The following is a 72089-nucleotide window of genomic DNA, read 5'->3' as shown; positions in this document are numbered from 1 at the left end:
ATAAGAGCTTATTTTGAAACGCTACCTTAGGTAGTGTTTCAAAATAAGCTCTAGCTTCCTAACTTTTTTTTTTTTTTTTTTCCATCCTTATCTTTATTATTTTAAAGAAATGACATAATTTACCTTCTCAATTAAAATTTTGTTCGCCTCCTTTATCCGCAACTTTCACTGCAAATATTATTATTATTATTATTATTATTATTATTATTATTATTATTATTATTATTATTATTATTATTATTATTATTATTATTATTATTAGGAGATTTGCAACAATATTGCTACTTCATTATGAGATGCTAGATCATGATTATGCTAATAGTTTTATTTCAAAATGTTAATATTTTTTAAAGACAAAATGTTAAATTTTAATATATAAACAAACTAATTTAAATTTTATGAAGATGTCCTTTTTAGTCTTTTTACATTTATCAGCTTATCAAAAAGTTAATTTTACCAAACACTTTCAATCATAACTGCTAGTTTAACAGCTCTTCAGTTTTTAGCTACGATCTTATAGGCTCTGTTTGGCAGAGCTTATTTAGGAGCTCATAGCTTATTTTAAGCTACTAATAAGCTATAAGCTCTGTTTGTTAATGTTCTCAAAATAAGCTCCTAGCTTAAAATAAGAGCTTATTTTGGAACGCTACCTTAGGTAGCGTTTCAAAATAAGCTCCTAGCTTCCTAACTTTATTTTCCATCTTTATCCTTATTATTTTAAAGAAATGACATAATTTACCCATCCCAATTAAAACCATTTTCTCTTCTCCTTTATCCGCAATTTTCACCGCAAATATTATTATTATTATTATTATTATTATTATTATTATTATTATTATTATTATTATTATTATTATTATTATTATTATGAGATTCGTAACAATATTGCTACTTCATTATGAGATGCTAGAACATGATTATGCTAATAGTTTTATTTTAAAATGTTAATTTTTTTAAAGACAAAATGTTAAATTTTAATATGTAAACAAACTAATTTAAATTTTATGAAGATGTCCTTTTTAGTCTTTTTACATTTATCAGCTTATCAAAAAGTTAATTTTACCGAACACTTTCAATCATAACAGCTAGCTTAACAGCTCGATCTTCAGTTTTTAGCTCCGAGCTTATAGATTTTCAGCTTTCAACTCCTTTTCAGCTTTTAGCTCCTAGCTTATAGCTTTTTAGCTTTCAGGTCCTAGCTTATAGCTTTTCAGCTTTCAGCTTCTAACTTATAGCTTTTCAACTAAGTTTACCAAACAGAGCCTAAAATCAAGTTTTTATTTTTTTATCCAAGGCATTTTATTTATTTAATTTTATAAGAGGTACGAGTATATTCAAACCTTAGTGAAAAGCACACATTTTATGGGCAAGCTGCGGCTAAATTAATAAATTTATTAGTAAAGATTTGTTTTTCCACCCATAAAAATTCACATAATTGTATCTTTGTAGGTCGTGGATTTTAATATGATTTTTTTTTCTGGAAAAAAAATAATTATCAGCTCAAGTAGTAATAGTACGTGTGCAGCAGTAACTGAGAGCAAACCCCTTTGTTAATGTTTTTGCATCTCCAACAAGAAAAGAGGAGGAAGAATGAGAAAAAAAATAATAAAAAAAAAATTAGGGTGGTCGTCAGTGATGGGCAAATATAATTAGGCGCGGCTGGTGAGCAATTCTTTCATTTTTGTTTATTTTCTCTAGTATATTTTTATTAATTTTATTTTTATTTTTTAATTTTTTTAATTATAATTTTTTAATTTTTATTTATTTATTTATTTTTGTGTTCAATAGAACTTTTAATGTAGTTTTTAAATATATAAATTTAGTATATTAATGCTAAATTTAGTATTATGAAAATTTGAATTAAAAATAAATTCAGTCAAGTCTTGTTAAACGAACCAAACACATAAAATGTGACGGAAAGAGTATATATATATATATATATATATATATATATATATATATATATATATATATATAGTTAATTACCAAAATGGTCCCTTGACTATTGCGAAATTATCAATTTGATCCTCGATTATTTTTACTCAATAAAGTCATCGACTTTGTAAATGTTAACAATATGGTCCTCCGTTATTTTTGAGATCTAACATCTGTTAAAGTGGAGGGTAAGAAAGAAATTTCACCGGTGAAATGACGGCTTCTGGAATTGACACCACTGAATTCTCCGGTGCATCGCCGGGGATCACTCCCATTGCAGATGCACTCCACGGCGTCACCAGTCGTAACCGTGGACAAAACCCTGTTGTTCAGTGATTTAATATTCAATTAATGATTCTCTCACCATTTCTTGATCTAACCGCTTCCTCAATCTCCGATTATTCCTTGGAGACGCACAAACTGCAACAACGTTCCTATTCCTGCATCTCCTGCGAACCCCAACTGCCTCCGCACCATCATCGCCAAGCTTCTTTGACAAACGGATCTTCGATTTCCGAATAGGTGATGGGGAGAGAAGTAAGAGCTCTTGGTTTGGGAGATTGTAGGGCGGGTTTGGGACTGGAGTGGCACTTTCAAGAGCGACTTTGGAAGGGGAGGATTGACCTTCTTGGTCATCGATTTGACGCAGTTTTTAAAGCCTTGAAGATGATTTTGTTCGGTTTCTGGGTTCGGATTGATGAGACGGCGGAGTAGTATCCATGGAGGTAGTAGTCTGTTTAAGTAACTCTGCCGAATTTTCGAGGGAATGAAGAAGAAGCGACTAGTGGAGAAAGCAAAGCCGGAGAAGAAGAGAAGAATAAGAAGAAGACTGGAACAGATGAAAAAGTTGCATGGCGGCTTTACTGGTATAGACGACGACAACGACGATCCTTTTTTGCAATCTTTCATGTCGCAAGTTACTAATCAAGGTCCAGGCCGCCGACGATCACTAGTACAAAAACAGTCATTCGCGTCCAAAGTAAAGCGTCATTCGCGTCCAAAGTAGCTGGGACGCAGATGGCGGGGACGCGAATAGTATATACAATTCGCGTCCAAAGCTACTTTGGATGCGAAAAATGATAAATCGCGTCCAAAGTTGAAGAACTTTGGACGCGAAAAATGATAATTCGCGTCCAAAGTTCGTGAACTTTGGACGCGTATAGTGTTTATTTATTTAAAAAAATACTATACGCGTCCAAAGTTCCTGAACTTTGGACGCGTATAGTAAACAATTTAAAAAAAAAATTATAAAACTACCAATATTTTCCTGTACATCCCAGCATAACTACCAAATAATATATTTCAACATTAATCAATTTAAGATATATACTACACACCAATTCTATCAACATTTGTTTAACCTGCAAAAATTATAGATAATACAAAGGATTTAGATATACATAATTAACTAAAGATTTCCTCATTTTTGGCTTCCATAGCCATTTACAGTGACAAACTTTTCTTATATGAAGAAGAAAACAGACCAAGAATGAATTAAGTCAGAAACAAGGCCAGAAAATTGTCATAGTGGGGTCATCCAACAACATATACTCCATCTATAAGGAATGCAAATAGCAAGAAACAATCCATCAATTATCTGACCAGGTGTTTTGGAGCATACCATGTCCAAATGGGTGAAGTGCTCAATTCGTGTGTTTGCAAACAACCTATACAACAAAAATGGTTATGGTCACTTGGCCAGTTGCAGCAAAGAAACCAAAGACAATGGATAAGGGAAACCCTTGATTTAAAGTGGGGTTTTATAAAATTTAGTCCTTACTTCTCATATGCAGTTTGGACTCTAGCATCCTGTATCTCTGTAAGTTCATTTACTCTTTCTGTTGCACAACCTTCATTTATATCCACAAACCCATGGAGAAACATGTTCCTTTCCAACATTCTTTTGACTAAAGCACAGACAACTTTTATATTGTTGGCTTTTTGCATCTGCAACAAAGTTTCGCAACCTCTTCAATTCTCCTGTAAAGGAGTTAATTAGTATGCACCATCACATCAATGACCATATAACATTTCAGCAACAGGAATCACTTTTAAAAGAGAAATTGATAGTTTAAAAGAGAAATTGCAACCAATGAAAGTGCCAAAACACAGACCTTGATATTAAGTTCATCTCTTTCAACTAGCATCTGCAACAAATGCTGATTCTGCATGGATGGTAAAAGGTTAAATCAGGAAAAAATATGTTTAAGCTTAAGGCTTCACACAGTAGAAAATAAAATGAAATAGAGATGGTTGGTCTTACTTTGAGAGTACTTCCTGTGTAATGAACAACTGCAATGACCATTCAATAGAATATTCAAGTGAAATGCCATCCCATCCATCTAACTTAGATGTATCCAAGCAATATTAATTTTTAAATTTTACAAGTAATTGGTAAAATCGTCAACAAAGCTTTTAGTACTGGACATACTTGGGATACTTGGTATAATAATTACATGAAAATGTGATACAGGACCATTGATAAAGAATGTGCAAGTACATGTGTCACAATCATGTTATTTGAGCGAAGTCATACCTCAGCGATATGCTCTAGCTCATCAGTTCTTCCTCAACAGAGCTTTCTGATGAGAATGATAGTGTCAAATCCTTCGATTATTGCACCATTGGCAAGATTTCATCCTGTTTATATGTTTGGATTTATTCAATTTTTCTGAATGGATGAGTTTGCATATATTGCAATGAAGTATTAGTTAGTCCACTTATTCTTGAGGTAAAAAGTTTTTATCTCAAAGTTAAATTCAGTGTATTGAAGAGGAAGATCACCATAGAAGGGAAAATTACTCACACAGGAGACTCAGGGGAGACATTAGCCATATTCTTTTGTTCATCTATCCATCTGCAATCAACAGAAAAGGCATAAGAATCTTTTTTCCTCCATTATAGATTTTTCAGCACTATATTGAAAATCATCACAAGCATGCTTGAAAAGGATGTTATATTACGAAAGCAGACTATCTTACTTATTTTCTAATAGTAACTTACTTGATCTAGTCAGTTACATAAACCGGAGAAAGCTGCCATAGCCTTTTTCTCCGGGCATTCTTTTCCCTCATCTCTTCATTTTCCTCAAACTCAAAACTAGGTGAATTCCCATCAGTGGCAAATGGAACAACAAGCACTCCTCTTTCTACAAGGGCATTAGTAAATGGTTCACTGAGTTTAAAACACTCAGAAATGAAAGATGAAGGACCAGCAAGAATGTCCAAACAAGCAATTCCTCTAAAATCACTAACAGGAATAATTCTCTTCTCAACCACACGAAGCTTTAGATTTGAGAGGTTCTCTTCTCTTGAGAGCTTAGCTATTTGAGCATTTTTAGCTCTATTCTCCCTGTAATAAAGAAAGGAAAATATGGAGACTGCTCCAATGTCTATAGCAAGACCTTGTGCGATCTCTGGAACTTCAGCAGCTCTTGATGAATTTGCCAGTGCTCCAATCAGCTGTGATGTGGCTATAAATCCCCCAAGAGAACCGCTTCCAATAAAAGCAATATAGAAGAACATACGGAGGGATTGAAAAGGAATATACACAACAAATTTTAAAATAAATAAACAACCATAACAAATAACAAAAAATAATTAAATTAATTACTATTTTTGAAAAAAAAATAACAAACAAAAAAACAATTAAAAACGACGTACCTACCTGCGATGCGGTCGGCGTCCGATGCTTGGAGACCGGAGGCGCAGTCGGCGTGCGTAGCTTGGAGCGGCAGCGGCGGCGAGCTTGGGCGGCAGCGGAGGGGAAGCGGTCTGAAGCAGCGACAGTGAGTGCGATCGGAGCTATGGACGATGAAGAAGCTTGGGCGGCAGTGTTCGGCGATGGACTGGACTGGCCGGACGACGGCGATGGACGGCGTGCGGTGGAGGATGGAGAGCTACGATCTGATCTGCTGTGGAAGGTGGTGCGTCGATCTGATCTGATGCTAGGGTTGTGGGGGATAAAATTAATAAAGCGCGTCTAAAGTTAGTCATTTTGGACTCGGTTGAGTAAAGGGATTCTATTATTCGAGTCCAAAGTGCCCAGCTTTGGACGCGAATAATAGAAGGCTTTTAATATCCGCGTCCAAAGTACATAGCTTTGGACGCCAAAACTGTTTTAAAATTAAAATAAATAAATAAATAAATTTATACAGTGACATTTTAATTACAAAAATGCCCCAGCGTTACACTTTTGGCGTCCAAAGTTCTAATTTTGGACGCGAATTAATCAATTTTATTGATGTTTTTTGTACTAGTGGATGAATCCACCAAGTGATCTTTCCGATAATCTCTGACCTCTTACGTTAATATATATATATATATATATATATATATATATATATATATATATATATATATATAATGTAGCAAATGAGGCATTACAAGAGTTTTTCAAGAAATGGTTGTCAGAACAACTCCCTAATATATATGTTATCTTCTTTAGGCTATTATCCTATGGATAGTGCATTTGGAGACAATGTTCCATCATCATCAAGTGGTGATAATCCAAACACTTCACAATATGACAGTCAATAAACCGAAAGTAATAGGGGTGGTGATTGACATGATGATAAGGATGGGGATGGACATGATGAATTGGAAGCACCATATATGATAATTTAGTATGTTGCTAATCTGCTGCAGCACATAGTATTTTGTGATTATGCATGTACAAAGCTAACATCAACTACTTTTTTTGGTTACAACTTTGACAAGCTAAACTATCCCAACATATTTTTTGGATTAGCTTGTCCATTGAGTTTATGTTTTGTATATTAGCATGATGTTAGCTAACAGCTCTTAACTCCAATCTAGAGGAGGATATCACTTAGCAACCCCACAATATTAGTTGCTTTTTTGTTGTTTTTGAGCGATGTAGCCTATTTGTATTAAACTAATTATATCTATAATGAATTGAATTTACTATTTTATATTGGGTGATTATTTTTTATGCATAAGATTTGTGACAGAAAAATTATAAATTATACTAGTTTGAATAATATGATTTACGACAAACATTGCAACGAACACTACGACGTAAAATACAATTATTATAACATATTATAATATTAAATACGACACAATTGACATATAATTGCGACAAACAAAATTATATTAAAAAATTTGCAGCATATTACAACGACAAACATATAACAACAATTGCGACATACGATTTGACGAATGACATTTAAAATTAATAAAATTACGACATACATTTCGACAAAAATTTGGAAACGACGACGAATATGAACAAGTATTTGCAACGATTGTAAAATCAATTGCGACAAAAAATTGATACAAACGACAGACTAATAAGCATAATTACAACGACTAAAAGTATTATTTGCGACACCTCGCGACAAACTAATGCGACTGATTTCGGTTACAAATTACAACAAAATTAAAATATATTGCGACAAAAATATTGTCATCGGTGATAATAATTAATTGCGACAAACATTCGCAACTGAGCAGTTGCGATTCAACCTGATGCAACGATCACGTTTTGTCGCAAAATATGTTGCAATTTCTCGTTTGCGTCAAAATTGTGACTAATTGCGACGGAACCCGTCCGTCACTATAGCCATGTTTTTATGTAGTGATTTACTCCAAAACCTTAAAATCTATAATCACATGATGATAAATTTTCCATTATATATACATGAAAGTATTCTCGAAAATAAGTATCATTGAAATAAATTATTTTTAATCGTTTCAATGGCAATAACGTATTTTATTTCTTAAAAAGATATAAATAATAATCTTAGAGAGAACTTAATTGGATCTGGCGAGTTCATTTTGATATACGAAGAAATCAGAAAATTTCAAGTCAATTTCTTGTGTTTTCCCTCCATCGGGGTTACATTGCATAGTAATAATTAAAATAGAGTTAATTCCAACATTGGTCCTCTGACTATTGTGATTTTCTACAATTAGTCATCGATTTTTAATTTGGACAATTTAGACACTTGACTACTAAAATGTTTCCAATGTTAGTCCTTCCGTCACAAGCTGGTTAAGTGGACGTTAAATAGAGAGGTAAATAAGTCTTTTTACCTGCTTAGAGTATAATCCGTCTTTCTCCTCACATCATTCCTCTCGGCAAAGTTATTCTTTATTCCGCCCGGCGAACGGTGATTTATTCTGTCCTTTTTCTTCTGTTTAATTATTGTTTCGAAGTCCGAAGGGTTTTTGTTCAAATTTCTGTAAACCTCGTACATCGCTATGTTGTTGGATTGGAGTTGAATGTGCTGTGGGTTTAAATTTTCATCTTCCCTAAATATTTATTAAGTAATTCAAAACAGTAGCTTTTAGGGATAGAAGTCGCAGAAACCTATCACCTTAATTACTAGCAGAAAGCAAGATTAAACACCCAAATAAAACCTCCAACAAATTATTACTGTCCACACCAATTTAGCTTTACAACTCCATTAAAATTGTTCATTCTTGTTTTGTTTGTTGTGGTTGGGCTTTTGAATCAAAGGAAGTGAATCATTGAGAGAGTATTGTCGGAGTTCGCAAAGTACTAAGATAAGAAACAACAATGCCGGAATTTCGGGTACCCATTCTTAATTTTTTCGAGCTAAGCTTCCTTCCAGCCCGACTTGCCACACTAAACCCTAGCTCCTCCTTCGATCTATATATCTTCATCTCCCAAATTTTCATTTCCTAAAAACTCGTAAAAATGCAAGCTTTTTTTGGTGATTCCATTCTCCTAAAAACTCGTAAAAATGCAAGCTTTTTTTGTTGCCATTATAAGAAGTGATGTTTAGCAAGAATATATTTACCGCGTATAGAGAGAAGGAGAACGACAGGTATTATATGCAGAGCATGTTAAAAGATGGTTTTACCCTTCCATTTAATATCCACTTAACTAGTTTGTGACGGAAGGACTAAAATTGTAAACATTTTGATAGTAAAGTGTCTAAATTGTCCAAATTAAAAGTCGAGGACCAATTGTGGAAAATTACGATAGTCGGCGGACCAATGCTGGAATTAACTCATTAAAATATTACTGAAAAATCATCCTGAGTGAAACCGAGAGAAATCTGAGAAGCTTAAATCAAGTATTTATCTAGAAATCATTTTTGAGAAATTAATTTTTAACCCCAAAACTATTTAAAATCTTGATTCTATACCATGGTTCCTGAAGCATGGTGAACTACAAGCATACAACACCTTTGTCTGATACTGTTGAACCAATCAAGAATTCGTCTTTTTCATCAACCAATCATAAGGAGATCTCCTGGGGTTTTGTACCCTATAAAACCCACCTCATTCACTACTTAGCTCCCTGATCTCAAACCTTGCCTCTCCAAAATTGTCTGATAAAGAAAACATAGTAAGTATTCCCCCCCCCCCCCCCACCTCTTCACTCTACTCCTTCCTTAGCTTTCCAATCTCTGAAGTTCTTAGACCTAGTGTTGTGGTTGCTTGGGTGTTTAGGTGGTGAAAGAAGTGGAGTTTCTTGAAGGGAGAGGAGGCTAAGATCCACTCTAGAATGAGGAATCTACAAAGGTATAACCCCATAGATTCCCATAAGCTTTCTAGACACCGTGAAGTCTATTTTAGTGATTGAAATGAGTAGAAATGCTAAAATATTGGTGTGTTTGAGCTATTAAGTGATCTATTGTTGATCTATGATGTGTTGTTGATGATTTGGGAGTGTTTGGTTGCCTATTTTTAAGTTACAGGTGAAGGAGAATCTCACTGTTGCACAAAACAGTGTGCACCAGATGAGACATAGGACTAGACAACAGCCCTAGGCAGGGACCGTTGGCAAGCCCCGTGGAGGAGCGACCCTAGGGCACGGCTCCAGGCTAGAGCCGTAGCCCTAGGCCGCCGCTTGGCGGTTCCAGGCGACGGGGCTCCTCAAGCCCCGCCACAAGCCCTGCTAGGCAAAGTTTGTGCAGCGGCCGGGCCCTTGTGGCTCAGCTACGTGTCGTGACCGAGACTTGCGGGCCATTGAGGCTCGGACACTCGGGATCGTCACGACGCACAAGTAGAATTTGATTTGGATGATTTTGGAGTTGGAAAAGGTAAAATATTATCCCTCAAGTTGGATATGAGTTTTATAGTAACTTGTCTTAGAAGTGACCTTGAAATCGAGTTGTAGGTAAATGACCAGTTATCTGAGGAGGCCACTTGGGAGACCGAAGAAGATATGAGGAATCGTTACCCGACATTGAATTTATTTAAAGTGGCTCAAAATAATTTATTCAAATACCGATTTCATCGCGAAAATTTTTATAGAGTGAAAAATGGCTATTTTGAAATTTCTTAAAACCAAATTTATAAAATTAAATTTTGGGTTATCACATAATTACATTGTAACTTATTGGTAGTCATTTAAACGTAAAATCTTATTTAATAAGATTTTCAGTAATGCCTACGACAATGACTTCTTTTATCACACTAGTATTTCCGCCCGTGCGATGCACGAAATGAATTTGTCTTAATATATTAAGAATATTTGGATCGGTATATAATTGTTTAAATTAGAACATCAAATATTATATAGTGTAATTGAAAATATGGTTTGGATTATTTATGTGTTTTGATGTTATCATTGCTTGAATTTGAGCAAATTAAATAATTGCTCAAATTAATAGCTAACGTGTAGATGTACGCATGCGGTGCTGTAACTTTAGACATTTTATTTATCATTTTGTAGTATTTTTTTTTATAAATTAGGCAAATGTGCTCGTTCTCTAGTAACTCAGTTATATGAATGAACTGTTATCTTAATTCATTTGTATGGAAAAAAAAATATATATATTTTTGTCTAGATATACAGCAGTTTTGTCATTTAAATAATATCAACGATTGTATTTACACATTATTGAAACCTCTTTGTAAAGGACATTGGTAGTAGCAACACAATCTTGTCCATCATCGATCATCTAGAGCTAACACCTTCAGTCAATCAGGATTGGACGACTTGGGTGAAAATATATAATGGTAGAGTATTAGTCATCCTTTTATATTTTAAATCAATTAGTAATATCAGATTCATTTTCAGTCAATTATTTTTTATTTATTTTTAGTCAATTAGTCAATTAGAATATCATATGCGCTGATATTTTTACCTAATTTTCGTTCCATTTGTAATTGATGATGTATAATATTATTATTGAAATATTTCTGTTCCATTTTTCATTTACCTTTACTATTGTTTAAAATATGCATTTACTATTTATAATGTAGAATATTATTATTGAAATATTTCCGTCCAATTTTAGTTTCCGTTCTATTTTTAATTAAAATGCAATGATCTAACCATTTATTTTTTCATATTAGTCAATTATTGATCATTTTTTATTTGCAGTCAACTATTAATATTCATTTCCTTTTATATTTTCAGTCAATTAGTAATATCATATTCATTTTGAGCCAATTATTCTTTTTTATTTTCAGTCAATAAGTCAATTAGCCAATTAAAATATCAGATGCAGTTATATTTTCAGTCAATTTTCATTCCATTTTTAATTGATGATGTAGAAAATTATTATTGAAATATTTATGTTTCATTTTGAATTTTCGTTGCATTTTTAATTTACCTTTATTATTGTTTAAAATATTCTTTTACTATTGATGATGTAGAATATTATTATTTAAATATTTCTTTTTTATTTTTAATTTACCTTTACTTGAGGATGTAGAATATTATTATTGAAATATTTTCGTTCCATTGTTTAAAATTGTAAAAAATTTATGACATAATTGTAATTTGATGTATTATAATGTGTAATATTGTTGTGAAAAATTAAAATGCAATGATACCATTTCCTTTTCAATTTTAGTCAATTATGAATCATTTTTTATTTTCAGTCAATTATTAATATTCATTTTCTTTTCCAATTACCCTGATTTTAATTCCTTTTTTTTCATTTTTAATTTTCAGTTAATTATTAATATTCATTTTTTTTCCAATTTACATAATTTTCATTCCATTTTTAATTGATGATGTAGAATATTATTGTGAAATATTTATATTTTTTTTATTTCCATTAATTTTTTAATTTGCCTTTACTATTTACTATTGTTTGTGCGGGAAATTAAATAAATAGAATTTTGTTTTTAATTATAGTATAAATTTAACTGTGTATATATATTAATTATAATATTTTTTGTCTTCCAATATTGAAATATATTATATACCATAAAATTACCTTAATAACTATTGAAATTGCCACAAATTTAAAATACATTACCATAATAATTACATTGAAAAATGTGAGCAGAATTACAATAAGTAATTATTAAGCAATAATATTAATAATTCTTTATTAAGGCAAGTAAAATATATTTTGTAATAATTCATTATTAAGGCAAGTAGAATTTATTGTGGCAATTACCATGATAATTTATTCCTTTATATAAAATAGATAATTTTTATCGTTTTAAAATTAAACCCCACAAAAAGGATAAATTTTGATGTTAGGTGATTAAATTATTTTTTTAATTATAAATTTAATTTGTTTTTTTTAAAGATGCTAGGGAGGGCCATAAAATTTAATATTAATAAATTAAAGTAAAAATGTGATTTAAAATTGAGTATTATTACTCCGTATTATGTCTGATGAAATTAATCGTTTTTGCTTTATATCGATTAAATCGCCGTTTGTATAAATTCAATCTTTCACATAGCAAAACCCAAAACCCCTGTGTACTCTTTTTCCTCGCTCAACAGTCAGCACGTTCCCGTTTTCCCTCTCATTCATATTACTAAGTTGAGTCGCAAGAAAGGAGATGAGTGCCCCTGAACATCTTCCTCAAGTATCAGTGCAAGACCTTGATGATGATGATAAAAAGGAAATCAAGAATCTCCAAATGGGCATTTCTAAACATATGCTGGGTTCTTTGGTGCAAATATGCAAATCCCGCCTCTAGCCCTTTTTACTGTTTTGCTTAGTATGTATGTAAAAAATGTTTTGAATTTCATTTTGGTTTTGAATACAGCCACCGGCTGTCCGGCGAGGACAGCCGGTGGCTGTATTTTTTTTATAATAATTTTTAAATTATTTTGAATTTTTTTTTTAATAATTGAATTGGTAGTCTGCAAAAAAAAGTTAATTACCAGCAAAAAAAACTAATTGAACAAATTTAGTACGTAAATGTGATTAATTAGCGTTTAATTTAGTTCATGGTGGGAATTGAGTACTTGACAATAGTACATGAGCCTATTTGACACTTCTCCCTAATAATAATAGTAATAATAATTATAATAATAATTATAATAATAATAATAATTCTTAAAAAACAAAACAAAAAAAAAAAAAAAAAAAAAAAAGAAGAAGAAGAAGAAGGAAGCAAGCTGCTCCCTATTGTATTCCCACTTTTCCCACCGTCCCACATCGGTGGGAAAAGTGGGAATGACATCTTGAGGCTCCTATTTAAGGAGCCTCAAGGCTCCACAAGTTCGTTGCCCATCCCAGATAGGCAACATTGAGGAGCTGTTGGCTCCTCAAATTGAGGAGCTATTACTGCTCCTCAAACTAAGCTTTTAAGTTTTTTTTTTTTTTTTTTTTTTAAAGATATATATATATATATATATATATATATATATATATATATATATATATAAAGAGGGGCATTTTGGGGAAAATTAATTTTTTTTTCAAAATGTCAACTGCAAATGCTGCACTTTGCAGCGTTTGCAAAAGGCAGCGGTTTGGAGCAAATCGCTTTTTTTTTGCGGTTTGACATGGTCAAACCGGCAAAAATGGCAGATCCGTCAATAACCAAACATGGCCTTAATATGATGAGAGTAGAGCAAGTAAAAATTTAATGGCGAAGTTTATTTCACCTAAGGTATAATTAATATATATATATATATATATATATATATATATATATATATATATATATATATATATATATATATATATATAAAGAGGGGCGTTTTGGGGAAAATTAATTTTTTTTTCAAAATGTCAACTGCAAATGCTGCACTTTGCAGCGTTTGCAAAAGGCAGCGGTTTGGAGCAAACCGCTTTTTTTTGGCGGTTTGACATGGTCAAACCGGCAAAAATGGCAGATCCATCAATAACCAAACATGGCCTTAATATGATGAGAGTAGAGCAAGTAAAAATTTAATGGCGAAGTTTATTTCACCTAAGGTATAATTAATGTCATTGCTTCAATTAATATAGGTCTTCTTTCATTAAATTTACGTGGCAATTAATATAGGTCTTCTTTCATTAAATTTACGTTTATGAAATTATTAATAATTGGATGAACCTTTTTTCTGCTTTCATTTTCTATTTCTTTCATAAACAAAAATCTTAGAATTCTACAAATTCCACATTTAGTATGTACGTTCTTTTGTTTGGTTTTCCAGACCTAGTCACTAATATGAACTCTTAAATTTGTTTGAACTCTTAAATTTGTTTTACTGATTTATGTTGGTGCTCTGATTGTTTGTTACTTAATTTCTTTATGCCACTTCTGAGACATGAAATTACTTATCAATTTTGTTGACATTGAAATTTTGAAAAATATTGATTATTTTTTAATATTAGTATATTTGAATATATTTTGAATGGGCTAAAGTGTCATATTGCACCATGAACTCCTGATTAATTCAGGTATCTAATCTTTCAAAACGTATATTTAGATCTATAAGCCATTATTATTATTATTTTTTTTGCCTTTGAACTTTTTTATAGGTTTCGTTTAGGTTTCCGTACATGAAATTTTTTATTTTTTAAATTATTTTTCGTATTTTTCCGCCGCTGAAGCCATCAAGTTCATCTCGGAATTCCTAGCTCGCCCCCTCCGAATATCTGTTTCTCCATTATCATCTCCAACATTGATGCCCTGAAATCTGCGTACGGGTCTCTCGACAGTTTCACCACCGCCATGCTGTCCTTCATCTTTTTAATGTTTGTGTTTGTCTGGTTGTTCCCTGAAACACCATGATAGGATTCTCCTTCTCAGAAGCATGCATAATAATATATTCTATGTTAATGGAAATGGGTATGTATGGGTTGGGATCAGAGCCAGAGAGCTCCGCCGTCTTTTAAGGAGAAGGAGAAGAGTGCCGTTGATATGACAAGCCATGACGGTCTCGATCCCGCCCAGGAATTTGCCGCTTGCGAAGACGGCGGGGACGGGCTGGTTTGGAGGATCCGACGAGCTTGAGGAGGAGGGCATAGATTTGGTGGCCGTCGGCGTTGCGGTCATGCTCCACGATGTTGGGGCCGACACCGAGGCCGAAGAGGAGCTGCTTCACGACGCGGCACATGCAGTAGCCGCCGCTAGGGTGAAGATCACCGAAAAAATGACTGAAATGTGCTAGTAGACACATGTATTTCTGAAAATATGGCGCTATGGGGATAGGACGAAAATATGAAAAACACCTTTGGCAAATGCGTTTATCACATTTCCGGTCAAACATGAAACGCAAGTGGGGGCGTTTCTCTCCGCGAAGGACTAGCAACAAGCCCAGGAAGAGGATGAAGATGGAGATAAAATTCAGGGCAATCCCAACCGTGAAAATAACAATATTACACAAACGTCACCACCTAATAGTAGCAGTTTTCCCCCACGTACCCCCACCACCCGCTGCGGGCTGCCACAACAACCTCAATTACGCCTACAACGACTACACCCACAAACAAAAGATCCGAATTCAATGACCATGAAAGCGACCCTTCACTCCTCGCAATCAATACCCAGCGCTGTTTCTCCCAAACCCAATCCAAATCCTCCGCCGCCGCCGCGCTTACGATCGCCAGTCTTTCCCAGCCGTTCTCAGCTCCAATTTTGGCGCCCCTTCTGACATTGGTTGCCTTCTCCTTCGCCAGAGAAAAGAAAAAAAAAAAGAAAAAAAAAAGAGAAACGCCAAGTGGGATTTGCCTTTCTGGAGAAACGCAAGTCCCAGTTGCGTTTCATGTTTGACCAGAAATGTGATAAAACTCATTTTCTAAATGTGTTGTTCATATTTTTGTCCACTCCCAACAACGTCATATTTTAAGAAATGCATGTACCTACTTACACATTTCATTTTTCCGAAATCCCATTCAATCTCAAAAAATGGGCAAGGTCTTAATTATTTAAGCCCTAGTGAACAGTAAAGTTTTACTGAACACTACGCAGAAATCCCATTTAAACTAACCAAATAATGGGCAGGGTCTTATTCAATAAGCCCTAGTGAACAGCACTCACTCTACTGAACACTACGCAAAAATCCCATTAGAGTGGAACAGAACTAATACCTTAAGTGTGCAACCCCCAATGGGTTTCCAAGCCCAATGGGTAGTAACTAGTCCTAGTAGCCAAGATACGTTTCTACTGACTACTACTCAACAGGGTAAATACCCTAGTGGTAGACTCCACTAACCACTCCTCAAAATACAATAGGACTAAAAGTCCTAGTGAGACAGGATATGTTTCTACTGCTCACTCCTCAAAAATAACAGAGAGTTTTTAAGCTCCCTAGTGAGTTGGTATAGTCAACCGCTCACTCCACAACAAACTGGGTCACAACCCAAGTATCCAGAAGTTCACAACAAGATACTACAAAAGTCTTAAGAATCAATTTCCTTTATCCTCCATCTTTATAAAAATGATAACACCTCCATCTTTATAAAAATGATAACAGTACTGATATTTCTCAAGCAAGCAAATTCTCAACACCTCAAATAAGGAACTGACATAAATTTTCAGAAGGTATGACCTGAATTGCAAAATTTAGTGAGAAAAATCGGTAACACATTTCCACATAAAATTTTCCAGATAAGAGGTACAGTGAGTCTAGATTATACACAAAAAGTTTCAAGTCAATCCAAGGTGTAAAAGTACTTTTTTGAAATTGTTTCCCAACACTGCGCCAGACAGAAATTAAACTGGCAGAACACTGCCTCAACTTTACGAAATTATTCTGGAAAAACCTAAACATATTTTTAATCAAAACTTTTTACAAACATCAAGTATATCAAGTCTAGATTCTCCAGAAAAAAGTTCAAGCAAAAATAAGTTTTGGAAGCATTTTTAACGAATTTTCCTTCCCAGCTGCACCAGTCAGAATTTTCATAGGTAATAATCAAATTGAATAAAAATTTTCCTTTTTAATCACCACAAAATCACCGTATCACATATTCAGGGATTCCAAAACATCTAAACGCACGTATCTACTCACATAATACAATAAATTAACTTTCCACGTTAATTATCACAAATTCTTCAACACCATAAATCACATAAACACTTAGTAAAATCAATTTTTGATTTGGGGAAAAATAAATTTTAGTGAACAAAAATCTTACTTGGATTCCGAAATTAATAAAACCCTTGAACCGAATCTTACGGTCGCTTATCCGTAAACTCTCGAATAGATGATACTGGAGGAAAGAAACACAAAGCGATGCCAAAATTGGAAAATGATGAGAGTGTCGGCAGAAGATTATGATGAAGGGGAGGATTTAATGAATCAGCTACTGATGAGGATGGGAACAATTAGACTACTACTTAAATACTTAACTAATAACTTGTATTATAAATAATAACTCTAGTTGTAGGGAACTAAAATACTTAAAAGCTATCACCATACTGAACACTACACAAAATCTCATTCAATCTCAAAAAATGGGCAAGGTCTTAATTATTTAAGCCCTAGTGAACAGTAAAGTTTTACTGAACACTACGCAGAAATCCCATTTAAACTAACCAAATAATGGGCAGAGTCTTATTCAATAAGCCCTAGTGAACAACACTCACTCTACTGAACACTACGCAAAAATCCCATTAGAGTGGAACAGAACTAATACCTTAAGTGTGCACACCCTAATGGGTTTCCAAGCCCAATGGGTAGTAACTAGTCCTAGTAGCCAGGATACGTTTCTACTGACTACTACTCAACAGGGTAAATACCCTAGTGGTAGATTCCGCTAACCACTCCTCAAAATACAACAGGACTAAAAGTCCTAGAGAGACATGATATGTTTCTACTGCTCACTCCTCAAAAATAACAGAGAGTTTTTAAGCTCCCTAGTGAGTCGGTATAGTCAACCGCTCACTCCACAACAAACTGGGTCACAATCCAAGTATCCAGAAGTTCACAACAAGATACTACAAAAGTCTTAAGAATCAATTTTCTTTATCCTCCATCTTTATAAAAAAAGATAACATTACTGATATTTCTCAAGCAAGCAAATTCTAAACACCTCAAATAAGGAACTGACATAAATTTTCAGAAGGTATGACCTGAATTGCAAAATTTACTGAGAAAAATCGGTAACACATTTCCACATAAAATTTTCCAGATAAGAGGTACAGTGAGTTTCCATACACCCATAACCTCAAAACATTTCATAACATCCTCATTTCTCAATTTCTTTAAATCATAATCATAATATAATCACCAGAATAATTTCCAATAATAAGCAAATAGAGTTTCCAAACTCTCAAAATAATAACCAAAGAGAGAATCTCAATCTCTCAAAATGATCTCAGAATATATTACCAAAGAGAGAATTCCAATCTCTCAGTTTATCTCTTTCCAAGAGAACATCTTCCAACAATACATTTAAATTTCTCAAAATCAATCACACTTGATATATATAAATTGCCAAGAAGAAATGGGTAACAAATGGAGGAATTTCAAATTCTTAAAAATATATTTTCCATGAACAGGGAGTTTTCTTGGCTCCCTAGTGAGTCAGCTTTTACATCACTGCTCACTCCTTAAAACAACAGGGAAGTTAATATAAAACCCCCTAGTGAGTCAGCATATCTCAACTTAGAGTTTTTAGGCTCCCTAGTGAGTCAGTATATTTCAACTGCTCATATATTGACAAAATATATATATCTATAACCTCAAAATTCACTTCCTAAATCCAAATCTTTACTCCCAAATATTACATTCAAGTTTACACCTAAATCTATAACCTTTGTACCAATATTTCCAAAAATGTATTTCCAAACATCCTATTAACCACATAGATATAACACAGATTAGCGTATTCCACACCTAATTATTATGAACACAACTCTCCATATTTATAAAAATGATAACAGCAATGATATTTCACAAGCAAGCAACTTCTCAATATCTCAAATAAGAAACTGACAAAATTTTTCAGAAACTATGACTTGAATTGCAGAATTTACTGAGAAAAATCGGTAAAAGATTTTCATATGAAATTCTCCAGATAAGTAGAGTCTAGACTACACACAAAAAGTTTCAAATCAATCCAAGGCCTAGAAGTATTTTTCCCGAAATATTTTCCAACACTGCGTCAAACAGAAATTAAACTGGCAGTACACTGCCTCAACTTCACGAAATTTTTCTGGAAAAACCGAAACATATTTTTAACCAAAACTTTTTACAAACATCAAATATTACAAGTCTAGGTTCTCCGTAAAAAAATTCAAGCAAATATAAGTTTAGGAAGCATTTTTCACGAATTTTTCTTCCCAGCTACGCCAGTCAGAATTTTCTCAGGCAATGATCAAACTGAGTAAGAGTTTTCCTTTTTAATCACCACAAAATCACCATATCACATATGCAGGTATTTTAAAGCATCTAAACACATATATCTACTCGCATAATATAATCAAATAACTTTACACATTAAATATCACAAATTCATTAAAATCATGAATCACATAAACACATAAAAAAAATTGATTTTTGATTTGGGGAAAAAGAGTTTTAGTGAACATAAATCTTACCCGGACTAATTAAAAGTTGAAATACTCAGCGCATATCCGAAACACCTAGACTCATCGACCCTCGTCTGCGAGCTATAATTGATGATGATGATGATGATGATGATGATGATGATGGAGGACCGGACTATGTTGATGAAGGAGGAGACTAACGTTTAATTTTTTTTTCTTTTATTCTATCTTCTATTTGGCGAGAAGATGATCAGTGAGATATGATAGAGGAAAATATTTAGGATAAGAAAAATGCGTAATCAGATTAGAGTTATAGGAAGATTAGGATTATACGTACAAAATGGGATTAGAGTTGTATAACTGAAAGAAACATATTAAATGGGATTAGGATGATTAGAATAAATATATATATTTATTATATATAGCAAAAGAGTGTGTACTAACGTCTTTATATATATGTATATCCGTAACACATTAACATATATATTATATGATTGCAGAAATAATATATGTTTATTTATAAGAATAAGTATATATCATAGAAAAATATATTCATTAAATAATTTCAAAAATATTTTTGGGTCACAAAATATATAACAAAATAATTTAATAGCAGGCTAACATAATGTTGGATCATTCAAAATAATTTCGGAGGGTATTAAATCAACATAATATTATAAAAAATAACGGGGTATCACACTCTACCCTCCTTAAAATATGATTCGTCCTCGAATCATGACCACAAGGTTATAAGGAACTCAACCTCACAAAGAAACTCGACCTCGAATTTAACAACACAACAAAGAAAAGATGATACACCACAAAGATGGAGTATTACATTCTACCCCTCTTAGAGGATGCTTCGTCCTCGAAGCATAAACATAAAGCAACAAGGAAGGGGGGAGGCTCGACCAATGGGATAGTCAAGAGACTCAAACTAAAATTTAAGTTCGATATATCACAAAAGGTATTACACTCACTCCACCTAAGAAATAAAGTTACGTCCACGTAACTTCCATGCAAGTGCTAACCCAAGCTATATACAAATCAATTATCAAAATAATTCAACAATCACCATTACGAAAAATAAGCAAATATGTATCCAAATAAAACCACGAAGTTCCAAAAATATTTTATTAAATCGCAATTATCAAAATAATGCACCATATCAAATAAAAATGCAACTATATGCAATATCACACATCCTCACCACGGGCTTTCAAAATTTTAAATTCCTATCCAATTTTATTCCTAAGGTCATAAACTTAGGCTCTTAGGCTACCAAAGGTTCTTACGGCTCTGATGCTTTGTCATATAATATATATGTTAATGTGTTTCAAAATTTCGGGGTGTTCAATTTTTGGTGTAGGCGGCTGCGTCGTTGGTGGGTGATAGTGGACCGGCTAACCAAGACAGCACGGTTCATTGCCATGAAAGAAACATGGACAATGACACAACTAGCCAAAGCCTACCTAAACCGAGTAGTGAAGTACCACGGAGTCCCCCGAAACATTATGTCCGATAGGGATCCCAGATTCCTCTCACAATTCAAGAAGTCTCTACAAACAGCCATGGGGACACGGCTGAACCTGAGCACTGCCTTTCACCCCACTACTGACGGTCAAACCGAGAGAACCATTCAGACTCTCGAAGATATGCTAAGAGCCTGCATGTTAGATTTCCAGGGGACATGGGAAGAACACCTAGATCTCATCGAATTCTCTTACAACAACAGCTATCACGCAAGTATCCGCATGGCTCCCTACGAAGCACTGTACGGTCAAAAATGCAAAACACCCTTATGTTGGGAAGACATGGTCAGCCCAGTGGCACTGGGACCCCAATACCTACAAGACACCATAACTAAAGTCAAACACATACAAGAAAGAATGAAGGCCGCCCAAGACCGCCAAAAATCTTACGCCGACATGGGAAGAAAGCAAGTCGAGTTTGCTACTAGGAAAAAGGTCTGGCTGAGAATCTCACCCACACGAGGGGTGATGAGGTTCGGAAGAAAAGGGAAACTCAGCCTCCGGTTTATTGGCCCCTACTAAATCTTAGGAAGAGTCGGAAACCTGGCCTACTGCCTCGCCCTACCCATCGAACTGGAGCGAGTACACAACGTATTCCACATATCCCAACTAAAAAAATATATACACGATCCAAGCCACGTACTACAACCCGAGGCCGTGGACCTTGACGATGCACTAACTTACGAAGAGAAACCCATAAGGATCTTGGACACCAAAACAAGAACCACCCGCCAGCGAACCATGGAAATGGTAAAAATCCTCTGGACCAACCACGGGGACGAAGAGGCAACATGGGAACTCAAAGACACAATGAAGGAACGCTACCCCGAACTCTTCACACAAGGTAGCCAAGGCAAAAACATAGGGTAAGTGAAGGGGTCAACTCAGCAAAGACCAAAGTTTCGGGGACGAAGCTTCCCGTTAGGGGGGGGGGGGAAAGAGTGTAACACCCCGTGTTACTGACTTTAAACCAATTAATTATTTAATCATCTACCCAAAAGAAAGAATTAAATTTCATTAATTAATTAGGAAGAATCTATCATAAGCCCATGAACCCTTATCCCTAAAACCAATCTCTTAGTCCTATAGGAAATAGAATTAGCAAACTCATACCATTTGGACCCTAATTAGGACTCTTAGATATATAAATAGGGACATAGGAGACACCTAGAACTCACACCACAATAACTTTCACCACACAAGAATTTCCAAGAATTCCCATTGGAGAAATGAAGAAAGAAGAAATCTTAAAGAAAGATCCTTCATAGCCAAGGAGTTTAATTAAGGCTAAGAGGTAACCCAGGTCTCAACAAAACCTATTTTCTTTGCTATAATCTCCTTCTTTGGCTCCCTCTATGTGCTTGTGTCTTGATGAATTCCTTTATGTTAATCATGATATAATCTTGTTGATTGATGTAATGATTTTATGTGTGATCTTGATGATCTTGATGTTAAAAAAGAGGTTCTTGATATTTATGTGATGATTCTTGATAAATCTTGATGTTTCTTGATGATAAAGATAAAATATGATTTTGATGATTTGGATGGGATTAGAGCCCTAGGTTGGATTGGGAATTTGTATTATGATGTTCTCAATATATATTTGGGTGGGAATTCGCATGTTCGGGTGTTGTTTATGTTTAGAAGTCATAATAGGATGAGTTCTACGTGGTTCTCGCTTTTGATCCATTAATTGCCCACGTGGTGTGTTATTTGTGTTTAAAAGTGTTTAAGCATGGTTTCGGGTTCCACGGAGGATCCCGGGACGTTTATCTTGATATAGAGTCAGTGAGGGGTAGGTGGGGGTAGGAGAACCCACCACCTACCCGCTGCCCAAAGAAGCACCGCCGGCAGCGGGCAGCCGGCGGGCAGGCGACCCGCCGGGCACCCGCTGCCCGGAAGCTTGTCGCCGGCGGGTGGCCCTCCACCCACCGGCTACCCGCTGGATCGTTGCCCACTCCGGGACTTTGGCTCCCCCGTTTGATGTTCTCCAATCTCCGTGGTGTCCCAACGGACCCCGTTTGTCGTGCTTGAGTCTAGTTTGGTGTTTCGTGTACCATTCGTAGGTTGGAAGAGTCTCAGGTATTGCATGCTAGTTGAATCGGTAACCCGTTGGCCTAGGAGGAAGATGCATGAACCCATTAGGACTATTCTTAGTATGTGAATGATCACACGTAAGTTTATTTATACGTCTCCCCCTTCCCAATGTGCTAATACGTGCTACTATGTGTTATGCGATGCATGATTCCCCAATTTGGTTGCGATCAAATTGGGTGTTCCTGAACTGCAGTTCAGAAGTTAGCTGCGGTCAAATTGGTTACTTATGAGCTGCGGTTCATTTTCTTGACTGTGGTCAATGATTCACTTCTTGGGCTACAGCCCACATGGGCCTCGTGTGCTACGGTCCACCGACTGAATCGCGCCAGCGGTGTGTAGGGCTACTAGCCTGAGGAAGGCCATAGCCCACCAAATGAATGATCAGGCGGTGTGTAGGGCTATGGTCGGCTGCGATCCACCGAGTGATGGGCCAGTGGTGTGTAGGGTCGTAGTCTCCGAGGATCATCACCCACCGAATGAGTCCCTCAAGCGGTGTGTAGGGCTTGATCCACTACGATCCACCGACTATGCTCATCAACGGTGTGTAGGGTCGCAGTCCCCAAAAGAGGATCGCAGTCCACCGACTGAGCGCGTCAGCGGTGTGTAGGGCTGTGATCTGCCGTCGAACTATCGGCGGTCTATACGGTTGGTTGCGATCAACCCCTTCATGCTGCGGTATGAGGTAGGGTGGTGCGGGGCTGTGTTAGTGCTATATGCACTAACCCTCATGTTCGCGGCATGCGATTGGTCCCGTGGCGCCACCAAAGTGTGCTTGTGTGATATGAATGATGATTGAGTGACGGTGTGAATGATTTGAAAGTGAACTGTGACCTTAGATACGTGTTCTTTATGATATTATCTCTATATAATTGAGTGTTGGTCCCGATAGAATGAGATGAGAGTCTAGAGGGGGGGGAGGGGGGGGGGTGAATAGACTCTTTTCGTTAGAAGCCCTAAACGTCACCTTTCGGTGTCTTGGCGCAGCGGATAAGATAGATTCGTTTTAAAATACTTTGCACGAGTTTACGTAATTAGACAAACTTTCGGTAAAGATAATGAAGAAATGATATAAGAGCAAAATAAAAAGCGTAAGTAAGGAGATAAGGAGGACACGAGATTTTATAGTGGTTCGGCCAATGTTGCCTACTCCACTCTTCTTCCACAACTGTTGGAAGGATTGCACTATCACTCTTAGTACAATTACACAAAGACTTCCTTGATCACTAAGCCGGACAGCCTTCGTAGGTTTTTCAACTCCTCGAGTTTACTCCGCCTCTATCAACTTCTTCTCCTGAGTTGAGGTTGGTAGAAAATGATTTCTTGAATTCTCCAACAAAGAGATCTTGACTCTGAGATATGATAGCTTCAAACTGATGTCAAGACTTCCTTGAGGTGTAAGACAAGTGATTTTCCAAGTAAATTAACACCTCAAAAACTGGTTCACAAAAGCTTTTTGTAAATTGTAGACGTTTCAAGAGCTTTTGTAAGTGAGTAAGTCGAGTGATAATGAACCAGCACCTTCTTAGTTGATGAAGGTGAGTTTATATAGGTGATGAAAATCCATCCGTTGGAGGGAGATGAAATTTTCGAACCTTTTAACCATTTGACAAGGACCGGGGAGCTTCATGCATTAAATGCTTCATTAATGAGGTTGTACCATGTAGCCGTTGAAGGTATGGGAAGCATTAGGGTTTTGTCCTTTAGCTCCAAGAGATAGTACATCTTCATTTAATGCTTCTTGAAAAGTGAGTCCCATAAAATGAAGTCCTTATTGTCCTAGGATGTTGTCAAATCAGACAGGTGAAACATTCTTCTCGTTGTTGAAGAGAAGTAGTGTTTAACGAAGATCGTCTTTTACAAACACTGTCCTTTCGTGTTTGTTGACAACTCCTGCTTGACTCTCGTTGTTGTTCTTCATGTCTCGTGTCTTCTTTCGCCTTGGAGATCCTAATATCTAGTCATAACTCATTTTCGTGTGTTTGTCTAGCTTAACACGAATTACAAAAGAGTTATGGCAACTCTCGTCTAGGACGAAAGTAGCGAAACAAAAACAGCTAATGGTTAGAGGTCTACTTTTCTACATTACATTGGTATCATCAAAATCCTAATACAATGTTCCTAACACTGAGTATCCATGTTTAATGTGTTTATCCCTACCTGTTGAGTCTATTCTCGGTTTTAAAGCTAGAGTCCCCCAAGTATATATCTTCCTCCTTCAAAACAGTTTTCATATATATATATATATATATATATATATATATATATATATATATATATATATAATTAGGTTCTGGTGCGGTTAGAGTGCCCAGGTGCGGTTTAATCTGGACCATTCATCTCGCTTAAATCAACGTTCAGAATTGTCAAAATTTAAAAAAAAAAAAACGCGGTGGCAGTTTTGTAATTTTTTCATGTTGGTCAAAATTAAGGTGAGCGGATCTGTGATTAATGTGCGTGGGGTTTGTGCTTAATGTGCATGAGGTTGTGCTTAATGTGTGTAGGGTTTGTACTTAATGTGCGTGAGGTTGTGCTTAATGTTGAAACTTAAAATCTGTGAGTTAATATATTAAAGTGCGTGGGGTTTGTGCTTAATGTGCGTGAGGTTGTGCTTAATGTGTGTGGGGTTTGTACTTAATGTGCGTGAGGGTCAATAGTTGTTGAAACTTAAAATCTGTGAGTTAATATATTAAAGTGCGTGGGGTTTGTGCTTAATGTGCGTGAGGTTGTGCTTAATGTGTGTGGGGTTTGTACTTAATGTGCGTGAGGGTCAATAGTTGTTGAAACTTAAAATCTGTGAGTTAATATTTAAAGTGCGTGGGGTTTGTGCTTAATGTGCGTGAGGCTGTGCTTAATGTGTGTGGGGTTTGTACTTAATGTGCGTGAGGTTGTGCAGACGCTACCATTTGTGTAGACACTACTCATTTGTGTAGACGCTATGTGTAGACGCTATCATTTGTGTAGACGCTGTGTAGGCGCTATCTTCTTCCCGACACGCGTTTTTTTTTTTTAATTTTTATTGATTTGAGCCGTTGATCTAAATTTGATCAACAGCTCAGATCTAACCGCACAACCGCACGGGAAGCTATACTCGCACCTGAACCCTTCCCTATATATATATATATATATATATATATATATATATATACCTATAATATATTTCAATGCGTTGGAGTGGGTTACCGGCATCATTCGCTGAACAGATATATTTGGCTTTCAGGCACAGATGATTAGCTTCCAGAGCGCGCTAGAGGAACTTGGATTAGACAGATATTTTTCTTTCGGCCTGCGTGCCACGATGATGTATTGAGGATATTTAGCTAGTTTAGCCTGTGCATCTGAGTTCTCCAGCTCAGATGTGGCATAGCACCCCGCACTCTTATGTTTAGTAATAATCTGTTTTGAGATTTAATAAGAAATTACCTTCGTTATATAAGTTTTAAAAGTTTCAAAATTTCGGGGTGTTACAGTTGGTATCAGTTCTTGTTCCCCCTTACAGGAAGCTTGGTCAAGATCACCACCACATTGCCGGAAGCCAGGAACTGGACCCTCCGTAACATTTCAGGCAGCTGTAGTCAAAGAAAGCTATATATATGACTTGCAATTTTCTTTTTAGAATGACCAAGCCATTTGCAGCCACCTTAAGGTAATTCTCTTATTCTCTTCCTTTTTAAGACTTAGATAATTCATTTGATCTGTACATTATGAAAATGAATAAATCTATGGTAGCAGTATATCTATATATGTAGCTGACTTGGATCCTTGTTTTGTCTGTGATCCTCCTAGAGGGGAATCCATCCCACCTGTAATATTTTAGACAGAGAGATAGTGAGATACCACAACATAATGAATGTAAAAGAAATTGATATAGACATTTGAATAAACAGAGCTTTATCAACCTGCTGATAACCTCTCAACCTTATGGTGATTGGTTTTTGGTACTCATGTGTGTCAGAATGTACAGCCCTGGATGCGGAACAGGAATTGAGAAAATAATAAAACAATGGTTACATGCATGAAGTCTAAGGAACATGGAATTTGGTGGCTACTTTTTATGAGAAATTTAAATTATTTTTAAATATTATTAAATTAGTATTTCCAATTCTCATTATGTTTATTTTATAGTTTCTATACATTTTTTTAATATTTATAACTCTTCAGTTTTTCTTAATTGTCAGACTTTTGTATTGAGAAGTCAAGTTTTGAATAAGATTAAAAGTGTTTGAGTTTGAGCTATATTGTTTGTGTTCTCCTGTTCTCTTTGTCCTACATCAACCCTCTACAACTGTGAAGTCAATCGTCCTGTTTTGAATAAGATTAAAAGTGTTTGAGTTTGAGTTATATTGTTTGTATTCTCCTGTTCTCTTTGTCCTACATCAACCCTCTACAACTGTGAAGTCAATTGTCCTACATCAATCCTCCACTATTTCCATTGCCCATATACATGTGCGTCCTTTTTCTGGTATTACTGATAACTGTGGCTTGTTATTTCTTTTCCATTCCATTTTTTTAGTCAAGTCACACTATACAAGTCATGTTTTATGGCGTTAAATTATGCAGTTGATGCAAGTTAAAAAATATATTCTCCTCAACAAATTGTGTATGTCATGATATTACACTGGTTTAAACTTAGAAGGCAGTCTTGACTTCTTGAAATATTGTCTTTATATCAGAATATTTTTCCTATACCATACATCCCCATGGATTGATAAATGATTTAGATGGGAGCCGTTACAATTTGGATTGGAGACTGAAGAATGCGGCGCTGAATGAAAAATAGGGTTAGCAAATTAGCATCGGAATAAACTGTTTTTCATTTTATTATATAAAAATACGCCATGCATTTTGTGTGAATTATAAGGAGAGAATTATTGTGTGATAGTATAAGGTGCATTATTTGTATGCATAAAACACACTATTTCCATGAATGTGTTTTAATGCATGATTCACACAGCTATATGGATCATGATTCACAGCAAAATTTATCAATAAAACTTCACTAGTTACTTTTGTACGAAAACCAGGAAGAATGACCAGGATCCAGTCTCACCAGCGGCAGTGTGGGAGCAACCTCTCAAAGTGAGAGGGGCTCCTTGTGCGCACACGATTGGAAATTATAGAATTTTCGACCACTTTTGGTATCGGAAAAACCTTTGTTGTTATTTCTGGCCGCTTTTTGCTTTCAACTTGATTTAAGATCACTATCAGATGGTCGAAAATTTCATAATTTCCAGTTGTGGCAGTAAGCAAAGGTCTAGTCTCTGTGTTTCATGTTCAGTTGAGTTATCATAATTTACATCGTCTCAGGTGCTCTGTTGGTTAGATTTTTTTCTTTACATAAATGCACAAGTAAATGTTTTTTTTGTAAAGAGGAAAACTCACAATCAGTATCGGAGAGTTTGTACCGAGTAAGCCTTGCTACAAGGCTACATACAAATGATCCGCCATTATTTAATATATATAATGTATACACACATTTAGATTTATACTCCGTATTACACATAAATTATTCATGATGAAACAAGTATAACAATATAAAAGTAAAGTTGACATTGCCATCCGACCACGACCACATACTTGTCAATAATGCAACACGACAACATGGTACTCCACGATTGCGTTACGGGCCGTGAAATTCGCCCAGTAAGTCTTGGCGGTGGCGACGCCCTGCGCCAACCGGAAAACGCCGGAGCCACCGACGATGGGCATTTCACGGTACCGATGGAGGATGGGGTTACGGCCGAGGAGGCTAAGGGTGCTGCCGTTATACTTCCCGGCCGTAAACACCAAGTTGAACGTCATGAGAAACCCGATCTCGCTGAACGAGGCGGAGCCGTACATTGGCCGACGATCTGAGAGCCCGGGTCGGGTCCGGCCGTCAGGGGGTCGTCGGCCATGGCGAGGAAGCCGAAGCGAGTGGGCGAGTCGGCGGTGGTGTTGGCGCCGGCGATTTGGAGTGCGGTGGGGTTCTTGCCGGTGAGGGTGTCGTGGAAGAAAAAATGGAGTTTTGTAAGCTTTTGGCGTGCATGGGGTAGGCGTTGGAACCACTCGTCCACCGCCTTAGGGCCTTGAGGAGGCACCGTGGCAATGCCTATCGCCGCCATGGCTATCACAGTGTTCAACAAAAGCAATATAATTGCGCTTCGTTCTGCCATTTCTAACTCCTCTCTAGCTTCCTCTTTCTTTCTCTCTCTCCCTCCCTCAAAAATGGATATATATATATATATATATATATATATATATATATATATATATATAATGTATTGATAAAGATATATACCAGGGAAGAAAACTTGAGGTGTGTTTGGTTCGCACATAGGAATCGGAATCGGAATCGAAATGGGTATCAAATACTTGGTAATGGTAATGGGTTTTGGTGAAAGTATTTAACATGTTTGGTAGTAGAGTGGAATGAGAATGGTTACTAATAGTAGTGCTTGAGAATGAGTAAGGGAATGAAACCCTTACTGTATTTGGTATGAGTTTTTCAATTGATGGGGTATTCGAAACCTATAGTAGTGCTCTAAAAACATATCAACCAAACAACAACAATCACTTTCATACACATTCCCATGGACAAAACCCACCAACCAAACACACCCATGGTGTTTTGGGGTGGGAGAGGGGGTAGGCCAGGGGCGGCGGCGGCCGGCAAGGATAGAAGCAACATAATTATCCCATAATAAAAAATGGTGATTGTGGCCTCGGAGTGGCGAACTTATAATAATTAATAAGGTGTTTGCCCATTAATATAGTCCCAAGAAACTAGCTAGAAATAAAATACTTTTTATATTTTATGTGTTGACAAATGACATGCCAAAAATTATATTTAGTATTACAATAAATTTAAAAAATATTTTAAAAAAATATTTTTTATAACTAGCCGCTATTTTTTAAACACTACATATACTCCCTATAAGGATAAGGCTATTAGAAAGGGACACGAACAAACTAAAAAAGATAGATACGATCAACTGACCTTGTCAGAAACCTGCAATAAAAGAGTAATCAACCCGCCATCAATAGCCACTGCAACGGCAACCTAGGCAGGAGCAGTAGCTTTAGCTAGTAACCCCTTTGACTTGAACTAAGACCAATTAAGCTAAGGAATGATACACATATTTTTTTTTTTTTTTTAAATGGTAATATTTTCGTAAATAATTGAACATCGAAATACAAGTAGGGCAAGTAACAGTTTCATATAGTGCATCTCAGTGCATGTAAAATGTATTACAAGTGCAGATAAAATGTATTACAGGTGTAAGTAAAATTTATACTGAGCATCAAAATTAAGTCACCTAACGTTATAACTAGGTGCACCTATAGTTATAAGTAGTTGCACCTAGGTGCATGAATGTTAACAAGGTAAAATTAAATACACTTGTAAGTGAAAGTATGTGACTTGTAAGTGATTTTACCTGCATATTTTACTTGCAAAAGTGCACCAACTACTTGCACTTATAACACATTTACATGCACTAAAATTTGAGTAATTTACGAAAATATCACCACATCATTTTTTTTCTTAAATTACATCTGATTCGTTGATTTGGAAATGTAGGCGGCGCTGAATGATTCTCAGTTCTCTCTTGGGCGAACAGTTCGCACTTGAACGCGATCATTTATATATATATATATATATATATATATATATATATATAAATATATATATATATATATATATATATATATATATATATATATATATATGAGCTTGAGAACTTATGAGGACCATTGATATGGTATAATCGAATGGCTCAAAAATGTTCACAAATTTGCACGGGTAATTTAAAAAGGAATGTGAGGGAAAATTATGTTGTGCATCAACAACTTTGTTTTACTTTTAAAAAAAATCATTTTCGATTGTCGTTTAGTTACGTAAACATGTGTTCATAATTTTATAATTTCACATTATGAATGTATAGTTATGAAGTTATGGATGTGTATAGTAGTTATATGCAATTCTGAATTATAGTTATGAAGTTATAGGTGTATAATAATAATAATAATAATAATAATAATAATAATAATAATAATAATAATAATAATAATAATAAAGAAGAAGAAGAAGAAGAAGACCTGTTTGGTGATTGTTGGATAGCTCGTCTGCTTTGGGGGATGGACGACGTCATGCAAGATAGAAATTTGCAGGAGTTCATGGGAGATGCTGTCGGTGCTTCGAACATGGCTTTGTCCATTCGTATGGCGGCAATCTTTTGGGTCATTTGGACCGAGCGTAACAATCGCATATGGAGGGACAAATCTACTAGCAATGAGATATTGCATCGCCAGGTGGAATGTCTTAGAGCCTCCTGGAAGGAAACGTTTAAGCCGGCAACTTTGAGAGGGCAGGCAACCGGCTCTCCAGTGATCTGGGAACCACCGGCACAAGGGTGGTTAAAATGTAATGTAGACGCGGCAGTGCTTGCTGATGGTGTAGGCTTCGGAGCTGTAGTACGAAATCATGAAGGACGCTTTGTGGCGGCTATGAACGGCCGGCTTTCGTGCGATAGAGAACCTTTCATGGCGGAGGCTACGGCAGTAAAGGAGTCACTCACTTGGTTGCACAATTTTGGTCGCGGATTCATGGTCATTGAAACAAATTGTTTAAATTTTTGCAAAGCTTTTAATTCCAGTAGCTTAAACTTCTCTTATGTTAATTTGATTGTTAAGCAATGTGTTTTGATTGCTAATGGCATTGGGAACGTGAGTGTTCATTATGTCTAAGAGATCAGCTAATCAAGTGGCTCATGTGCTTGCACGGACGACTGATTTTGGGACTGACTCTAATTCGTGGGTTGATACCCCACCTGATTGTATTTTTCATTTATTGGTTCATTAATGAAGTTTGTTTGTTTGTTTCAAAAAAATATAGTAAAACTAACATTATCCATGCAAATCTCTCCCACTCTCAAAAATTGGTTTTACTTTCACTAACATTTGTAAATTCTCTACTATTTATTGATTTTATTCTACATTCATACAATTAAATTGACTTTTATTTTTAAAAATAAATCCCACTTACATATTATATTATAAATATAATACTAAAATAATAAAACAAAATTAAATAAAAAAAATGAAAAAGGACGCTGCCTTGGTACGTAAACAAATTGTGTTTCCAAAATGTTCACAAGAAAAACAATATGAATAAAAACAAAAAAAAAAAAAACAAAAAACAAAAAAACAAAAAACAAAAATACACTCATTTTTGCACTGAGCCACTGCAGAAGAATCTCGTAGATTGATGGAGAACCTATGTGTACTTGAGATTAGCAATCGTATGGCTGATATTGATTGATCTGTCGCATGTGCACTGGCCCACTGCATAAAAATCTCATAAAACTGACGAATACGCACTGTTGTAATGATTGGGATAGGTTAAACAAATTTGGATATTCTGTCGGTATTTATTGGGATCAGTTAGGCCAATATTAATTTCTTTCATATTTTTTTTTAAAAATACTTATCATTCTTTACAAGGTAATATCTATTGTATACTTTCTCAAACATTTTCACCTAAAAAAATTTAAACTCCCACTACCAAAATTTGAACATTTGATTATCCGCTTGAATGGATAATCGGGATGTCATCACACTACATAGTAGTTGGCAATTTCTTTCATATACATTTGCACACAAAAAATTAAATCTAGACCAATCATACTTAGGGACAGAAACCGGGCGGGGCGGGGCGGGGCGGGGCAGGGGCGATGAATGGGATCCCCGTCCCTGTGGGAAATTTTCGGGAACGGGAAATCCCCGCCCCATTTTTTATTTATGCCTATTACAAAATAAAAGACTAGTTTTTTTTTAAAAAAAAAAAAAAATTAAAAACTAAACAGTTTACAGTAATTACAAATTTCAATTCCTAAACAGTTTACTACACTAAACACTAAACACTAAACATTTTAATTCCTAAACAGTTTGCACTGAATACTAAAATTACTAATTGAAATTCTTAATATTATATATATATATTATTAGCCGGGGATTCGGGGTCGGGGCGGGGAATGCCGTCCCCGTCCCCGGCGGGGATTGGGGAATTCTCCCCATCCCCCGTTCCCCGAATTAAATTTTTGAACCCGTCCCCGTCGGGGCGGGGGTCGGTCTTCCCCGTCGGGGGCGGGTTCAATTGCCATCCCTAATCATACTATTAGGAATATAGCGGAATTCCTCCAACATGTTCTGTCAGGTCGGAGTGTAGGGACCTTTAGGGTTGGGGATTCAACTTTTTGGGATAATGAATATAGCGGAATAATGAGTAAGCAAATAATCAAAAATTAAAAATTATAGAAGTTAAATAATAGTAGAATATATAAAATATAATGACAAATGGATTACTAAAATGAGAAAATAATATATATATATATATATATATATATATATATATATATATATATATATATAAGCTTCGAATCCGGTACATCCCTTATGATAAATGAGTTCATGAGAACTCATGATATCCATTGATTAATTTTCCATCAATGGTTAAGATTATTAGAGATTGTTAAAGTAATTAAGGATATATAATAATCAAAAAGATTAAATTGTAATTGTAGTTATTTATTTATTTATGGATATAATAGTAATGGAATCTTAAGCATTAAATTAGGGATATTATGAATGGTAATTGAGGACATCGATTGTTAAATGTTCTGCATAGACGTATTTAAAAAAAAAAATGCGTGAACGATACTAAAAGCACAGACGAATGGAAGACAGTACAGAGGCAACCGAGGATCACACTTCAATAATGGCGGGTACTAGCACAGGTAGGTGCATAAGCGTTTATAGGCATGTGCGTATTGCCAGGTTTTTTTTTTTTTTTTTAGATTTTTGTTGTTGGGTCGAACGAACTATAAGTTAGGGCTGTTTGTGTGCCTCAGTAAACAGCGTATAGGTGTAGTTTGGTTGCATATTAGCTTGTGCAACCCTCCCGGGTTTATTACATCATGAATATAAAACGGAAGTTTAGGAGCCGGGTGCGTCGACTTAGATTAGTCTGTGCATTATAGCTCCGTATGAAGAGGGAATCGTTTTCCTGTATTAAATTTGTTGTTTGTTTGGTGAGACGAGCTAAATGTAAGGGTAAGTCTGTGCATGCATGACTGATATCTGAATATTTGGAATGACATGAATTTTGATTCCAAATTCTAATGATTTTAGATTAATAGTAGGGTAAGCCAACATTAGTATGTGCATAGTAGTATTAGTTTTTTTTTTTTCTTTGGTTATTGGATTATTGGTTTTTTTTTTTTTGGTAATTGTTTTGTGTTAGTTTTCTTCGACAACCTAATGTAATAAGATATATGAGTGAATGCTACGAATGACCAGGGATCGAGTCTCACCAGCGGCAGTGTGGGGGCAACATCTCAAAGTGAGGGGGGTTCCTTGTGCGCAGTGAGCAAATGTCTAGCCTCTATGGTTCATGTTCAGTTGAGTGACCATGATTTACATCCTCCCAAATGCTCTGTCGGGCCGGGGTGTGGAGGGCCCTTAGGGTTGGGGTTAAGCCTTTTGGAAGAATGTATGAGCGAATGCTACGAATGTTTGACATAGAGAAACGCACGTGAATTTCAAACACACCATACAAGGACATTAGTTTAGGTGGATGGTGCGTAGACACCGCCGAGTGCGTGCATAGCGTGTGAATATGGCAACGCACAGACCATGAAGTCTGTGCATAATAGGCACACGCATAGACCAGAAGTATGTGCATAATGGGCACCACCTAATATAAAACAAAAGAGGCCTTACAATCAAAATAGTTACAGAATGCTTTATTTATCTACTGGGCAGCAAAAAATGATACCAAAGAATTTTGAGATTAAACAATGGGAACGTAACTTTCTGCAACTATACTGTAATTAGAGAACCTAAAATTGATATCCAATATCAACAGAGTTATGCCATGAAATAACAAATCTGTGCGTTGCAACTAAACCTAAATCTGGCAACTTTACGTAAATCTGGCACACAACAATTAGAGAACCTAAAATAGATAGCCAATATCAATAGAGTTATGCCTTGAAATAACAAATCTGAAGATAAGGAATTTAGTTTGACACCCCGACATTTTCATCAACCTCATCGGGCTCAACATCTGAGCCATCCGAATCCGGCGCTGGTTGTTCTAGCTGATCCAGAACTTCGGCATCATCAGTCTGTGGCAAAGGTGCGACCACATTGCCAGCACCTATCGCCTACCGGCTCAACCGCTACAGCAACTACCGGCTCACACGCAACAGCAACTACAAGCTCAACCGGAATATCATCTGGATCGGAAATGGCAAGAATTAATCCGAGTAACCAAAAAAAAAAAAAAAAGAATAAAAAAACGCATACTCAAACCCAAAACCGCATCCCCCTACTGTCAATATGTCTGTCTTTAAAAAAAAAGACATTATAAAACTAAAGAACCAAGATAAAGAAAGCAATCCAAAAACCGGTAGTGCCAATTAGCACCAAAACTTTACCGCTATCTCGCACACGGCAACAAACTAATACGCACAAAACAGCACCCGTAGCCACGGTACCCCCCAAACTACTAAGAAAGAATAAATAAATAAATAAATAAACAAGCACCGACCCAACAACAGTAGCACACCAACCTAAATGTTAAAAAAAAAAAAAACAGTAGTGCCAATTAGCAACTAAACTAAACCCTAACTTGCACATGGTAATATACTACTACGCACTAATCACCACACCTAACTACGCAACCCCCGAAAAACCCCTAAAAAAACAATAAATGCGCACCAACACAATACCAGTGACACACCAACCTAAATGTAAAAAACACAAAAAAAAAAAAAAAAAAAAAAAAAAAAACTAGTGCCAGTTAGCAACTACATTTCACCCTAACCTGCACAAGGTAACATACTACTATGCACAAACCACCACACCTAACTACGCAAGCCCAAAAAATCCTTAAAAAAAAAAAAACAATAAACACGCACCGACCCAATACTAGTGGCACACCAACATAAATGTAAAACCGACAACAAAACCAGCAGTAGCAAATACCAACAACACTTTACCCTAACTTGCACAGGGTAACAAACTAGAACGCAACAACCACCCCACCCAAAACCAGTAGAGCACCAACCTAAAACGAAAAGAACAGGAAAAACAAAACCACAATGCAGATTACAAACTCCAAACCCGAACACAAATTATTGGACCCATATGCATTTACCCAAGCAAAATAATCAAACCCCAGACACCATTCCCCTACTGTGGAATTGACTTTGTTAGTGTTTTAATTGCTCAAAAAACCCCAACATATAATTGGCAATATTATTATGACAAACTAAGATAGGATTAATGATGTGTAGCAAAAATAAGATGTGAGCTCGGGTGTGAAATGTCGTCCTCAGGGGAATGGGGGTTATGGCACGCAATATGCAATCACAAGGAACTAGGCACTAGCATAAGGAAATCAACAAGAAGCTAAGCAAACTATAACAAGGATGAGACAACGTAACTAAACAAAATACCAAAAACACATACGAACAAGAGATAAATACGAAATAAAGAAATAGGACTCAAGCTAGGGAGCATTATCATCTAGATGATTTAACAACCTAAGGGATTAGGGAGAACAAGTAACCAAGGAAACAAGCGGGAATGCACGTAGGAATCCTAGTCTACAAACCATTCTCGTAATTAATAAACAAGGATTAGAACAAGGAATTGCCCCACTTTCGTGGTGAATCAATTCCAAGTCCATCAAGCACACAAAGCATCTAAAGCCCCCAATTTCCCATATTTTCGTAGGAAGAAATTGGGTCTATGCAAGGGGTGGCTTGGATTCATCACCCAACTCTCGTTGAGGCAAGGAATCCTCCAAAAACAAGCTAATGAATGTGTACATCAAACATAACAAGATATAAATATAAAACCTTCACAAACACATGAATCCTAGGTTGAAGTTCTTCCCCCTTTTTGCAATAATCACAAATCAAGCATCAAGATAGATAATACAACCCCAACTCAAGTCCATAAACTAACTACTCATGATCAAATAGCATGGATGGTGGAATCTTGAAATGTTGGAATCCAAGCATCTAATCCAAGATTACAAGCTTCAAAAGTGTTAAGAGAGCCTATTCTAACCTAAAAATATGAAGGAGAATGAAAGAGAGTGTCTAGGGTTCTAACAAGAGTCAAAATCAAGTAGAAATGACCAAAAATCATACATAAATAAAACAGAGCACAGGTGACACGGCCAAGGACATGGCCATGTCCCTAACCGTGTCAAAAAAGGCAGTGCACACTAGAATTTGCACAGAAATTACACGGCCACAGACACGGTCGTGTCCTTGTCCGTGTCTTTTGGCCTTCAAAACATCAGAATTAGGAATTATGGTCTTCATGAAAGTTGTATACCTTCGAGTTTGCTTTCTAATGGCGCAAGAATAACTTCATTTGGACATTCCTAGGCCGAGATATGGTCCAAAAACCAAACAGTGGTCAGTTTTGGATTATAAGTTTGGAAATTCAACTTCAAGGACAATTTTGACCCCTGTGGCTTCCTTTTTAGGCTTTGATAAATTTATAGGAATTGTAACCCTTTGAGTCCTCTTTCCCATGGAACAAGAATCACTTAATTTGGATAATTTTAGACAGAGATATGGCCCAAAAACAGAATAGTGGCTAATCCATGCGAGAATTTCATCTTGTTGACACTTGTTCCACTTTTGCCTTGGTTTAATTTGTCCATATGATCAACACCATTAAAAAAATCACTATTGTCTCCTTTGGAAGTGTTGCATCCATCTCTTTAGCTTCATCTTGGCTCCCCTTGACTCCAAATGCATCCAACATGATCTAAAATCCTTCATTTCTACTCAAAGATCATGAATTGTGCATAATGGATCAAATGAGCAAAATAAAGATCATTTTGAATAACATTGTGACACTTCATAAGCAAAAAAAGGCTAAATATGGGGTAGAAATGGGGTATAAATATGAATAATTATGCACTTATCAATTAACTTAGTGTCGGTTTCTTCTAAAGAAGACTGATTGATCAGTTACAACAACAGAGGGACTGACACTGAAGATCTGTTTTAGGAAGCTGTTTCCTTTTTGCAGTACGCGGTTTATAAAGTCAGATTTGGAAAGAAGATCAGCGTATCTGTGTTGGAAAGGTATGAACTGAATCTTTAAGATTACATTCTTCACATATCGTCCTACCATCTACAATCAGAGATATCTATGGAGAGTGTTCTTGTTATGGAACTATAAGTACTCTTATTCGATCAAGAATTAGGGTTATGCTTTTAAGAAGAAAGAAACACTCCGAACCAGTTAAAGAGATCATATCTTTGATTATCATGCATCTTCTCAATACAACTTGTTCTTGGTGATTATGATGAAGAACTTGAGAAGAAATATTACTGCTTAAACGAAAGGACGCTAAGATCACATAGTTGTGGGAACAACATTGAACAGCGTCACGGAAGTGGACTACATCAGATTTAGCTCTCCAAGTGAAGGGACTTCATTGGACTTCTGTATGCATGGCTCTCCAACTTCGACAATCCACTAAAACTGTGTAGACTGGGTACGTACCTTGTGTGTGGCACTTGGGTGAGATTGTTGTTTCTCTACCTTTGTACATTGGATTATGAGTTAGTGGATTGGACGCCTTTGTGATCGTTCCCCAGACATAGATACACACCGTATCGAACTGGGTAAACATCTTGTGTGTTACTTTGTGTTTTTGTGTCTCTTTCTACAAACGTCTCAATGATCTATTTAACTGACTGAAATCATCGCTGAATCAGTCAGTCCATTTCATCAGTCGTTTAATCTGGTTAATTCGATTAAAATGAGGAAATGCAAAATTACATGTGGTATCAGAGCTTTTAAGTCTACATAGTGACTTGATCCGAACGGGAATATTTATTTTGCATTGCTCTCCTATTATTAGAAGTGCCTATGTGTGTCGATTGGCAGTGTTGCTTGCCTGTGCGTTTTTGGCTGGTTGTTTTTATTCAGGATGGATGCAAATATGAAACCACCAGAACTGGATGGTCACAACTACTCCTTCTGGAAGGCTCATATGGAGATCTATCTCCAGGCACAAGGTACCAGGGTTTATCGTACTGTTCTTTCTGGATGGAGTCGTCCAACTATTCAAAATTCTGATGGAACTACTAAGGCGAAACCCATTGAGACTTGGACTGACGATGAAATGAATGCCTCTGATCTGAACAACAAAGCACTGAACTCTATCGTAGGATCCTTGCATGAATCTGTCTTTACCTTAGTCACGGGGGTAAAAGAAGCAAAACGAGTATGGGAAATTCTTGAAACCAGATTTGAGGGCACCAGTGATGTCAAGCAATCAAAGCTTCAAATGGTACTGTCAGAGTTTGAAGCTCTAAGAATGAACGAAGATGAAACTATCTCAGTCTTTCACAGTCGGGTTCAGAACCTGATGAATAGAGCCTCAATTCTTGGTGAACCATTCACTGATGAGAGAGTAGTAAAAAAGATTCTTCGATCTTTGCCAAAACGCTTCCGAATGAAAGTAACTGCAATTCAAGAACACACGGGCTGGGAAAAGAAGAGTGTGGGAGAACTTATGGGAAGTTTACACACATATGAACTTGAATTGTTGGCTGATGATGACCTTGCAGTCAATAGAAAAGGCAAGTCAGTAGCGTTTGTTGCTGAAGCTGATCGAGAATCTGACACAGATGATATAGATGATGAAACCTTGGCCCTACTAACCAAGAATTTTAAGAAGATATTGAAAGGTTTTAACAAAAAAAAAAATAAAATCAAGGACAATCTACCAGGACACAATACAAAGGTAGTAACTCCTCATATCAAAAAGCAGAAACACCATCTTTCTCACAAAACAATCAGTCCCAGACTGGCCGAACAAGACAAACCAGAAATAGTTCGACGGATACAGGTAGATCTCTCAACCGGTCTGTCCAGTGTCGAGAATGTGAAGGATTTGGTCACATACAGGCTGAATGTGCAACTTACCTCAAGAGGAAAAAGGCTATGTCTGTGGCTACACTAAGTGATGATGAGGAGGAAGCACCTAATGATCAGTCAGATGACAATGTGGGAAATTTTGTAGCCTTCTTTACAGCTACAGAGAATCAGTCAGACGAAAATGAATCTGATGGAGAGTCCTATATATCGATAGATAATTTTGATGAGAGGCATACTCAACTTGAAATGGAATTTGTTAAGCTGGTGGCAAGCTGGAAACAACTGGTGAAAGTTAATAAAAACCTGAATGACGAACTGAAGCAACTAGATGATCTTCTGAAGAAACTAAACACAGAACTTGTCACGAAAGAAGATCTTATCACACAGATTAGATCTCGAGAAGGAAAATTGATTAAGGAATTGGAGGATTTGAAGAAGAATATCAAGATGATGAATACCACATCAACTCTAGACAAAATTCTAGACTCTGGTCGAAATCCAAATGATAAAAAGGGTTTTGGTTTTGAACGAGGAGAATCTTCGAAAAATGTTCCTGTGTTTGTCAGAGAGGGTATGTCAACTGGTACACCAGCTCACAGTTAAGAAAGAGGTCAGTCATCCCGGTCTGTCCAGATAAATGAAAAGAGGAAGGTACCTGCTCGAACTGCAGATACTGACTTTGGCAGAATAGCATTTCAATCTCAGTACTCAAAGTTCAAAAATAAATTTGCCATAGTCAGACAATATACTCCCATATGTCACTACTGTCAAACAAAAGGTCACACTCGACTTGAGTGTTATTTTTTCTACAGAGATCAAAGAAAGGAAAAATATCAGAACAAGACCATTACTCCGTTCACAAGACAGGTTTGGGTCAGGAAGTCAGAAGTAATATGTTATCCCACTATAGTTCTGACTGCTTCTACGACTGAAGCAAGATGGTATTTCGACAGCCGTTGTTCCAGACATATGACAAGAAATGTCAAGTGCCTTATGGCTGTTCAACCTAGCAGTGGTTCAGTTACATATGGAGACGGACAAAAAGTTAAAATAGTCGGAAAAGGTACCTTAAATGTACCAGGTTTACCTCATTTAGAAGAAGTTCTGTTAGTCAGTGGTCTGAAAGCAAACCTTATTAGCATCAGTCAACTGTGTGATCAGAACTGGAATGTGTGCTTCAATTGTAACTGTTGTAGAGTCAGTAATAAAGCCGATCAACTGGTAATGGAATGAACTCGATCCTCAGACAACTGTTATGTTCTAACTAATGAAAATGCTTGTCGCCTATCAAAAACTGATGAATCAAAACTATGGCATAAACGACTGGGTCACATAAATTTCAGAGATATGGATAAAATGATCAAACTAGATGCTGTGCGAGGGATGCCTAAGATCAGAATAGAACAGGAAGGAGTCTGTGGTGCATGTGTCATTGGGAAACAAATAAGGACTCCTCACAAAGCAATAAAGGTTATCACTACTGAGAGATGTCTAGAACTGGTTCACATAGACCTCATGGGACCAACACAGACTGAAAGCATTGGCGGAAAGAAATACATATTTGTGTGTGTAGATGACTTCTCTCGGTTCAACTGGGTATATTTTCTAAGAGAAAAATCTGAAGCCTTCAATGCCTTTAGAACCTTGTGCATAAGGGTTCAAAAGGAAAAGAACGAGCCTATAATAAAAATTCAAAGACTGAGAAGTGATCATGGAAAAGAATTTGAAAACTCTCTATATTCATATTTCTGCTCTGAGAATGTTATAACTCATGAATTCTCAGCTCCCAGAACAGCTCAACAGAATGGTGTGGTGGAAAGAAATAATCGAAGGGCTGCAAGTTAAACAAAGTCCTGAAGGGTACTTTATCTCACAAGAAAAGTATGCTAAGAATCTAGTCAAGAAGTTTGATCTGGAATCGTGTAAACCATCCAGGACACCTATTTCTATCTCGACAAAAGTATCTAAAGATGACGCTGGTGCATCAGTGGATAACACAGTCTACCGGAGTCTGATAGGAAGTCTGCTGTACTTAACCGCTAGTCGACCAGACATAATGTTCAGTGTTGGAATATGTGCAAGGTATCAATCTGATCCAAAAGAATCACACCTGATAGCTGCTAAACGTATTTTGAAATATATAAAAGGAACGATTCAATATGGGCTATGGTACTCCAAGGACAGTGAACTTAGTCTGGTTGCATACTGTGATGCTGATTAGGCAGGAAATATTGATGACCGAAAGAGTACTTCGAGAGGATGCTTCTTTGTTGGTAAGAATTTGGTCTCGTGGCTGAGCAAAAAACAGAATTCGATTTCCTTAAGCACTGCAGAAGCATAATACATAGCCGCTGGTGGATGTTGTACTTAGTTAGTATGGATGAAACAGATGCTTCTAGACTATGGGCTTACTCAAGGAATTATGACACTCTACTATGACAATGTCAGTGCAATCAATATCTCGAAGAATCCAGTTCAACATTCTATAACGAAGCATATTGATATAAGGCATCACTACATCAGAGACTTGGTAGAGTCTAAGGAGATTGAGTTGGAATACATTCAAACAGAAAAGCAATTGGCTGACATTCTGACTAAACCTCTGGATGCAAATCGGTTTGAGATTTTCAGATCTGCTCTTGGGATCTGCAGGATTGACTAATAAGACAGTTCGTTATATAGAAGGAGAGTGCATGGTGTTACATTTACGGGTCAAATTCCAGCTTTGACTTCCTTTTAAAACTCCCTTCTGTTTTGTTAAGAGAATATCTTAACCTAAATTACCATAAAGTAATTAGCCTTTTTCGAATTTCAAATCTTCCACTCATTCATTTCTTTCCTAAAAAGGAGGTATACCGTTGCGTCAATCACATCAGCTCTGCATGTAATCTGACAAGCCGCATTAATTAGGGTTCTTCGCCCTTGGGACTATATTTGTTTATCGGGTCAAGCTTGGAAGGAAGAAGAGTTCAAAATATCTCTGCTCACTAATTAGTCTCTCTCTCTCTGCTCTTCTACCTAGGGTTTATTTTCTCACACACCCAAATTACATTCCAATGGCGGACGCTGTACGAAACATATCATCAAGCTTGGGAGGAAGTCCCACTCACTAGAAATAGCCACCAAGCATGTCAAAACACTGCTCCAGTTAGCTATGAAGAAGAAGTTGAAGCTTGATCCTCTTCTACGCGATGAAATCATGGTAGCAGTGCTATCAGATTATCTATAGTTCTATGCCGACTGGTCCGGAGATGATACCAGTGAGCTCTTGTTGCTGGCCTCCGAAGCGAGTGATGAGGTTAGCCCAGCATCTATTCCAGAGCCCACAGATGGAAATCGGGCTGGGGTGTTTCTCCAATACTTTGCACAAAGAGCTCTTGAATCAGACAAGGTCTCACGTCGTCGAGCAGCAGCACAACCTCTGTACTTACAGGCTGCCCAGGACGAAACCAGACACCGGCTTGAGATTCTTCGTAACAGGTCCAATACTTCTGATTCTCCTATTGAAATCTCTCCTGATAAGCCTGATGATTTAGTCTGTGATGCTATTCCGTCTGCTGTGCCTATTGATTCTAATAATGTGAATGCTTTAATATCTGTGAAATCCTCTATGTCTGATGATCCCCCATGTATCCCCTCCGAGAAGCCAGAACCTTTGAAGAATGTTGTTGATGTGTCTGATGAGAAAAATAAACCGTATGAGCAGACCAACAATCTGAGTTTGGCTGTTTACTCTGCTGATAAAGTTGCTCTGCCTCCTTCTGAAATTGCTGCATCCCCAAGTGAAATCTGTCCATCTGAGAATCCTTCCAGTTTGCCCACTGAAGTTGAGGCTGTGATAAGTGCATAATTGTTCATATTTATACCCCATGTCTACCCTATATTTAGCCTTGTTTTGCTTATGAAGTGTCACAATGTTGTTCAAAATTATCTTTATTTTGCTCATTTGGTCCATTATGCACAATTCATTACCTTTGAGTAGAAATGAAGGATTTTAGATCATGTTGGATGCATTTGGAGTCAAGGGGAGCCAAGGTGAAGCTAAGGAGATGGATGCAACACTTCCAAAGGAGCCAAAGAGTATTGTTTTCAATGGTGTTGATCATATGGACAAATTAAACCAAGGCAAAAGTAGAACAAGTATCAACAAGCTGAAATTCTCGCATGGATTGGACACTGTTCTGTTTTCGGGCCATATCTCGGTCTAGAAATATCCAATTTATGTGATTCTTGTCCCTTTGGAAAGAAGACTCAAAGAGCTATAACTCATATTCAGACATTAAAGCCTAAAAAGGAATCCACAGGGGTCAAAATTGTCCTTGAAGTTGAGGTTTCAAGTTTACAATCCAAAACTGACCACTGTTTGGGTTTTGGACCATATATCAGCCTAGGAATGTCCAAATGAAGTTATTCTTGCTCCATTGGAAAGAAGACTCGAAGGGAGACAATTTCCATGAAGACCATAGTTCCAAAATCGGATTTTTTGAAGGCCAAAAGACACGGCCAAGTGTACGGACGTGTCTGTGGCCGTGTATTTTCTGTGCATTCCAGTAGCTACTGCTGTTTTGGACCATGTCCCTGGCCGTGTCACCTCTGCTGCAACTTTTTATAAACTCCGTTTTTTGTTATGTTTACTTGTTTTTGACTCTTGTTAGAACCCTAGACACTCTCTTTCATTCTCCTTCATATTTTTAGGTTAGATTAGGCTTAGATTTATGTTTCTTAACACTTTTGAAGCTTGTAATCTTGGATTTGAAGCTTGGATTCCAACATTTCAAGATTCCACCATCCATTTTCAATAGAGAAGCTTCTTCTCCCTTTTATCTCTTTATCTTGCAATGTTTATGCTTTACACTTATGCTTTTGTGTTCTTTATGCTATTTAATCATGAGTAGTTAGTTTTTGGACTTGAGTTAGGGTTGTATTATCTATCTTGATGCTTGATTTGTGATTATTGCAAAAAAGGGGAAGAACTCCAACCTAGGGTTCATGTGTTTGTGAAGGTTTTGTATTTATATCTTGTTAATGTTTGATGTACACATTCATTAGCTTGTTTTTGGAGGATTCCTTGCCTCAACGAGAGTTGGGTGATTAATCCAAGCCACCCCTTGTATAGACCTGATTTCTTCCTACGAAAATAGGGGAAATTGGGGGCTTTAGATGCTTTGTGTTCTTGATGGACTTGGAATTGATTCACCACGAAAGTGGGGCAATTCCTTGTTCTAATCCTTGTTTATTAATCACGAGAATGGTTCATAGACTAGGATACCTACGTGCATTCCCGCTTGATTCCTTGGTTACTTGTTCTCCATAATCCCTTAGGTTGTTAAAGCATCTAGATGATAATGCTTCCTAGCTTGAGTCATATTTCTTTATTTTGTGTTTATCTTTGCGTATATGTGTTAGTCTTATCATTTCCTTAAACTTGTAGTTTGCTTAGCTTCTTGTTGATTTCCTTATGCTAGTGCCTAGTTTATTGTGATTGCATATTGCGTGCCATATCCCCCAATCCCCTGAGGACGACATTACACACCCGTATACTCACCACATCTTATTTTTGCTACAATCAAAAATTGGCGCCGTTGCCGGGGATTGGAAATTTGGCGGTTCTATGTGATTGCTTGTTTTACTAGCATTGGAGTTTAGGGAATCTTAGGAGACTAAGCTTTTTTTCTTTCTTTTTGTTTGTTTTTATTGTTCAAAGTGCTAATTGTTTAACCTTGTTTGAGTTTCGGTTAAAGGATCTTTTCTTTGTGCATTCACTTTTAATTGAAAACGAAGAGTTCTCACCACTCTATCAAGAACTTTCAATTATGGAGGGGTATGATTTCCAAGAGCAAAGAATGTCATTGCCCGATTTCATCAAAATGGGTATAAAGACCTATCAAGGTGGTCCACTTCAATCATCCTTTCTTATTCTAAGTGGTGTTCCTATTGTGGTGAAGCTCATGCATTGGAGAATTGTTACAAGTTAAACTCCACAAGTCCAACACCACCTCAAGATTGTCAACCTTTCCCTCAAGAACGTGGTATCAATATGAGTCAAGGAGTCCTTCAAGAAGAAACTTTTCAAGCTTTGGAGCCACAATCTCCATGGTGTGCTATATGTGGTGGTTCTCATGCTATGGAAAGTTGTTACATATTGACTCCCACTTACCAAATGCCTCACCAAGACACTCAACAACAAGCTTTGGAATATAATGTCAATGTCAATGAAGAAGCTTTACAAGGAGGTACACCACCAATTTTCATGCCACAACCTCTTTGGTGTGCCATATGTGGAGGACCACATGAAGCCGAAGGATGCTACATCTTTGATCCTAATTTCCAATATCAAGGCCAAGTTCAAGAACCTCCACATCAAGAACCTCAACAACAATATGAAGACCAATTTCAAGAAGTCTCTTACCAAGAACCTCAACAAGAATGTCAACCATTTGATCAGGAGTTCGAGATGAAGTCCATGATGGCCAATATGCTTATGCAAATGAATGAGCTACAAGTTCAACTAGACAACTTGATGGCTCAAAGAAAAGGTCTTGTGGTTGATGGAAATGAAAAGGAGGGTGAGGACCTTGAAGATAAAGATGAAGATGATGATGTCTATGATGAATGCATTGAGATGGAGATACCAAGTTGGGGTGAAAGTGTAGAGTTGCAAGGGGATAATGGTGATGAGGATCAACTTGAAGATGATCCCATTGAAGAAGTGCTCAATGAAGATGAAATTGATGAAATATGTGGCACAAACAAAGATTGCTCTTTATTGGATGACACTCCCTTTGATGAGGACTTTAGAGTGATTTGGGAACCGGGAGGAGTCAATATTCTTGAAAGCGTAGGCCCTCATTGGCCTATATTCATATCCAAAGATTCTTACTTCCTATTGGTGCATGAAGAAGATCCAAGGTTTCCATTACTTGCTCAAGAAAAGGGTAATCAAGAAGAGAATGGGAATGTAGACTTTGGGATTGGTAAATCTCATCTCTACTACCAAGAAGCAATGTTTAGGAAGAAATCCTTGTTGGATTTGTGGATTAAAAATGGATTTGAGGAAAGATGCATGAAACTTGGAATAAAGAGCATTGGAATCTTAGCAATTGGAATGGTGGATTTTTGCATAACGGAGTTTGTTGATAGCCACCACTTGAGGAAATATTTGGAGGATAAATTTGCAAAGAAGGATGGAATGTTCTTTCTCCAATCCAATGATAGTTGAAACTTGGGAGGTTGAGTCGAGCTAACGACGTTAAACTTAGCGCTTCATGGGAGGCACCCCATGTTATCTTTTATTTTGTTGCATTTTATTTTCCTCTTTATTTTTCTTAGCACTTTTATTTTTGATATATCATGCTTTCACTTGTGCTTTCATGTATATATTCTCTTGACTCTAGGAGTGACACCAAGGAGTATGCTCAATTCCAAGAAGGCTTCATGATGATTCTTTGGCACTAGAAGATTCATTAAGGGAGTCTCATCTACCTTCTCTACTTTCTTTAACTGTGTATAGTGCTATACTTGGTGTAGTTAGTAGAGATTGTGCTCCTTGTGCTTATTGTGCCATCCTTTCCCCCTTGTGCTTTGTTTTCTTTCGCATCGAGGACGATGTATCCTTTAAGTGGGGGGAGGGGATAATTTGGGTGTTTTCTTAAAAAAAATTGAAACTTTTTGAACTTTGCTTGGATGACTCTTTGTGCATAATGTTTGGTAAATTACCTTTCCTTGCTTGAAGTTGTGATTACTCCCTCTTTGTTGGTTGGTGGTTTGTTTTGGTGAAACTTGTTGCAATTCAACTTGTGATTGATGAGCCAAGGGGTAACTCATGATTGATCTATTCTCTTGCCAATAACCTTGTTAACCACTTAATAATTGAATCAATTATTGATCTTGTGTGTTATGCATTGCTAGTGAAGGCTTATGTGAGATTCCGGTCATGGTTGTTTTGCTAGAACTTGCCTAATTACTCCCCAAGTGAAGCTTAAGATTTGCATGTTTTGAAATGATTTAGGCCATTTTTGTTTAGCCCAAGCCTTTAAGCCTACCCATTAAGTATGTTTTTATCTCTAGTTATCCCCGTTGAGCCTTTTGTTTGTTTAATAAGTGCTAAGCACTTGTCTCCTCTTTGTGATTGTTTTTCCTTGTGTTAACCCTCATCTTTTAACCTTCAACCCTTAGCCAAAAATGTTTCCCTCCACCCTTGAGAGAATGGAGCATTTGTTCTTTTTCATAGAAGAGACTTTTATTAGAGTTTGTTTCGCTAGCAATCCTTTGATAATTTTGTCTAAGTGTGGGGATATTGGTTCATGGAATAAGTTTGTTTATTGTTTTGAAATAAAGAAAAGAAAAAAAAAGAATGATGAGAAGATTGAGAAAAGAAGTCATGAAAAAGAGATGAAATGAGAAAAATGAAAAGAAAAGGAAGAAAAATAAAAGCTTGAAGCTTGATTCTAGTTTGTGTTGAAAGTTGTACTCAACCCCCACTTCTTTAGAGTGTTGCTTTGTGTCAATTGTAAATTGCTCCTTTAATTTATATATGTTATATCTCTTCTAGATCCAATTGTGAATAAATGTGAAGTTCTCTCTTTTGTTTAATTTTCATACCCCTTCTTTGTTAGCCATTCACCCTTAGCCCCATTACAAGCCAAATAAAAGTCCTACTTGATCTTAACATGCAATCTTAGAGTTGAACTAGTGGGAGTATGAAGGGCAAGCCTATGGAATCTCATTCAAAGCCAAGTTTTGCATAATCTCAACTTAGCATTTGTGCACACTTGATCATCACACACTTAAATAATTTTGGTGCTTGGTTATTGGCTTGAGAATTGAACTTGTGTGGAAGGCTAAAATGATTCTTGAAACAAGTTGCGTTGTAACAAGTTGGATTGTGGTTTGATAGGTTGTGCAAAGTGGGAGTGTGATCAATTTCATTGCAAGGATGGTGATTTACTTCTTGTTTTTGCTTGAGGACAAGCAAAGGTTTAAGTGTGGGGGAGTTGATAAGTGCATAATTGTTCATATTTATACCCCATGTCTACCCCATATTTAGCCTTGTTTTGCTTATGAAGTGTCACAATGTTGTTCAAAATTATCTTTATTTTGCTCATTTGGTCCATTATGCACAATTCATTATCTTTGAGTAGAAATGAAGGATTTTAGATCATGTTGGATGCATTTGGAGTGAAGGGGAGCCAATGTGAAGCTAAGGAGATGGATGCAACACTTCCAAAGGAGCCAAAGAGTATTGTTTTCAATGGTGTTGATCATATGGACAAATTAAACCAAGGCAAAAGTAGAACAAGTATCAACAAGCTGAAATTCTCGCATGGATTGGACACTGTTCTGTTTTTGGGCCATATCTCGGTCTTGAAATATCCAATTTATGTGATTCTTGTCCCATTGGAAATAAGACTCAAAGAGCTACAACTCATATTCAAACATCAAAGCCTAAAAAGGAGGCTACAGGGGTCGAAATTGTCTTTGAAGTTGAAGTTCCAAGTTTACAATTCAAAACTGACTACTGTTTGGTTTTTGGACCATATATCAGCCTAGGAATGTCCAGATAAAGTGATTCTTGCTCCATTGGAAAGAAGACTCGAAGGGCTACAACTTTCATGAAGACCATAGTTCCAAAATCTGACGTTTTGAAGACCAAAAGACACGGACAAGTGCACGGCCGTGTCTTTGGCCGTGTATTTTCTGTGCATTCCAGTAGCTACTGCTGTTTTGGACGGCCGTGTCACCTCTGCTGCAACTTTTTATAAACTCTGTTTTTTGTTATTTTTACTTGGTTTTGACTCTTGTTAGAACCCTAGACAGTCTCTTTCATTCTCCTTCATATTTTTAGGTTAGATTAGGCTTAGATTTATGTTTCTTAACACTTTTGAAGCTTGTAATCTTGGATTTGAAGCTTGGATTCCAACATTTCAAGATTCCACCATCCATTTTCAATAGAGAAGCTTCTTCCCCCTTTTATCTCTTTATCTTTCAATGTTTATGCTTTACACTTATGCTTTTGTGTTCTTTATGCTATTTAATCATGAGTAGTTAGTTTTTGGACTTGAGTTAGGGTTGTATTATCTATCTTGATGCTTGATTTGTGATTATTGCAAAAAAAGGGGAAGAACTCCAACCTAGGGTTCATGTGTTTGTGAAGGTTTTTTATTTATATCTTGTTAATGTTTGATGTACACATTCATTAGCTTGTTTTTGGAGGATTCCTTGCCTCAACGAGAGTTGGGTGATTAATCCAAGCCACCCCTTGTATAGACCTGATTTCTTCCTACGAAAATAGGGGAAATTGGGGGCTTTAGATGCTTTGTGTTCTTGATGGACTTGGAATTGATTCACCACGAAAGTGGGGCAATTCCTTGTTCTAATCCTTGTTTATTAATCACGAGAATGGTTCATAGACTAGGATACCTACGTGCATTCCCGCTTGATTCCTTGGTTACTTGTTCTCCATAATCCCTTAGGTTGTTAAAGCATCTAGATGATAATGCTTCCTAGCTTGAGTCCTATTTCTTTATTTTGTGTTTATCTTTGCGTATATGTGTTAGTCTTATCATTTCCTTAAACTTGTAGTTTGCTTAGCTTCTTGTTGATTTCCTTATGCTAGTGCCTAGTTTATTGTGATTGCATATTGCGTGCCATATCCCCCAATCCCCTGAGGACAACATTACACACCCGTATACTCACCACATCTTTTTTTGCTACAATCAGGCTGTCAATCCCTCAAGCCCCCCTGCATCTGATCAAATTGATGGGGTGCCAGTCTATACTTCTTCATCGTTGGCTGAGAGCGTTGAATATGTCCGGCACTTTGCTGGTTTGCATGCTGCCTCTATTCCAGAACCGTATCGTGTGATTCATCTTTCTGAGTCCTCTAGTGAACACGAAAAGATTCTGGCTGAAGTCTATGGCTCACAGGTCCATTCGTCTAAGCCCCCGACTATTAAGGCTACTGCGCATCCTGATTCAACCACCTTCAAGATACGAGAGGTTACTAATCTCCTTGGTGGTTCTACTGCTCATGTTTCTGACTCCAGTCACTCCGTGTCTCCAAGCCCTTCTGCTCATTCTCCATCCAAGGAGACGAGAAGATCCAAACGAAAGAGTGTCCCTGTGAAAGTTGTTGTTGAGTCAGGTGATGACAATGTTGATGTGGATCAACCTGAGAAGAGACGAAAGTCTGGTGAGTCTGCCAAAACTGAAGCTAATCCTCCTGTTCACTAAGTGTTCAAAACACTGCGGTCATCTGTCAAGCAAAAAGTTCCTGTTGTGGTCCCCACATCATCTACCCGAAAGGGGAAACCAACTACCCGCTCCAGAGGACGGAGTATCACTCCTGAGGTTCAACCTGCTGAGAATCCTGACACATCTATCTATAAACCTCAGTTTGTCTCCTCTACTGCTCAAGGAAAATGGTCCACGATGATCCGTAGAGACCTTATTGTTCAGAGGTCTGTTGATGAACACCAGTTGAACTCTCTCTGCGACATCCTGCCTTTGCTGAGTGAAGTGGGCCTGTTGAAGACTGTTTCTTCCATCTGTCCTTATTCGAAGCTCCTGATTTACGAATTCTACTGTAATCTTAATGAGGAGATTGACATTTTGATCGGGACGCGATCAATGCAAATCTTCATTCGTGGTAAATGGTATGTCTTCGGCCCTGATGTGATAAATGAGTATTATGGTTTGAAAGGTGTTCATGAGGAAGAAATCACGGACTGGGATTTGGTGGCAAAGACCCTCACTGGTGGATAAGCTGATACATGGCCTACGGGTGAAAAAGATACTCTGCCTAGCTCACACCTCACCTCCAAATATGTTATCTTGCACCGTCTTGCTCTTCACAACTGGCTTCCATCGGCTCACTTTCATACGGTCGGCAAGCAATTGGCCGCTCTCTTATTTCGAATTGGAACAAAAATGTCTATTGATCTGGGGTCCTGGATCTACTATCATATTCTCACCTTGATCCATCCTCGAGAGCAGAAGGTACGGTTGCCATTCCCTAATCTGATATTTGGTGTTCTAACATCGCAGGGCCTTGAGCCAATGCCTAGTGAGGTGATCAGTCCAACCCTTCTCTATACTGTTGATCATCGTCTTCTGACTGGAGGTCACATTCGCGATGTTACACCGGTGATATCTCCCTCCACTTCTGATGTTGATACAGTGGCTGATGATTCGCCACATGCTAAAGATGTCCAACTCTCTCTTCGTCTGAAGGCCCGGGTCTCTGCACTTGAGACGGTTCACGGAATCATAGCGAAGCAGCTGACAGGGGCTCGTAGTGAATTGGCTATCGTTCATCTCCGTTTAAGCTTGACTGAATCTGCTGCTACTGAGGCTGCTAAGTCTGACAGTGAGACTCCCTCCAATGCTTGACCATGCTTTGACTATCATTGGCAAAAAGGGGAAGTATGAACTCAGGGGGAGTGTTTTATGTTTTTGTACCTTCTGGCCCTGTCTGGGCGACTGATTGTGATGGCACCACCTTTTGAAGAATGTTTAAGAATGTTGTTTTGATCCAGCATGACTTGTATGCTGTGTTTTCTTGTTATGCTTTGTAATCAGATATTTGGTTTTTATGCTAGTCTATCTTAGTCCTATCCAGTTTGTGTTTTTATACGTAGTCGAGTTGTTTTGCCAAATAATAGCCAAAGGGGGAGTTTGTTAGTGTTTTAATTGCTCAAAAAAACCCCAACTTATAATTGGCAATATTATTATAGCAAACTAAGATAAGATTAGCTTAGTGTCGGTTTGTTCTGCAGAGGATTAATTGATCAGTTACAACAACAGAGGGACTGACACTGAAGATCTGTTTTAGGAAGCTGTTTCCTTTTTGCAGTACGCGGTTTATAAAGTCAGATTTGGAAAGAAGATCAGCGTATCTGTCTTGGAAAGGTATGGACCGAATCTTTAAGATTACATTCTTCACATATCGTCCTACCATCTACAATCAGAGATATTTATGGAGAGTGTTCTTGCTATGGAACTATAAGTACTCTTATTCGATCAAGAATTAGGGTTACGCTTTTAAGAAGAAAGAAACACTCCGAACCAGTTAAAGAGATCGTATCTTTGATTATCATGCCTCTTCTCAATACAACTTGTTCTTGGTGATTATGATGAAGAACTTGAGAAGAAATATTACTGCTTAAACGAAAGGACGCTAAGATCACACAGTTGTGGGAACAGCATTGAACAGCGTCACAGAAGTGGACTGCATCAGATTTAGCTCTCCAAGTGAAGGGACTTCATTGGACTTCTGTATGCATGGCTCTCCAACTTCGACAATCCACTAAACCTGTGTAGACTGGGTACGTACCTTGTGTGGGGCACTTGGGTGAGATTGTTGTTTCTCTACCTTTGTACATTGGATTATGAGTTAGTGGATTGGACGCCTTTGTGATCGTCCCCTAGACGTAGATACACACCGTATCGAACTGGTAAACATCTTGTGTGTTACTTTGTGTTTTTGTGTCTCTTTCTATAAACGTCTCAATGATCTATTTAACTGACTGATATCATCGCTGAATCAGTCAGTCCATTTCATCAGTCGTTTAATCTGGTTAATTCGATTAAAATGAGGAAATGCAAAATTACAGACTTTCATTAAAAAAAAAAAAAAAAAGAGATACAGTAATGGATATAATTGATTGAGATTGTCTGAAAAAATCATAAACAATAATGTAAAAAAAAAAAAAAAAAAAAAAAAACATAAATAACATGAAAAGTAACCACGTCACCAACATAAAGAACAAAACTTGTCACATGCCAAATATCCACACATTTGAAGCCTCATACCTTTCACCCCTAACAAAATATTGTGCACATACAAACCTCCATTTGGCTGCTGATTGGCTTCTCAGCTACCTTTGTGGAAATTTGCTGTCAGATCTGGATTTTTAGATGGAACCCAATGTAGATGAGGCTCTTAGAGCTAAGGTAAATGCTGAAAAGAGATTTGCTGAGAAGGACTTTTTGGGTGCAAAAAATTATGCTTTGAAAGCTCAAATGTTGTGCCCTGATTTAGAGGGCATAGCTCAAATGGTGGTAACTTTTGGAGTTCACAGTGCTGCTGAGATGAAAATTAATGGAGAGATTGATTTCTATGCAATCCTAGGATTGGACCCATCTGCAGTTAAGTCTCATGTGAAAAAAAACAGTACAGAAAGATTCTTGGACCTCTCTCTATCGAAAATGGTGGCCTCGAGTCCGGACAGAGTTGGAGTTCGTGACTGTTGGCCGTTGGTGCAGCAGTGGGCTCTCTACGTTGACGTCCATGTTTTTTTCCGGTAATTTTTGGTGGTCTCTGGTTCGAGTTTGTCGTGGTCCCAGTTCCCGGCGGTGTTTGTTGTTTGGTTCCATGGTTTTCTGCTCTGCTTTTGCATTTTCTGGAGACCTTGTGTCGCTCGGAGGCTTTTCTGGCGTTGGGAGTTCTTTCCGGCGAAAGGGAGGCATCCGGCGTATGTTGCTGCTTTTGATTGGCCCCCCTTTTTTAGTCGTTATTGCTCTGAAATGGCGCCTGGAATTTGGACAGTCTTGGAGATGGTGTTGGGTGGCTCCGGCCGTGTGTCAGTTTGCCCTTGATTTTTCCGGGGGTGATTTCGGGCTGTGTTTGGGTGGTTGCAGTGGGTTAGTGCACCTGTTCGAAGCTGTTTGTTTGTTTTTTTTTCCGGCAAAAAAAAATGGGTCGCCGGTGACTGGTGCTGCTGGATTCCGGCAGGAGTTGGTCGGTGCGCCGGTCTTCTAGATTTTTCCATAAACTTGCGCGGTTCGGTGGTTAGCATGGGAAACTGAACATTTTATTATTGCACAACTCCACAAGGTGTATGTTTTTTTTGAATTTAAAAAATGGTGATGATTTAGGCGTTAATTCTTCAAGCTGGCATAGCAGGAGAAATACTGTGTTTGGCGAAAGACCCAAATTCCACGCACTGCACACAACCCAAAAGAATTAATTAACATCAAATATTGAAATTACCAACAAATTAAACTATATATATCTAATGAACAGATACTACAATGTAATAGAACCAGTAGCTTTCAAAAAAAAAAAAAAAAAAAAAACTATATATATCTAGGTATTTTACTCAACATAATTGAAGTTTTTTAGTATCAAATAATATAATTAAATATAAAGTTAACATGATAAAATGTTTGATAATTATTTTATTGTAAAATATTTTTAAAATTTTAGATATAATTCATAATTGTCACTTAAACTTTCGCGAATACATTTATTTTAAAATATCTTATTTATTTTGACCATTCCTTTGTAAAATAAGATCAGATAATAAAATTTAATTTGACTACCTAACATCACAGCCCACGTCTTTCACCAACCTCTGCTAACTCTTTTTTGTTCTTTTTTTTCTTTGGGTGGATATGGGTGCAGTGGGCAGTGGGCTTACAAGAAAGATAACCATATTACACACACACACACACACACACACATATATATATATATATATATATATATATATATATATATAATTTGGAAATTATTTAAATATATTATTATAATTAGATTGAATTATTATAATTGAATATATGTATGATTATTTTAAATATTATTGTTGAATTTAGAGTGTTTTAGTATTTTAATGAATTGCAAATTATTTTGAAATTGTTTGAAATATTATTGCTATGAATTAATATCCATTTAGTGTATTAATTATAAAGTTCACATGATTCGAAAATATATTATTTATTTTAACGGTTGTAAAATAAAATCGGATAAAATAATGGTATGTCTGTCAGAGCTGTCTACTCTCTCCCGTTTTAAAACTTTCAAGTCTCACCACTCCATTAGGCCATCCGCGCAGAGAAAGAGAGAGAGAACATTAGCCATTAGGGCAAGAGTTTGAGAGAGAGAAGAAAAAAAAAAAAAAAAAAAAAAAAAAAAAAAGTGTAATGTCGCACTCGCAGCGGCCACCGCGGTTCCCCACTCCACCTCAGCAGAGGGCTTCGTCGTTGAACCTTGAGCTACATCTTGGGCAGCCAGAAGCTTCGTCGTCCAGGGCGCCACCGCCCTATTTTGACACCGTCCTTCGCTTAGGCGTAACGCCGCAGACGGAGGATGCTCCTCCGCTTGCTGTAATAACTCAACCCCATTCTTTCTGTTTTCTTTTTTTTTTTTTCTTTTTTTTACTGGACCTGACCCTGTATCACAATTCAGATAATTTAACCTAGAATCAAGAAAGTCCTTCCACTATGAATTAATTTGAAACTTTATAATTATCAAGCCTCAACTAACATTCTTATTCTTTATATGCAGTATGCGGCGGCGGACGAAGAAATACTGGAAGTGACGACGAAGAGCGGCAAGCTGAAAGCCTTGCTTGACAGTTATATAACTCATGCTAAGACCATGGAGGAGAGGGTGATGACTCTTACGGAAACCAACACTGCTCTCAATGCTGCCCTGGACGAGGCCACGCATCCGACGGGCGGCGGCGGTCTGGAGGAGGCACAGTCGTCGTCGTTGGACCCAGATCAATCGATGGTGTTTAGTATCTGTTGCAAAAGGTGCCGTAGAAAGCCTGCAACGATGATGGCATGGCCGTGCAACCATCTCTGCCTCTGCCAGGACTGCGTTGCAGGTACCGACCGCTGTGCAAGTTGCAAAGCTAAATTCTCCCAACCCTGCACCCAAGTCAAATTTGACTAGTTATTTATTACGGTATTATTTTTCATTTCTTCTTCCCTAGCTTACTCTTCGATCTTCAAAATAACAAGTAGCTAGGGTTCCTTTTACTATCTATCACAGCCAGACCTATAGTGCCTTCCATTATATTCTACTGTTTTCTTGATGTATTGTAGAAATGATGTTTCAATTCTACCTCGCTCAAATTGTGTTAGTAACAATCAATTGGTATTATATTATTACGAGTCAGTATGAAATGGTCGTCTTGCCATGGACAATATTGGTATCTCCGTGATGATGCATGTGATTTTCAGGTTCAATATGTGCGTGGTAAGTTTAATTTGCGAAAACACTCCAATATAATAACGTAACACAAAAACAATACGTAAATACGTTGGACACTAATTAAGTTTGTCGCAGGTACAGATTGTTAATATTGTTGATGTGGCCTGGCCTGGCCTGGGACTCCTTTAATAGAACACAAAAAATTGTTAAAGGAGTCACAAACAAATCTCCCAAATTCTACTGTGCCACTTTAGGTTTTCCCTCCTTTCTCTCAAAAAATCATATCTATAAAAACATAATAAGTCTTAATTAAAGTTATATCTCTCATTTATGTCCATGTTTTTAATGCTAATCATTTTGTACATTGTGTTTTTAGAGTTGTACTATACAATTTTTTTGAAAAAAAAAATACCCCTATTATTATAACTTCCATTACCTTTTCCATTATTGTTACCATGCACATGTATCCACCATATATTTTCTTTAATAATAATAATATTTGTATACATTCTATATTGGATTATTATAATAAATAAATTTGATTTCATATAATTTTAATTAGTAGGAATTTGTTAGTTAGTTATTTTAAAAAATATAAATATTGGACATATGTTTTTTGCGCATCAGGCATAAAAAAGACTAACTATTATGTATAAATGTCATTTGTTTATTTCTATTTATGGAGATTTATACTTTTACGGTTGTTACATTAAAATATAATTTTAGGATAAATTTATTAGCCTATTAGGGCATGTTTAGTTCATGTAAAATATTTTCCAATGAAAATGTTTTCCTTGAATATGAGGAAAACTAGATTTTTCTTAGTTTGGTTCATAGAAAATATTTTCTTTAAAAATGAGGAAAATATTTTCCAGGGTCCCCTTGGTATTTTGTTTTCCATGAAAAATAAGTAGGACAATTATATACTCTCACTAACTTTTCTTAATTACCATTATTATTATTGATGTTATTATTATGTAGGGATATAATTGCCGTTATACTAATTATTCTTTACAATTCCAAACTCAACCAAATAATGGAATTAATATTCTCAGTAATTTATTTTCCACCAACCAAACAATATAATTAATCTTCCCAGTAATTTTTTTTCCATAAAATTTCAATTCCATTTCCCTTCAAATATTTTTCGCGAACCAAACGAGACCTTGTTATTTTACATTTATTATTCATATAAATAAATATCATTGTCATGTACGTGTATATATATATATATATATATATATATATATATATATATATACTTATGTATGTATAGTATCGTTGAAATAAAATTTTACGATATATGTTCTAGCTAAGCACAACTAGAAATGATGATATGTCTCAAAGATTTCACGTCGATCATTTAGTATCCAATTAATCTATATATATATATATATAGAGGCGGGTTCAGGTGCGGCAGTGTCTTACGGTGCGGCTATTTCTTACGGTGCGGCAACACCAATATTTCACCAAATATGCACCATCAACGTTAGGAAATACACCACACAAAACAGAGTAAACAGAGCCCTGCATCACCAAACACACACCATTAGGTGTGAGTAAAAACACCATACACTGTTCAAAATACACCATTGGGGGTGGTGAGTTATATGGTGTATTTTTTTGAGTCTGTGGTGTATTTTGTGATATTTTATTACATTTCATTGGGATGTGTTTTTATTACACTGTTGGTGCATATTGTTAACACTGTTGGTGTATTCTGGAATTTGACCGCACCGCCGCACGGTAAGACCCCGCCGCATATGAGCGCTCTTCTATATATATATATATATATATATATATATATATATATATATATATAATCCTACTTCACAAATTTTCCCCCCAAAATTTAAGGGCATTTGTGTAATATCCAAATTCAATTAATTAAAGAAAGCAATTAATTATTAATAAAGAAAGCAATTAATTAAAGTAAGAAATCACGTACATATACAAATCAATTTGCTATATCACTAATTATTAGCTTATATCACTATTTATTCAAAGCAATACAAACTAAATCTTTACAAATTTGTTTAAATTTACATTTTATTAAATCATTCATTCCACCGAAATAAAGAAAAGATGCAATAAATGCCTAACCACACCCAAGAACTTGAAAATGATCCATTGATCCATCCATTCAATAAAGAAAACCTGGCAAATTATTGTGTTATGCACAAATTACAAATTCATACAAAGTTCACAAATTTATGAAAACACGTCTATAATATTATGAATAAAAAATACTTTACATATTATGAATAAAAAAAATACTTTACATGACTTATGAACACGTCTATAATATTTATGAATAAAAAATATATTACATATTATTAGTTAGCAAAAATATTATTATTTGGTAAGCAAATGTAAAATGGAAATGAATTAAAATTTATTAATTGGTAATATTGCATAAGAGTTAATACCCAAAATAGTCCATCGACTATGTCGTAATTACCAATTTGGTCCTCGACTATCATTCTTACCCAATTAAGTCCTCAACTATACAATTTTTACCCAATTTAGTCCTTTGTCAATTTGACTGTTTGTTGACTGTCAAAAGTGGAAATAAAGTTGTAATTTTACAAGTTTTCTCCTTCCTCCGCATTTAGCAGCGCTAAACCATATAGCAATAAGCTCCGGTTGGGTTCTAAACCTGTCAGTATCGAAGTAGTGGTTGTGCATCGGATAGCCCATGAATTTGATTTTCAACGATTTTTTGACGATCGAAATCTGATCGGGGTGTATTGCTGCATGGTTTGGCGCTGCTAAATGGATAGGAAGGAGAAATCTTGTAAAATTATAATTTTATCCCGACTTTTGACAGTCAACAAACAGTCAAATTAATACAGAGGACTAAATTGGGTAAGAATTGTATAGTTGAGGACTAAATTGGGTAAGAATTGTATAGTTGAGGACTTAATTGAGTAAAAGTTACATAGTTGAGGACTTAATTGGATAAGAATGGTAGTTGAGGACCAAATTAGTAATTATGACATAGTCGAGGGACCATTTTAGGTATTAACTCTATTGCATAATTACATCTTTCCTTTTTGAAAAATTATACAAGTTTATAATTCTCATATTTTCTACCTATAAATACAATGGATTGGTGAGTTTGGAAATCATAATGTTTTATTTTGCACGATTTCCCTCTATCTTCTTCCTGTTCTCTATGTGATTTTTTTTACACTTTTCAAGATTACCAATTAATAATACTAATAATAATTAGTCAAAAAATTAGTAGTAAAATAGAAAAAAAATTCTTAATTCACAAAAAATAGAAAAGGAAACGGAATTCACTGATTAATTAATACTAACAATAATCAGTAAAAAAAATTTTGTAGTAAAATAGGAAAATAAAAAAGATCCTTAATTCACTAAAATTGGAAATATAAACGGAATTTATTGATTATTACTAATAATAATCAGTAAAATAGGAAAATAAAAAAGAAGTCTTAATTCAATGAAAATGGAAAAAAAAAATGGAAGGCTGTGAAACAAAAAAGAGTCATAATAAGGATAAGTAAAAAAAAAATCCTACCAAAAATAAATAAAAAATTCTTAATTCACGAGAAATAGGAAAGGAAATGAAATTCACTGATTAATTAATAGTAATAATAATCAGTAAAAAAAGTTAACAATAAAATAGGAAAACAAAAAAAAAAAGATCTTTAATTCACTAAAAATGAAAAAAGAAACGAAATTCACTGACTAATACTAATAATAATCAGTAAAATTGAAAAATAAAAAAAGAATTCTTAATTCAATAAAAATGAAAAAAAAAAAAAAGGAAACGGATGGTTGTTAAAAAATGTCATAATAAGGATAACAGTAAAAAAAAAAATTTACCAAAAAATTTGAAAAATAAAAAAAGATCCTTAATTTATGAAAAATAGAAAAAGAAATGGAATTCACTGATTAATTAATACTAATAATAATCAGTAAAATAGAAAAATAAAAAAGGATCCTTAATTTACTAAAAATGGAAAAAGAAACGAAATTCACTCATTAATACTAATAATAATCAGTTAAAAAGGAAAATATAAAAGGATTATCAATCTATACTACTATTAAAAACAAAATACTCTTTCTTACTTTTCCGCCCAATCAATAGAAAAAGAAAAAAAATCTATACTATAAGTAAAAATAATATTTTATTACTTGATTTCTCGCCCAAACAATAGTAAATAATACAGATAAATTAAAAGAAGGATGAAAAAAAAAAACAAAAATATTTTACATCGTCAATTAAAAATGGAATGAAAATTAGGTAAATTGAAAAAAGAAATAAACATTAATAATTGACAGAAAATTAAAGATAAAAAAAAAAGAAACACAAATTAGCTTAATTGAAAAAAGAAATGAATATTAATAATTGTCTGAAAATAAAAAAAAATGATCCATAATTGACTAAAATAGAAAAGAAAATGGTCAGATCATTGCATTTTAATTTTTCACAATAATATTACACAATATAATACATCAAACCACAATTGTGTCATAAATCTTTCACAAATATAAAAGGAAATGAATATTAATAGTTCACTGCAAATAAAAAATGATCTATAATTGACTAATGTGAAAAAAATAAATGGTTAGATAATTGCATTTTAATTAAAAATGGAAGGGAAACTAAAATTGAACGGAAATATTTCAATTGGTTAGACTAAAATAATTGACTAAAAATGAATCTAATATTACTAATTAACTAAAAATATAAAAAGAAATGAATATTAATAATTGACTGCAAATAAAAATTGATTCATAATTGACTAAAACAAAAAAAAAATGGCCAGATCATTGCATTTTAATTAAAAATGAAATGAAAATTTAAAATTAGAGAAAAATATTTCAATAATAATATTCTACATTATCAATAGTAAATGCATATTTTAAACAATAGTAATTGTAAATTAAAAATGGAACGTAAATTTTTCAATAATAATATCTACATCATCTATTAAAAATGAAACGAAATAAAATAATAATTGGCTGAAAGTGAATCTGATATTACTAATTGACTGAAAATATAAAAGGATAACTAATTGAGTGATATTCTACCATTACATATTTTCACCCATGTAACCTGTTCTGATGGATTGAAGGTGTTAGCTCTAGACGAAGATGAACAAGATTGTGTTGTCATTACTAATGTCTTCTACAAAGAGGTTTCAATAATGTGTAAATATAATCGGTGATATTAAATTTTTTAATGAAAAAAATGCTATATATCTAGACAAAAAAATGTATTTTCCATACCAATGAATAAGGATAGCAATTCATTGCCCGCATGGGCAGCTCAACTGGTCATAGAGGTGAAGTTTGGAAAGAAGGATAACAATTCTTTTCTATAACTGAGTTGTTAGAGAACGAACACATTTGCCTAATTTATGAAAATACTAAACAATGATAAATAAAATCTTCAAAGTTATTATAGGCTTATAGCACTGCATGCGTACATCTAGACATTAGCTATTAATTTGAGCAATTATTTGTACAAATTCAAGCAATGATAACATCAAAATATATAAACGATCCAAACCATATATTTAATTACACTATATAATATTTGATGTTCTAATTTAAATAATTAATATATCGATTCATATATTCTTAATATATTACAACAAATCCATTCCGTGCATCGCACGAGCGCAAATACTAATTATTAAATATAACAATTTCGTTAATTTTCAAAGAAAAATATTCATGGCCTAAATTCATTTCAATCTATCATATCAATGAATTGTTTTTGAAAAAGTAATAGTGTTTAAATTTCGTTTTAGGTTTTCTCCTTTATATATATACTAGTATTTCATATGCGCGATGCGCAAAAATATATGCCCAATATTAATATTTAATGTTAAAATCTTAGTTATATATATATATATATATATATATATATATATATATATATATAATTGTAGAATTCATATTAATATTAATGAAGTAAGAATTATAGAAATGATATATTACTAAATATAACTATGGTAACATTTAATTAAATCTAAATAAAATCAAACTTACCAATTGAAGAATGTAAGAAAAAGATATTGTGTATGCATGTGCATGGTAATAACGTGAAAGATAACAGAAGTTATAACGGCAGAGATATTTTTGTCCAAATAATCATGTAGTACAACAATTATAGCGTAAGGTACAAAAAAAGTTAACAGAAAAAACGGACATAAAACTAGGGACATAACCTAGATTGAAGCTTATTATGTTTATATATATATATATATATATATATATATATATATATATATATATATATATATATGTATATATATATATGTATATATATATATATATGTGTATATATATATATGTATATATATATATATGTATATATATATATATGTATATATATATATATATATATATATATATATATATATATATATATATATATATAATTATATTCAGGCTCTCTTCCACGGCCGAACGTGTAATTTTTCTCTCTAGGGTTTGCTAGAGTTTTCTCCTCCCCTAGGGTTTGCTAGGTTTCCGACGGTTTCCTACGTTTTTTCCGGTGATCATCACTGTTTGGCGACGCTAATGAGTACGCTGAGTTGGAACTGCCGTGGCTTGGGTAATCCACGGACAGTTCGAGAGGTGGTGGACATGGTGTCCAAAAAGCAACCCGACTTTGTATTCCTAATAGAAACTAAGGTAGCGCGAGATCATGCTGAGCGTCTTCGTGTTACGATCGGTTTCGAAGGCTTATTTTATGTTGACAATGATGGTTTGAGTGGTGGACTAGCGTTATTGTGGAAGAAGAATAATACGGCGAGACTCCTTAGTTACTCAAGAAACTACGTTGATATTGAGGTAACTATGACAGGTAATCCGGCCTGGAGAATGACGTGTTACTATGGTTATTCGGACCGTAATATGCGTGCTGAATCATGGGATTTGTTGAGAATGTTGGCGGCAAAATCAAATCTCCCGTGGGTGGTGGTGGGGGATTTTAATGATTTGCTATACCAGTATGAGAAGAGAGGGGGAAATCCACATCCGAATAGCCTTCTTCGAGGTTTTGGGGAGACGATTGAGGATTGTGGATTGGCCCAGTTGCCAATGATTGGATACCCATATACCTGGGAGAAGGGGAAAGGGACTGCAAACTGGATTGAGGAGAGACTTGATAAGGTCCTAGTAACGAACGAGTGGCGCAATATAATTCCCCATGTAAAGGTTATGAATTTGAAAACCAGGAAGTCAAATCATTCAGCCATTTTTTTCACAGTTCAGGAGGAGGTAGGGAGGGATGGGGTTAGAAGAAGTGGTTTTAGGTTTGAGATGGCATGGTTATATGATGAGGGATGTAGGGGTGTGGTGGAGCAGGCGTGGCAGGAAGGGAGAGGGCAGGGTTTACAGGGTTGTGTTCAATACTGTGGAAACCGGTTAACACGATGGGGTGGGGATCGGTTCCATAAGTATGGGAAACAGATTGTGCAGCTGAAACGGGATCAACAACGTTTGAGAGGATGCACTGACTCGGCCTCTCTTGTCGAGTTTCAGCGAATAGAGCAACTTCTGAGTCGCACTGAGGCCCAGGAGGATGCATACTGGAGGCAGAGAGCCAAGCAGCACTGGCTCAAGGAAGCTGACGCCAATACCAAATTCTTTCACAGGTATGCCTCTCACCGAAAGAAAAAGAATACTTTACTTAGATTAATGAATGACAATGGGGATTGGTTGGAGGGGGATCCCATGAGAGATATCATTCTGGACTATTTTAAGAATATTTTCAGCTCTGGGGGTCCGGGAACTAGAGATGATTTTTTTGGGGGGATAGAACCCAGGGTATCACAGGCGCAGAATGACTCACTATTACGGCCATTTAATCTGGAGGAAGTAAAGGATGCATTGTTTGCAATGTATCCGGATAAAGCACCAGGACCGGATGGAATGAATCCGGGTTTTTATCAGCATTTCTGGGATGTGGTAGGAGGGGATGTTGCGAGTTTTGTGCTAAACTGTCTTGAATTAGGTGACCTCCCGTCTGGCTTGAATGAGACAGATATTGTGTTGATCCCTAAAAAGAGTAATCCAGAGTTAGTAACTGATTTGCGCCCTATAGCACTTAGCAATGTCATTTACAGAATAATAGCTAAAATGATGGCTAATAGAATGAAGCCTTTGATGGAAGGAATAATATCTGAGACACAGAGTGCTTTTATCCCAGATAGATTGATAACAGATAATATTCTATTAGCTGCAGAAGTGGGGCACTTTCTGAATCGAAAACAGTGTGGATTGAGGGGCTGGGGTGCACTTAAGCTGGATATGGCTAAGGCGTATGATCGAATGGAGTGGCCTTTTCTCCGTAATATGATGATGGCATTGGGTTTCCATGATAGATGGGTTGATTTGATTATGAAATGTGTGACCACAGTCTCCTATAGTATTCTGATAAATGGCTCAAGGAGTGACCCAATAATACCCACGCGTGGTTTGAGACAGGGAGACCCGCTATCCCCATATTTGTTTATTATCTGTGCAGAGGGACTCTCGTTGTTACTACAACAGGCTAACAGAGCGGGATTAATTCATGGATGTAGGGTAGCAAGAGGTGCCCCTCAGATTTCTCATTTGTTTTTTGCGGACGATAGCCTTTTATTCTTTAAGGCTAATGTGGAAGAGGCTAATGAGATAAAGAAATGCCTGACTGTATATGAGGATCTATCGGGACAGGTGGTTAACTACCACAAGTCGAGTATTTGTTATAGCAGGAATACGAGTAATGTGGATAGGGAAAGTGTGGCCCAAGTTTTGGGGGTGGAGCAGGCACCAAACTTTGGCAAGTATTTGGGTCTACCTTCGTTTGTGGGTAGGAATAAAAAGGCAGCTTTTGCATATATTGAGGATAAAATACGCCAAAGAATTGGGTCGTGGAATAAAAGGCTATTGTCTCAGGCAGGGAAAGAAATACTGTTGAAAAGTGTGGCACAATCTATGCCTACCTTCTCAATGAGTGTTTTTTTGCTACCTATATCAGTATGCACGGCTATAGAAAGAACGATGAATAGATATTGGTGGGGTTCTGGGACGGACAACCGAGTTCACTGGAAGGCTTGGGACAAGCTATGTGTTCCTAAGAAGTATGGTGGATTGGGTTTTAAGGACCTACGTGCATTTAATCTAGCTATGTTGGGGAAACAGGCATGGCGAATGCTCACTAAGCCTGATTCCTTAGTAGCTCGTGTTTACAAAAGCCGATATTTTCCCAGGGATACTTTCTTTGATGCGCAGGTAGGAAATAATCCCAGTTTTTGTTGGCGGAGTATAATGGCATCAAAGAGCATAATTTGTAGTGGGGTCAGACGAAGAATTGGGAATGGGGAAACTACATCTATATGGACCCATCCATGGTTACTGGATGACCAGGACCCTATGATACAAACAGAGATGCCTATACAGTTACGAGAGGCCAGAGTAGTGGGGCTAATAGATCAACAAACTGGTACATGGGATAATGAAATTTTATCAGATTTATTTCAACCTACGGATGTCGAGAGAATTATGAGAGTACCTGTATCCCGGGATTATAATGATGCATGGTATTGGTACGGGGACCCGAGAGGATTATATTCTGTGAAAAGCGGGTACAGACGATTGGTGGGAGATTATGAGAATAATCAAGGCCCCTTTACTAATTGGTTAGCTTTATGGAGACTAAAAATTCCACCAAAGTGGAAAATGTTCCTCTGGAGAGCTATTTGTGATATTTTGCCTACAACTACGAACTTGCTTTTAAAGAGGGTGGAGGTGAACCCATATTGTGCTATGTGTGGGATATCACATGAGAATACAATGCATGCATTAGTCTTGTGTGATTTTGCAAGAAACATTTGGGATCAATCCAACCTTACAATCCCCAATATTGTCACGGATATTTTTCATGTTTGGTTTGGGGAACTTCTAAATATTTTAGATTCTGATGGAATGTTATATGCAGCATCAATTCTATACAATATTTGGAAAGCTCGAAATGGTGCAGTTTGGGAGGCGTTTTTACCACGCCCGGGGTCCCTACTCAGAGCCGCAGCGGCAGCCAAGACCGCATGGACTCAGTCCCGCCCAGCCGTGGCTGCCACTGCCACTGCTACGCTGCCGACAGAAAACCGCCACGCTGCCCAAGCGAGTCCCACCGCCGGCCGCGGTGCTGCCGACGCCGCCGGATCCTCTGTGCCGCCAGTGAGAAGATGCAGGGTCGATGCGGGATATCTACACGAGACAGGGAATGCAACTGTAGGGGCCGTTTTATTAGATGGAGATGGAGCCTATATCTCGGCACTAACCGCGCCGCTACCGGCCTGTACGTCACCACTTATGGCTGAGGCTTTGGCGTGTAAGGAAGTTTTATCATGGCTAAAGGATCGAGGTGAACAGAATATTGAGATCTACACGGATTGTTTGACACTACAACGCTACCTTACATCATCAACCACTGCGTTTCTCTCTTACGTTGGCTATGCCATTGATAGCTGCAGGCAAATTGCCGTTTATTTTCACTCATGTTCTTTTAATTATATTTCTAGATCGGACAATTATTTAGCTCATGCTTTAGCCACTACGGCTTATCAGCAACCTGATACTATGTACTGGGATACTCACCCACCAGACATTATTTCAGCATTTTTCTAATGAAGCACCGCAGAAAATTTTCAAAAAAAAAAAATATTCAGGTGAAAACCCATTTTAAAATATAAACATGAGGACTAATTTGGTGCGTTGGATGATGCGATTGGATGGCTCTGATTTGGGCGGGCGGTTTTGGTTAATTTATTGAGTTTTTATGTTAAGAGGGGTACATTTGGTATTTTCTTAGTATGAGTCCTAGTCAGAGGGTGTATTCTTCTATTCTTTCGCTCAAACTCACGCGCACTTTCGTTGGACTCTTCTATTCTGTCGCTCTTCGCTGGGTTTGCTTCAGGAGTGTGTGTGACGAGATTAGCACACTCGCGTTGGCTTGCATCTGGTCTCAGGCGCACATTGGGTTGTTCATTTCCACGTTGCTATGGTTGTCGGTGGGGACCGCGGCAGGCTGAAGAGGGGGGGACCACCGGAGACAGGGGGATGTTAGTTTCGTTTTTTTTTTCTTTGCTTTATGCTATCTTTTTCGCTCAATTTTTTGGGGCTTTTGTTGCTTGGTGGACGGTAGGCCGGGGGGTATGATCGGAGGTTGTCGGGGCTGCCGGATTTTGTAGCTAGGGTTTTTTTTTTGGTCGTTTGGGGTTGTGGCGGGTTGGGTTGAGGGTGCGGGCTCCCGTGCACCGTCGGAAGGCACGTTGGCGGTGCACGACGGTGTTGTAGGGCAAGGATTAGGGGGTTTGGGGTGGGTTTTTTGTCTGTGTGGTCCGGGGGACTGCTTGTGGCAGTGGGGGTTGGGGTGGTGCTGGGTTCTGGTTCCGGTGGGGGGAGGGGGGCTAGCTGGGTTCGTGGGGTTGGCGGGGTGGGGTGGGGGGGACTGGTTCCGGTTTTGTTTGTTTTTTTTTTTTTTTTTTTTTTTTTAAATTAGTATATGTATTTGTTCATGACATGCCGATTAGTATTGTTGTTTTTGTTGGCATTAGAAACAACTAGAATTGTTTTGGTTTGAATTGTCCAGTGAAATTATTTTGTTGGCTAATAATTACACTATCATGTGCTAGATGGGGCATGTTGCTTTGTGTTTTTTGTTTTTTTTTTTGTTTTTTTTTTTGTATGTAATAATAATAATAATAACAGCAATAATAATTGTAGTTTATTTCCAGGTTTCATTCATCTTAAATTGTGGTATGTTAGTGTTGTAAATGTGTATTTGAACTGTGCAAGGGTTGGCATAGTTGTGTGCGTTCTAGTGTTGGTTAGGTGTCTAGGTGGTTTTTTTTTTTTTTTTTTTACCTGTTTAGGTGTGCAGGGGTTGGCATAATTGTGTCTGGTTAGCTGTCTAGTGAATATTGCGAGTCTTCTTTTATGCAGGTAAGAAGGTTAAGGGGGTGCGCCCTGTTCTACGAGTGGGTGAGGGGGGTGCAAGCGATGATGACTTCGTTTCCCCACCTTTGGCTTTCTTGGCTAGGTTGGAGCAAGACCCGCTGTGGAATGCGCCTGAAGATTCTTCCGATGGTGGTGAGGGGCCTGTAGAAGAGGATGGTGAATTTCTGACTGTTAAGTTTCGGGGGCAGTCTGGTGTGCTTGTTGATGCGCTTCAGGATTTGTCTGCGCGACAGAAAGAGGATATTAGGGGGTTAGGGTTTGGCCATTTGTTGGATTTCAAGGTGTCCGAGTGTCCGCCTAGCCTTGTGCATTGGCTCCTATCTAACTTTGATGGGCAGTCAAGGACGTTTGATTTGGGTGGTGGCAGAGTCCTTCCTGTTTACGAGCACGACGTTGAATTGGTGTTGGGGTTTCCACGTGGCGAGTCCAAGATGGTGAAGCGTGAGAGGCAGCAGATTAGTAACCTGTTGAGACATTGGAGGGGGCTGTTTGGGAAGGTGCGGTATACGGTGTCGCTGTCCATGGTTGCAGACAAGGTTATTGCAGAGGTTGATGGTGGTGACTGGTTTAAGAGGCACTTTTGTATGTTGGTGCTATCTACGCTGGTTTGTTGTATGAGCAATGGCTATGCAAATCAAATGTATTTTGATTGCTTTGATGATGTTTCTCGGATCCACGAGTTAAATTGGTGCAAGCTGGTGCTAGATTATTTGGTGGAAACTCAGGATGCTTGGATTTCTGGTCGTCATAAATGCTTCGTGGGCCCGGCGGAGTTTGTTGTGGTATGATAGTATTTGTTATTTTGTGTCTTTTTACTGTTTCATTGTGGTATTCCCTTATTGTGTTGTTTTTTGTTTCAGCTCTTCTATGTGGACCGTGTGTTGGCGTTTGAGCGGTCTGTCCCCCGGGTTGTGCCGTCTTTGCGTGGATGGACATCTGATTTGCTGTTTGCTAGGGAGTCTGCGGAGATGAGTGGTGGTGGTTTTGGTCGTGGGGAGATTGAGGCTGCTGGGGTGGGCTTGAATGTTGAAGTGGATGGTCTTGATCATGGGCCTAAGGTAGAAGTGCACACCATTTTGTCTTGCTTGCACACCAAATTTTTTTATCTTCGTATTCGTGCTTTTATTGGTTTAGCACTGCATGATGTGTATGTAGGGTTGCATATGGTTTTGTAATCTTGTTTTTTTTTTTTTGCGGTTGGGTATTTTGCGTGCGCACTATTGGACTTGTGTGTGGGTTGTGTATAGTGTTTGACTAGAGTGTGAATACTGTTTTCATGTTAATGAATGTGGTGTCTTTTTGTTTTGTTTGCCTAGACGTTTGAATGTGTGGTTGGTGAGGCTGTTGGTGGTTTTGCAAGTTCGGTTGATAGCTTGGTTCAGTTTTTCAAGATGGCACGTGGTAGCCGTGCGGAGGGGGAGGTTTGTCGTTGCTTGTATGGTCCTATGCAGTGTCGGGTGCGGGAGTTGGAGGCTACTTTCCGGCAAATTTCTGACGGGTTTGGCGTGGATGATATGCCGTCTTTTAGCCTTGGCCTAACTCAGGATTTTGCAGCGGCGGGTGCCGGGGGTCGAGCTGCTGATGTGCTAAACCGGCGTGACTCTGGTAATCTTATGGATTCGGTAAGCTTGGTGGTGATGTGTGCTGGGTTGGCAGCCGCGGCGAAGGAGGCTGGACTGACCCGGACTGTTAGGGGTGATGGTGGTGGGGGGGGCAGGAGTGGGTGGTTGCCCTATGCCGCAGTCTCCAGAGACTACTACTGTAGATGAGGTTTGTTCTTTAAATTTTTTTTTTCCTGGCAGTGATTAATATTGGTTGTCGTTATTGTGTGCAAGTATGTATTTGCTCTCGTGCTTGGCAATGTTCTAGTGATGAGGGCGGTGATAATGTTGATGGGGGTGGTGGTGATGCTGTCGGCTCAGATGTTCCGGAGTTTACTACACCGACTGAGGTTTGTCTTGTTTATATCTCTATAGAAATAGTGTTTCACATATTTAGAGGGTGTGCTAGCGTACTGCGATACATGTGCGTGCCTGTATTTGGTATTTCTGGTGTTCAATGTAGTGTGCTGGGTGTGTGCTCACAGTTTGCTAAGTGTTGTTTGGCCTATTTTTTTATTCTGCAGGAGCGTGGTGGGGCTGGTGGTTCCCGCGGCCCTCTTTTGTCGGGGGGTGCTGGGTGTGCGGCCCCGATTAAATCTGTTCGTCCGTCTAAGTACTGTGCGTCTAATATTCCTGTGGTTGCCACTCGCCTTCAGTATCAGCCTTTCGGTGTCAGTGAGTGTGTTACATTTCCTGTGCCTGATGCCCCGGAAGATGCGTTAATTGTGAATTGGTTGCTTGGGGGATCCGGTGCTGACATGTTAGTGTAGTGGTTTGGTTTCTTTTGTGGTGTTTCCATTTGGCTTTTTTTTTTAGGTTTTCCTTTTTTTTTTTGGTGATAGTTTGTTGTTTTGTTTGTGTTAGGGGACGTACTATATTTTCAGCAGGCGGTAGGTCGGCGACGTGGGAAAATTTTCTGTCACTAACGCCAGGTTCACAGGTTGATATAGCGATTATAGATGCTTGGGCTGCTGTGCTGAATTTTTTGGAGCATTCTAAGTCTCGGTCGGCCCCTTCACGCCTTTTTGCTTTGACGTTCACCACGGTTAGTTTTAGTAGCAGAAATTTCATTTCCCTTTTGTTTTTCGTGAGGTATGTTGTTTAATGTTTATTTGGATTATTGTGTGCGTTGGTGGTGGCTTGTGTTAGCTCACGACTGTGGTTGATACTTCTCGAGGATGGGATCAGAGGGTCGTGTGGTTTCGTGAGAGGCTAATGATGGACCTCGCGGCATCTCCGTATGAAAATATTATGACGGTTGACATGGTATGATTGTTGTTTTGTGTTCAGTCTTACTTTGAGTTTTGTGTGCATGCTTATCTATTTTTAGATGCACGGTGCTGAATTTATTTTTGCCTTGTGTTGGGTTCACAACCAGTTCCATTTATATGTCACC

At 36.9% G+C, this 72089-nt stretch overlaps 1 protein-coding gene, 2 long non-coding RNA genes and 2 pseudogenes across 3 annotated transcripts; 2 read left to right on the top strand and 3 right to left on the bottom strand.

Annotated features, from left to right (window-relative positions):
* Positions 1-3305: 3305 nt before the first annotated feature.
* Positions 3306-5492, bottom strand: LOC109179351 (annotated as a pseudogene).
* A 23061-nt stretch (positions 5493-28553) lies between these two features.
* Positions 28554-29370, bottom strand: LOC109179369 (annotated as a pseudogene).
* Positions 29371-31309: 1939 nt separating this feature from the next.
* Positions 31310-31918, top strand: LOC109179342. Its single transcript, XM_019328846.1, has one exon. The coding sequence runs from the start codon at positions 31310-31312 to the stop codon at positions 31916-31918; it is 609 nt and encodes a 202-aa protein (XP_019184391.1).
* A 4851-nt stretch (positions 31919-36769) lies between these two features.
* LOC109179357 lies at positions 36770-54319 on the bottom strand. The gene is made up of 3 exons (XR_002053877.1): positions 54005-54319; positions 47037-47039; positions 36770-36780 (listed from the first exon to the last, which is right to left on the bottom strand). It is a non-coding gene; the product is annotated as an uncharacterized LOC109179357 (long non-coding RNA).
* On the top strand, positions 47697-57304 carry LOC109179358. Its single transcript, XR_002053878.1, has 3 exons — positions 47697-47774; positions 49133-49148; positions 57291-57304. It is a non-coding gene; the product is annotated as an uncharacterized LOC109179358 (long non-coding RNA).
* Positions 57305-72089: the final 14785 nt, after the last annotated feature.

This window comes from Ipomoea nil, unplaced genomic scaffold (genome assembly GCF_001879475.1).
Source record: "Ipomoea nil cultivar Tokyo-kokei standard unplaced genomic scaffold, Asagao_1.1 scaffold0900, whole genome shotgun sequence".
NCBI classification, from domain to species: Eukaryota; Viridiplantae; Streptophyta; class Magnoliopsida; order Solanales; family Convolvulaceae; genus Ipomoea; species Ipomoea nil.
The sequence above is the reverse complement of the archived record's forward strand: the minus strand, read 5'-3'. Positions and strand labels throughout refer to the sequence as shown.

Excerpts from the sequence above, each read along its gene's own strand:
- LOC109179342 (XM_019328846.1), top strand. The coding sequence starts at position 31,310 with ATGGACGACGTCATGCAAGATAGAAATTTGCAGGAGTTCATGGGAGAT.